At 32.6% G+C, this 61,500-nt stretch overlaps 1 protein-coding gene across 1 annotated transcript; it reads left to right on the top strand.

The window, feature by feature from the left end:
- The first annotated feature begins 815 nt into the window (after window positions 1–815).
- On the top strand, window positions 816–38,353 carry LOC140435620 (uncharacterized). The gene is made up of 3 exons (XM_072524358.1): window positions 816–1,084; window positions 26,855–27,217; window positions 37,652–38,353. The coding sequence occupies exons 1-3, from the start codon at window positions 919–921 to the stop codon at window positions 38,284–38,286; spliced, it is 1,164 nt and encodes a 387-aa protein (XP_072380459.1). The 5' UTR covers window positions 816–918; the 3' UTR covers window positions 38,287–38,353.
- Window positions 38,354–61,500: the final 23,147 nt, after the last annotated feature.

Below are 61,500 nucleotides of genomic sequence, written 5' to 3'. Positions count from 1 at the left end.
AAAGTGGTGAGATGGGTGTGTATAATGAGAGGTTGGATGGATGGATAGATGAGATAAGAGAGGTAGTTAGTTCCAGTTTCTTAAAGTGAATGGTTGGTTTTCGAGGTGGTCTCCAGGGGTAGTAAGTGATAAAGAATAAGTTGTGAGTTAGAGAATTGTTGGTACAATCGATATACCAAAATTCCATTAAGAAGGACACTGAGTATTACTTGATTTGTTTATGTAGAATAATAAGCTGGATTTAAGATTGTAATTGTATTACATTATCCATGTATTATTGAAGGTTTACGTACGTAGAAAGAATTCTGTTTGATAAGCATTGTATGCTAAAAATTTTTGGAGGTATTTTAATCAGTTTATTTTACAACATTATTTTCATATCATATTATGTTGTTTTATTCCGTTATTCTTTGGACCTAACCCATCAGCTATAAAGTATATATATTGAAGCACGAGTAAAACCTGAGATAACAAAATTGAAAGGTGTGATATAAATCATAAATCAAAAATTTTAATAATGTTTTATATATATTTTTTGTAAAGTTTTAAAATTAAAATTTTTGATATCACATTATATATATATATATATATATATATATATATATATATATATATATATATATATATATATATATATATATATTATATAATATTATAATATAAATTTAAAAGAAATGAAGTTTTTATATTTTCCTATGACCAATAATTTTTATTTTATTTAAATCGACTTATTTCTAAGTCCGTCACTGTAAAATTTCTGTATATTTTTAATTTTCTTATTGTACTATTTAGTTGCCTAGATAAGAAAACAACCTTCCGAACATTATCAATGATAACGATCTTTATATACACATGTCAACAAAGCGGAGTACTTAGATGTGATAATTTAATTTGATATATTATATAAATTTGAAAGGAATGGATGGTGAATTCTCGTTTATGGATTTTGATTTGTTAACAGTTGCTAGTAATGGATGCTTTTCGGTAGTGAATTTAGCTCTGGATAATATAGATATTTACGATTTTACAGTCGATACACAGGATTCGGATGGAAACTCATTGTTACACCATGTAGCAGCAGCAGGTAGATTGTTTAAAATATTTTTTTTTAATTAAAGGAAAAAGCAATTAGCTTTTTTAAAAAATTTATAGAATGTACTACAAAAAATATCTTAATATTTTAAAGAATTAGAAATAATAATAATAAATTGTATGGTTTAAAGGTATCTATAAATATTACAACGGAATTTTCAACTAGAAGCACTTGGAAGCTGATGATTTTGCATACTATCAAAAACTTTTGTGGCATTTATTAAAACAATTAGTTCAAGTCGTTAATTCAGTAACTACAGTATTAAACAGCTAACTGTAGGAAGAAATAATTCCGGACCATGGCATAGAAACCAAGAAAACATTATTCTATACTTATATACAAATATATATTTATATATATATATATATATTTATATATATATATATATATATATATATATATATATATATATATATACACTCGCGATCATAAAATCCGGGTCATCTTGAAAATTTAAAGTTTCTTCAATATTTTATTATTTAATTTTGTACAAATTCATTATGAAATAAAATTAAAATATTGTACTTCATAACTATATAATTTTAATAAGTTAAGTTTTAATGTTTTGTAAATTTGAAAATTTAATGAATTAATCTCATGTTGTAAGTTTTTATACTAGTTTTATACAATGCTATTTAATTCTAATTTCATTGTATTTACTGATACCATATTTTAGCATATCCTGAAGAAGCAAACAAATTTTGCGAAAACTTGATAAAGAACAAAGAGTTTCACTTTCCTGCCCTATTAATGACTGCAACCTCAAAATAAAACTTTATTTTATATATATATATATATATATATATATATATATATATATATATATATATATATATATATATACATATATATATTCAGGGATTTTACAGTATTCCCTCGCTCAACCGTTTCCATCTCTCTCTGTTGTCCCATTCTCCATCGTTTAGGCCTCTCTTATTCATGGCGTCGTCTACTTCGTTCCTCCAGGATTTTCGGGGTCGTCCTCTTTTCCTCCTTCCTCTGGGGCTCCATTCGATTATTCTCTTTATCCATCTGCGGTCGTTCTTCTTACATGTCCATATCACTTTAGTCTTTTTTGTTCTATATATGTTAGTATGTCTGTTTCTATTGATGTTCTTTGCTTTATTTCGTCATTACTTCTCCTATCCATTCTTGTTAGTCTGCAGCATCTTCGCAGGCATTCCATCTCTGTTGTTACTATCTTACTGCTTTTTTTTTGTTTATGATCCAATTTTCAGTACCATATGTATATTACTTTGCACTAATGTTTTATAAATCTGTGTTTTTGTCTTCATATTTAGGTGTCTATCCCACCATACGGAGTTAAGATGTCGGATTTCTGTTCTTGTTTATCCTAACCTTTGTGTAGTTTCTTCCTCTGTTGTTGCCTTTTTCGTGATTATAAATTCCAAGTATTTGAATTTATCCTTTCCTTTGATTGTTACGTTGTCATCAATCTGTAGATCTTCTATGTCTTCTTCACTTGTAGATAGGTACTCTGTTTTCGCGAGGTTGATATCTAGCCCAGCCTTGGTATATTCTTCTTGTAGTTTCTTCATCATGTCGCTGAGGTCGTCTTGGTCTTGTGCAATCACTACTTGATCGTCTGCAAAGCTTAACGTATATAGGTATTCGTTTCAAACCGGTACTCCCATGCCTTCGCATTTTCTTTTCCATGTAGTTAAGGCTTTCTCTAAGTATATTTTGAATAGAGTTAAAAATATGAAACAACCCTGCAGGAGCCCTTTTGTTGTGGTGAAATCTCCTATGATTCTTGTTCCCATTTTAATGGACACTTTATTTTCTTTTTACAGAGCTTTTGTAGCTTCTATGAGTTCCGTCTGTATTTCTAATTTGTACATTGCCTCTCACAGTTCTGACCTTGGTACAGAGTTATACGCCTTTCTCAGGTCCACAAATGCCAAATGTATATCTCTATTTTTTGCTTTTTTCTTTTCCAACAGTTGTTCCAGTGTGTATATGTGGTCTATGCATGATCCTCCTGCCGTGAAGCCTGACTGATCCTCCCCGATTTTGCCTTTTATCGCTTGCTCTATCTTTTCTCGCAGTATCTTCCCATATAATCTTCCTATTGATCATATTACGCTTATTTCTCTGTAGTTTTCGCATCGTTTTCTATCTCCTTTTTTAAATATAGATGTCATATATGCTTCCGTCCATTCCTTTGGGAACTGTTCTCCATTTATGGCTTTCAGAACTATCCATTGTATCATTATGTGTAATTTTTTTGATCAATATATTCTATGACTGTTTTTTTCACATTAAATGTCTGTTTCTGATAAATAAATACATTAATAATGTTTAAAAACAATCATCGTTTTGCTTGTATACGGGGTGTAAAATTATGTTGTGTTTTTCGTCTTATCTTACAACACCATGAATAATTTATTAGAAAAAAACGCTACATTTTAATATTGTTTTGATTTAGCTTCATCATTTGCTACATGCCCTATCTACCTCAGACGTCCCATCCTAAGATATATTTAGTTCCTGGTATATTCTATAAAGTTTAAAGTTGTATCGTCTTCTCCGTACTCCATTGTCATTCATCGCACCATAGATTCGCCTTAGTACTTTTCTTTCGAAACATCGTAATATGTTTTCATTACTTTTTGTTTAGGTCTCTAAACTATATGTTAGGACTGGGCGTATTGTTTTGTAGAGTTTTACTTTTATATTTCTCGATATAATTAAGGATTTAATAAGGAGATTGAGCCCAAAATAGCATTTGTTGCTCGTGCAAATTCTGCGATATATATCTGCGGTAGTATCATTTTCGTTTTGTTATTCTATATGATAAATTTTACCATAGGATTCCCCCCCAAGGATTAAATACCTGCTCGAGCAATGAGAAATAAAAAAATCACGTAAACCTAATTAATGGAACTAAACAGTTACTAAATTAATATTCTATTTTTTAGTTTAGTGGTTAACAAGGCAACAAATTATTTTATATTTTATAATTCCTGAAATAAGAAAAAATAGAAATGGGACTTAATTCTCTACTTATTTATACCACATCTGCTCATCTTCTTAGTCGCAATTCAATATGATTTATTAAGCTAGGATATATATTCAGACATTCAATCGTTTATTGTATATTGTGAAAATCTTGCAGCAATTCTTACAAACATTCTAAAATAGTTTCTAAACAAAGGCAGAATCTGCAGACATTGAGAGTAGAATTTCGATAAAGGCTCGGCTACAGACTGAAATTCAGTTTTAGAGTCATTTCAGTAAACGTACTTTAAATGCAGATATTGGAGCAGTGACGTGCAAAAACGTTAAGAGAAAATAAAAAAAAAGTATACATTTTCTTTTAATGTTACGCAATGACTGCGTTATATACATAATATATATTTAACGCTATAATAATACATATTATAAGAAGTAATAAAATAAAATTAAAGGAATAGAGTGTGGTCGACCGAAAACTTTCCACTCACTTGTTGTTTTTGTTGATTCAAAAAAAAAAATCATGCTCGGACCGGTTATTTTTAATTTTCATATTTCATTCCCAAAGGCGGGATAGCCTTCATCTCGAAAATCTTTAACAAAAAGTGAAAAGACCGATATGATTTTGTACACACTTACGACAAATCAAAAAATCGAAAAGAAAAATATGTTTGAAGTGTGTAAAAGTTTATTTCCTAACTGAGCGCTTTCAGCTTACAAAGCCATACTCAGAGCTATGGTCAAGTTTTAAAAAGCACCAATACTCAAGACAGATTTTGTAGAAAAATCCACATTTTCCTTTATAAAGGTTAAGTTACTTCTTAAGAGAAAACACATAAAAGATTAAACATTGGACACCACAAAAAACATATTAATTTTTTTTTAATAAGGACCGTACCATTTGGTTGGAAGATAGAGATCTTTGGAAACGGACAATACACTACATTTTTTAGCTTAAACCTACAATAAATTATTAAGTTTAATCGTAAAGGAAAAACCCGGTTAGGTGTTGTTTTTAATCGGCAAATTTATTTGCTAATGACAAAAAATTAGAAAGTTTGAAATATGATGTTTTTATTTTAAATTACTATTATTAAGTTTCTTGCAAGGAAGTAATAACAAATATACGTAAAGAAATTTCTGAGGAAATCATCAGTTGGTATATATATACCGCGTGGTGAATCGTCAAACGGGTCATAGGCAACTCAATGGAAAATTCTAAATTGTTGAATTCCTACTTCCCTAATTATTTTACGCCAAAACTCATAGGAAACTATTTTTATAGGACTGAAATCTGTATTCAAAATAAATGTTAAAATTGTTCTACGAATTAAACGTACTCCAAAATTTTGCAAAAATATAATACATTTTTCAGGTCACTCGTAAAAGTCAGGCCACACGTAGTGCAAGAATGTGTATGACGTGTTGCGATTGATCATATTGGTGTAAGATGTTTGACAATATTTGAACTGTCAATATTTTTATTTTAAGATTAAATTAAACAATAAGTTTTACTAAATACTACTACTTCTACTACTGAACAATAAATATTACTTTGTAAACAATAAATTATATTGTTTACAAAGCAATAAAGCTAATGAAATGCACTCAGTTGGCAAAAAATCACAATATAGTTGTATTCAGGCAATAGTGCAAGCAATGCCAGGGGCCCGTTTCACAAAAACTACACATTTGTCAGTTACAATGAAATTCTTACAAGTTTGGCAAAATATCTCGTTATTAGTGTTTCACGAATGCACAAGTATTCACTTGTAACTATTAGTGAATTTTACAATTTTACAAGTAACTTATTTGTAAGCTATCAACAGTTTACTTGTTCAACACAAGAATAATTTGCGAGTTTGTGTTAACAAATGTAGTGAACTAAACATTTTCTACCTAACTTTGAAGGTAGGTAGTTGGTTTGACAAGTGTAATAAGTGTAGGAAAAATGTTGTCTAGTAGCAGCTCTTCGTCAGAAAATGAAAATGAGGTATTTGTTCAAAGAAGAAGGAGGAGAATATTCAGACCAAGAATTAATAGTGATTTACCATCAATTTACGAGTTTAATGGACGTTTTCGGATGACTTCTATACAAATGGAACAACTTCGTATAGACATTGCACCTGTCTTAGCGCATCCAACGAATCGCTCTTATGCACTGGCAACAAAAATAAAATTGTGTATAGCATTACACTGGCTAGGCAGTGGAGGACAATATCACGTCATAGCAGATACTCATGGGGTCAGCAAAGCAAGTGTCAGTAGATGTGTAAAAAAAGTGGTACACGCAATTAACCGAATAAAATTTCATCAAGTTGTTGCTTGGCCGGCAAATATTTTAAATACGACTGCAGAATTCTTTGCAGTAGCAGGATTTCCCCAAGTTATAGGTTGTATTGATGGGGCGCTTATTAAAATAGATGCTCCAACTGAAAACGAACCTGCTTTTGTTGATCGTAATGGAAATCACTCTATTAATTGTATGATTGTTTGTGGACCAGACTTGAAAATCTATTATGTTAGTGTAAATTGGCCGGGAAGTGTTCATGACGCGAGAATACTGAGAAATAGCACCCTTTTTCAGAGAATGGAAGCTGGTTGGCATCCAATTCCAAATAGAATAATTCTAGGTGACTCTGGATACCTTCTATTAGATTGGCTTATGACCCCAATTGAGTTGAATGTGGATAAGGCTATGGCTACCTACAACAGAGCACATAAGAAAACACGACGTTTAGTCGAAAATGCTTTAGGTGTATTAAAGGAGAAATTTCCTTGTCTTAACTACTTTCGTTTGAGTCCAGTATATGCAGCCAATGTTTTCAAATGCTGCACAGCGCTGTATAACATTACTCGGGAGAGAATGGATATAAACCGACAAATGGATAATGAAGAAATGGAAGACGATAACGAAATAGCCGGACAACCAGCTCCTTTGAATGCAAGACAAAGACAACAGGAGTTGATAAATTATTTTAGAAATAGAAACTAGTTCCAGTGTAACTTTAAAACAATAAAGAATATAAAATAAATATAGAATAATACACAATATTTACTTTTTATTTAAACGAAAAAATAATTTCTAAAACATTTAACAAATACTTACCATAATAATGAATTAAAAATCAAAGAAGTAATTCCTATAAACAAAACGTTTTTCTTATAATTAATTAAAAATCAAATATAACAATAACATAACTTCTCAAACAATGGTCAAATATTCCACGCTTTCACTGGTAGGTGCCCTTCTACATTTATGAGGTAGATTACAGCAGAATCGAACGATGCAGTGAATTTTGAAGGGGTCACATGTAGTTCCCGTTCTAGTTTTAAAATCTCTAATGTTTTTAGATAACTTTCTTTTGCAAGGATTTCAATTTGGTGTTGTAATTTTTTCTTCTTTAAATCGATTAGTGCTTCGTCAATTGGGTCATTTTCATTAGATATTTTCGACTTGTTCCTTTTTGCACAAGATGCAGTAGGTACACTGCTGCTCCCAGTAGAAATAAACATATTAGTGTTTTTAATTTTGTTTGTTGCACCGTGATCTTGCAAATGTTTTGAATTTTCTATTTCTTGTTCAACCTTCTCAGGATCTTGCTCCCAAGTTTCGGAAATGCCGAGACTACACAGAATTGGATTATCCGGCCCAAGAATGTCGAGAACTACATTGTCCATTTCTGTAAATTTAGAATCTGTGCCTCCACCTGAACCAGTTTTCCTCCTGTTATCAACTTTCTTCTGCAATACGAAAAAAAGTGTCAGATACGCTTACACTTTGGCAAATTAAACGCTAACACTTACCATTGTTGTTTTCTTTCAATTTTGCCAAAATATATCACAGCTGTAAGTCCAATCCTTATTTGGAGGCACAAGCCCTAAACTGGTGGATTTTTGGTGCACAGTTTTCCAACATTCTATTTTGTCTTTTTTTGTTAATTTGTCGGAAAAGCTGCCGATAAGAATTGCTTTCTTATCTCTAATCTCTTTTAAAATTATAATTTTAGTACCATTTAAGACGCTTTTCGACATTGTCACAGAATTATAAATAACGACTGACGTTTAACTAGTAAATTGTCAACAAAACTATTTTAAGGTTATGTTTATTTACAAACTTGTAACTAACATGCGTGAAGTACACTTGTTGCTGACAAATTTACACATTATGTAACGAACAAGTTAAATATTTTTTTTGTGAAACGCTAGTTAACAACTTGTGATTACAAGTGCTGGATATTAACAATTGTTACTAACAACACTACTTGTAGTTTTGTGAAACGGGCCCCAGGTCTTTATTTAACGTAAGATATTCTAATACACTTCAATTCAATTTCAGGTTATATAACAATTCAAAGAATTTCAACATAGTTTTACTGTGATTCTTAGTCCTAAAAATAATTTATATTAATTTCTAAACATAAAACTATAACACATGTTCAAACAATTAACCATTTTGTACTAAACAGTATCCAAATCGATTGTAAAATTCTCTTCTAACATTAGCCAGAACCCGTGGCGCTATTTTTGCACACTCTTCAATAATTCGCATTTTTAATGCTTCAATATCTGTAAATTTTTGGTTGGAATAGATTTTTGGATCACGGTGTTGTTTATAACATGATGGATATAGGAAATTCTGAGCATGCGGCATAATGGGACACCAGAATGCCAACTATGAGGATTGGGGTAGCCCCTGCAATATAAACATTATATGATTTTTAACGTGTCTTTTTAAATGATGGTTCATCTACCACTACCAAAAAGGTTATCAGATATGGATCTAACATTAAGACCCAAGGCTGTTGCTACCAAATTATCATGGCAAATAATTCCTGACTTAGGATTTAGTTATCATCTGCCCAAAATGTGCGAAATTTGTGTCCAAAAACATTACCATCCACATACAACCAAGGAATAAAAGAAACTTCAAAAAAGAGCTAATAGAAATTACTGCACCTCAGTGTTAGAGTCATCATTTACATAATTTTCGATTGCAGATTCAACAAATGAAGCTTCACAGTTGACTAGTTCATTGTAAATATTAAATTTCAATAATAAACATCACATCCCATGAAATGATAAATTATGCGCTGAAGTCATTAAAGACATAATAAACGCAACAAAGGAATTCCAGTCAACACCTAACTTACAAAATGATTTAACAGTAAAAATATATATGTGCTTATAGTTAGAAGCTTCTTAAAAAAAAGGAAAAATAATTTTAGAAAATGTATAGAAGGTCTTAATAGAAACTTGCCAATCAAGACAATATGGGGTAAAATTAGGAAAATAGCTTAATATGATAACAGTCTACTTAATTCACTTCCCAATTCTAATATATAACAAATACTGAAATTCCTTGCCCACCAATACAACTTCCCCTTTTATCTTTAATGAATAAATATAAGTGCTTCAATACAGTGACCATTCTGATCGCATTAAAATAATCATTAATTATTTGAATTCTTAAACCAATGTCGGTAAAGTTTTAAAATCATTTATCAAAAATAGGTTGAAATAGATTATAGAAAATAAGTAAATCGTCAGACAATTGCAGCTAGGTTTTGGGAGGAATAAAAGATGTTTGGAATGTCTATCTTTCGTGACAACTGAATATTTCAATTTCGAATAATGGATAATACTAGAATTACTCCGATGTAATTAGAATTATTAACGCGTAGGGGATAAAGCCACGTATTTGTGAATATTTCGTTGTATTTTGGATTTATCCGGTTAAAACCATATTACTCCGTTCAAATAAATAACCGTTTCTAATTTGGGTTTTATGATTTTTATCGCTATTGTTACCAAGTTGTCAATGCTTAGTTATACCTGCTGGACAATAATTCTGTAGTATATTCTTAATAAAGCAAAAAAGCAAATAAAAATTAAACATAAGTAATGTTATTACAATTTATACCAAAGTTTAAAATGTACTGATTTATAAATTTGACACTGTATTTACCTAGAATGACCTGGATAAATAAAGAAGTTATCACTAAAGCTCGGATTATAGGCAAAATGCCTTTTTTGCCTATTTTGCCTATTATAATTGTTTTTTGCACTTTTTGCCTTTTTTCGTAAATTCCGCCTATTTGTGCCTTTTTTAAAATTTCATGGTACAGTGAAAACTCGATTATCCGTCTCTCCATTAACCGTCACCTCTGTTAACCGTCAGGGTCTGTACATAAGTTGTATTGACTACATAAGCATAAATCGTCAATTATTTTTGTTTGAGCATTGCGATAAGTCAAACAAAATTCGCGGAAATGTACAGTTATGTATGTTAAAGAGGTATGTTCTTTGCAAGAAAACCTCTACAGCATTCAAATGGTGGTCAAAGAATTCAAATACCTAGGAGCAACAATTACCAGTGAAAACACAGGAGAACGGGATGTTGAAATACAAATACTGGCGGGGAATAAATCATTCTTTGCCATTCAACATCTAATGAGGTCAAAGCTTCTCTCAAGGCGTACCAAAATCCAAATGTACAAAACCATAATACGACCAGCAGTGACATATGGAAGTGAAACATGGACATTGACAAAGAAAGAAATCAATAAGCTATTAGTATGGGAACGCAAAATCCTGCGAATTATATATGGTCCTTGCAGGGACAGCGTGACAAATGAATGGAGGAGCAGATACAACAATGAAATAGAGACTCTCTTCGGGAAAGGAAACATCGTAAGATACATAAAAGCCAATAGATTAAGATGGGCAGGCCACGTGGTACGGAGTGATGACGACAGCCTGATTAGCAATGTGTTTTGGGAAAGACCAGATGGTAGAAGATCGGCCTAGAAAAAGGTGGAAAGACGCAGTCAGGGAAGACCTGGAGAAGATGGAAGTAAGGCCATGGGAAATAATAGCACAGGATCGGAATCAATGGAAGGCAATGGTAAACGCAGCAAAAACTTACGAAGAGTTGTAAAAGCCAATGATGATGATGAGTTTAACAAACCGAATCATTAAAAAAAAGTGGAGGTGGGCTGGACATGTTGCTAGAATGAAAGACGAAAGATGGACGAAGAGATTATTTGAGTGGAGACCAAGAGCCGACAAGCTAAGTCGAGGCAGACCACCCACCCGATGGACCGACGACCTAAGGAGAATAGAAACAAACTGGATTGCAGCAGCTAGAGATAGAGAGAACTGGAGACGTTTGGAGGAGGCCTATATCCAACAATGGACGTGAAAATGGGGCTGGATGATGAGTTTAACACACCTCTTTTTACCCAACGCTATACTAGTGAATAAAATAGTTTTAATGCTTTCAGATTCTGCGGCTATATGTTAAAAGCTGCTGTTAATTTAAAGATTTTTTATCCTGATTTAATTCATTGCACTTGTGTAGCTCACGGGGTAAATAGAATTGCTGAAGAAATAAGAAATCTGTTTCCGTTGGTAAATAATTTTATAAATTTTATGAAAAAAGTTTTTGTAAAGGCTCCGTTGAGGGTGCAAATATATAAAGAAAGACTTCCCGGTGTCCCTTTGCCACCTAAACCAGTAATTACAAGGTGGGGAACCTGGCTCGAAGCAGTTTTTTTTACTTAGAACACTGCAATGAAATAGAATTAGTTATGTCAGAATTTGATGATGATATTTCCGAAGCCATTCGAGAAGCAAAAAAAATATTAAAAAATCCCTAATTGAAACAGGAACTCGCTTATATCAATGACAATTATAAATTAGTAGTTACCACAATTACCTTATTAGAAAAACAAGAGATAAATTTATGTGAGTCAGTAAAATTAATAGATAATTTAAAGACGAAAATTAAATCGGCACCTTGAAGTAACGCTCAATTAATTTAAAAAAAAAATGAAATATGTTTTCGAAAAGAATGAAGAATTTCAAATTATGCCAGATTTATTATCCGCTCTGAAATATGCTCCAATTACATCTGTCGATGTCGAACGTTCGTTTTCAATGTACAAATTAATTTTAAGTGATCGAAGACATAGTTTTAAGACCGAAAATATTGAAAAACATTTAGTTGTTTCTATTAATAACAAAATTTTAAGTGGTTGCAATGTTTAATTTTTAATTTACATTTATTTAGTTACTACATAGTTTATTTATACTAATGTTATGATTATGATGTGTAAATATACCTGCCTTAAGTTAATATTACGTTAATTTATTTTGTACAATAAATAATAAGTTATATTCCTTATTGCCTATATTTTGCCTAAATGTTAATATTCTTGCCTTTTTTAATAAAAATCTTTGCATATAGGCGCCTTTTTCTTCAATTTTTGTTGCCTATAAATCCGAGCTTTAGTTATCAATCACCTTAACCTTTTATCCAACTAAGTTTGGATACTACGCAACGTATACGTGAAAAATTAGTTTTACCCAATAGACTACCTAAGTCTAAGTCACAATGGGCGGGGCTTATAAAGACCTTTCCAAACATTTCTAATTTGTGTGTATTTGTCCTATAAGAAGTTGGAAATATTGGTTTTTTTAATTGTTTGATGAATAAATAAGGACTGTTGGTTATGTACATTCATTCTATGCTATTGGTATTATTTGTTGTTTGTGAATTTGTGAGGTGAGAATATCAAAGTATTAAGATATTTACTATGAATGTTCATATTTTGAGGTTGTGTTATTGTAAGATTAAAACTTTAATTATTTTTTACTGTATTTCAAGGTATTTTGTTGTTGTTTATTAGGGTTATTTAAAAATAAATTAATAAATCATGCTGCTGGTTGTAACGTATCTGCTGGTAAATTAATAAAGGTTGTAACGAGTACGGTAATCGTACTCGGTACAACAAATCATAATCCAATTGTGTTTCAAAACTTTCATAATTATCTAAAAATTGTTATTGGAAAAATATTAAACTTTTGAAAGAGTAGACTTAACTAAAAATCAATCTAAATTTGGACCACCAATAATTCAAACTAATGATGAAAAATCCTTGGACGTTATGCAAACATTTGTATAATAGCCTTGCCCTTGCACATTTGACAAACTGCACTAGAATTTGGGTGTGATCAGTTGGTAACATTAACAATAAAAATAAATGCTGGCCTTACAAAAGAATTATTATTTTATAATAATGTTACAATTGCAATGAACATTCGAAAATTGATGGTGCAATAAGACGAATTGAGATGCAGTGCGGTGCATTCGATTCGTGAGAGCGTCAGGAAATTTTGTGAAATAATCCGATCATAAAGAGATGAAAAATTGCATTTGTGCATAAGAAAAAGGCATTTTTTAAATTTGCAAATTAAAAAAATATATTTTGACATATATTAAATAAATTTCGCTGAACACGAATATCATGTTAAAGTCACCGGGACCTGGGCACCAAAGATTTATGTTCAAACATTTTGTTTTCTGAAAATTGAATTTTTAATAATTTTGATTAAAATTTTTGTAAATATACCTCATTTTTATAGCAAAGTTGTTGGCATTGCTTCCAAAAAAGTTGGTAGCACTGATGTCACCTTTAAGCTACTTCATGTACGATGTTCTTTACCTACTTCCGCTGTATAGAGCAATAATATAAACGCCCACATGAATATTTGATTGCATTTGTTTATATATTGTTAAAGTTATTTATTAAATACAAAAAATAGTATACAAAGTTGTATAAATTTAAGAAATTAATTTAATTACATCAAATGATAAATAATTTTTAATGCTGCTGGTATTTTAACTCGTCCAAACGACCGAACTTCCTATAGAATACAGATGAGATTCCTTTAGTCATCTCAAGATCTTGGGTAACACAGTGGGCTAGAGAGACGTTATGCGGAACACTAAAAAGATCCTGCTGAACTTCTGTTGTCACACCGAATCTAGCACTCTTTCTCTCTGCGTAATTTGACATAAACTCATTAAAGCTTAGTCGCCGGTCATCTTTGATCTCATGTTGAAGGGTTCGGGCTTCTTCTATTTCATTTTAGCCAGCATAAGGTGCAAGACGATTTATGTGAACTACTTTTGGTTTACCTTTCGGCAACTTCTTAATTCGGTATATTACGTCATTTATTCTCTTTTTAATTTCATACGGACCCTCCCATTGTCTTTACAGTTTAGGAAACAAGCCACGACGACGTTGTGGATTATAAAGCCAAACGAGATCACCTACTTCATAGCTTCCATTCTTGCATCGAGAATCGTATTGATCTTTCATTCTGTCACTGGCTAACTGGATGTGTTGTCGGGCAAGTTCATGAATGTTGTTCATTCTTAACTTCAGGCGGTCGACATAATCTTCGCTTGCAAAATGTTCTTCGGAAGATCTGCAGCCAAACTCTAGGTCGCAGGGCAAACGAACTTCACGACCTAACATCAGGCAGGTTGGAGTCTGGCCTGTAGTTTCATTACGGCTGAGCGGTAGGCCATTAGGAATAAATGAATGTGCTGGTCCCAATCTCTTTAATGTTCTGATACAACTTTGGACAGGTGTTTACCCATCGTTCGGTTCATCCTCTCGACCATTCCATCTGATTCAGGATGGAGGGGTGTCGTTCTGGTCTTATTGACACCAATCAATTTACAAACATTCTGGAAAAGGGTGGACTCGAAGTTTCGACCTTGGTCGGAGTGGATCTCTAAGGGAACACCAAATCGGCTAAAGAATTCTTTAACAAGTACCTCTGCAACGGTAGCAGCTTCTTGATTTGGTATCGCATAGGCAATGTCGATTGCTACTCTTTCCATAGGACTACCAACATTGTACTGTCTCATGAGTGCCCTCTTTTTACTAACTGGACCATTACTGGTTGCACACAGTTCACATTTCCGGCACCATCTTCTTACATCATCTTTACAGTTCACCCAATAGAACCGTTCTCGAACCTTTTTCAGAGTCTTCATGATACCAAAGTGTCCACCTGATGCACCGTCATGCAATTGACGCAGTACTTCTGACACTTTACTTTTAGGTACAATCAACTGAAGCTTAGATTCTGTACCATCATCGTTCTCAAAGGTTCTATACAGAAGATCATCTTTTAGCACTAGACAATTCCATTGGCTCCAGTAACACTTAACTTCGCGACTACATGCACTAATGTCTTGCCAAGAAGGTCTTTCACTTCGACGCATCCAATCCAATATTTTTTTTATACATGGATCATCTGCTTGAGCGTCTTGTAGCTGTTGAGGTTGCCATTGATCAATAATGACGGTGGTTCGTCTCACGGGGCGAAGTCGTCCTTCTAATTTAAGACAGTGATTACAATTTGCACTGCACGGCCGTCTTGAAAGGGCAGCAGCATTTAAATGAACTCTTCCAGCCCTGTGTTCGATCTGTTCTAGCTTTCTGACTGTTGTATTATTTTCATGCAATTTACGACGAATGTGACCTACGTCGTTACCATTCCAACATCTGGGTTCACGTCTCTTAGGCATCATGTTACAAACTACTTTCCGTACCATTTTCCTCCAGACGTTTATCGTTTTGTACGTCGCTCTCTTCAGAGGTTCGTACTTGATAGCTCCGTGAAGCTCGACAAGCTGTCTCGTTTTCCAAGGCAATGGCGAGCGCTTCATCTAAAACTTTCGGTCTTGCTAGTCGTAAAGCTTTCTGTAGTTTACTGTCTCTCAACCCATTGATGAAGGTATCTACATCAATTTCTTTCAATATGTTGTCTGGTGCCTCTGGATAGGCCAAAAGCGCTATACGAGCAACATCTGCTTCAAATTCTTGCAAACTCTCACTGGCTAGTTGGATTCTACTTCTTATTTGTACTTTGTAGACTTGTTGTAGATGGGCATCTCCGTAACGTCTATCTAGTCGAGTGAACAAGGTCTGGTAACATTTTTCTGGACCCTTAGGAATCGATCTTAGGATATCCTCAGCATCACCTCGTAAAGCAGCAGTTAAGGAAACAGCTTTTTCTTGTTCTGTCCAATGATTGGCTGTCGCAATATCTTCAAATTGTCTAAGGTATATGGACTAAGAAGACTTTCCATCAAATGGTGGCAATTTGAATCTCATATGATGTGTCATTTCGTCTCTAGGTAATTCTTCTTTCACTACCGGATCTAAAGCTACCGTATTAATTGGTGGTAGCATTTTCGTGTTAGTTATCATGGTCTCTAATTGTTTGATCTTCTCTTCTACGTTGTTTACATTTTTCTGTATCTGATCGAACGTTTTAGAAACTTTTTCAAATTTCTCAGTGTTCTTTTTAGAAGTTTCTTCCATCATTTGCAAAACATTTTCAAATTTCTCGTCGAATCTTCGAGATACATTTTCGAATTTATCATCGAATCTTTTGGAAACGTTCTCTAATTTATCATCATTTTTTTTAGAAGATTCTTCAATTTTCTTAGAAGTTTCTTCAATAATCATTTGCGACGTTTCATCGAATCTTTTGGAAACATTCTCGAATTTTCCATCAATTATTTTAGTTAAAACGGCTTCTTCCGCTGATTGAAACTGGAATGTCTCCGGGTCTTCTACATTCTTGTTAAGAACATTCTTTAGTCGTTTTTGGAGGATCTTTTTGGACCCGCTGCAGTCTTTATCGCGTTCTTCTAGTTGCTCACGCAATTGTTTTACTGAAAGTTGTACTAGCAGGATCTTTGGTCAGGCACACACGTACTTTTTTAAATGGTCTTTCGTACAAAGATCACTACCGAACTACGCGGATGTTCCCGACGAACAATACATTCAAAAGTCACTGCTGAATTTATTTCTAAATCTCACACCGGACACCAACTGTAGCGAGATTATATAAAACGAGCGGTTCGAATTTATATAAATATATTTATTTATAAGTTTACAGTTGGTGCTCTCTTATTAACTAAACTAAATTAATAACATCGTTACATATATATATATATATATATATATATATATATATATATATATATATATATATATATATCCTAAAGTTACTATGTTCGAGAACATTCTGGCGTAGTCCCACCTCTAATTCGTCTACGTGACGTGTTATTCTACCTCGCACTCGATACATCGCAAATGTTCTTAATGCCTTTTTCAAAATGTAACCGTTACATAGGCCATGCCGAAAGCATGTTCGTAACAGTATTATAAAAAAAATCGTGGGATCAAATGGGTTGGATACTACAGTGTAGTTCTAGTGGACTATCTATTGTCAGTTTGTCTCCCTTAATGTCCCGTCTACTGCTATTTTAAAGATTTAATTCTGTGAACTATATCAGTTGCCTTGGTTTTCTGTCTAATCCAGTTTCTTCTTTTTTGATTTCTCTTGGTTATACCTGGCATGCGTCTCTCCATTGAGCTTTGAGTGACGTTTGAATTTCGCTATTATCTCTTTCTTTAGTGTCCAAGTTTCGCAGACGTATTTCATGATTAGTAGTATACATTGATCAAATGCTTTTTTGTTCAGGTGGAGTGGCATTCTGGATTTAAAGATAACTGCATTTTTATCGAAAGATGTACAAGCGAGCTTCATTCTTCTGTTGATTTCTGGGAGTAAGGAGCCAGATTTATGTATTAATTGTTCCAGGTATACATACTCGTCTACTGTCTCAAGTGCAGTGTTGTTTATTATTACATCTTGGAAAGACACTAGCTCGTTGTACACGGTTTTTGTTTTCGTCAAGTTCATTTTTACGCCAACTTCATTGCTAGCGTTTAGGAAAGAAATGATACTAGAATTCATTCATTCAAGTATCAGCAGAAAGTACAAAAAAAGTACGAAAAGAATATATATCTCTGAAAAATAGTATTGAAGTGTTTAAAAAAGAATTTAGGATCAACCAGAACAAATGACACTAACACATTAGATAAGGCAATGGGAAATTTTGTCAATAAACATTTACAGATACAGTGTAAACATTTCAAGTTCTTTAAATTTGAGAATTTTCAAATTAAAATACATAAACAACTTATCGAGATAATTCCAAAAAGAACCCTAATTTTTGCAATAATTTATAAATGTTAAAAACTTTGTTTTTGGTTTATTGACATGTAATATAATAATTACTCAAAATTGTAGCAATTAATGAGTTATTAACGTATGAAACAGATGGACCAAATATTTAAATCGTCAAAGAGCTTTATGTGGTTATCCCTAAGAGCGATTAAATATTTATAATCTAAAAAGTTAGCCTTTTTTAATCTGTTTTTTAAAAACAAATTTAATTAAATGTTTAAATTTTTTAATATACTCTAGCTGATGTCTGAAAGAATCGACTACAATTTACAAAATGCCTGTAGATTCACTCCTACGGCAAGTACAGTTATTTAAATCATCGCCCTCTGGGATACACAACTTGAATAACATAAATTATCTGGTTAATCTAGTTGAAATTTAGAGCACTTTAATAACTTACTAATTGCCATAATGTCAAGTAGTTATTACATGTCGTTATGCAAAAGGTATTAACATTTTTATAAATTACTGTAAAAGATGCTTTACATCGGTTTAATTAAAATATCTTTAAAGAAGTGGTCTTTTTAGTGATAATATTCTCAGATATTTAGAGTAATTTATACATTGGAATATACCCAATTAGTCTGGCCGTCAGAGATTTGACCTCTAAAAATCATACGAACACACTGAATTTTACTGAGAATGTCAACTTTGGGACCCTAAAAAAGATGAAAAAAAGGTTTATCACTTTTAGCCCCCGGCTTCTTCTTCATCTTCTAATGGCGCTACAACCCTTTGTGAGTCTTGGCCTGCTTAACAATGTTCTTCCATTCTGCCCTGTCGGATACTTTCCTTCGCCACTGCCTGATGTTCATGGTTTTAAGATCCCTCTCTACGTCGTCTATCCATCTTTTACGGGGCCTTCCTCTTGTTCTGTTTCCTTGGGGCTTCCATCTCTGAACTACTTTTACAGCTCGATTATCTGGCATTCTTTCTAGGTGACCAAGCCAGTTTAGTCTTTGTGATTTTACAAATCTGACAATATCTGCGCTCTGCATTAGTTCATCCAGCTCGTGGTTCATTTTAATTCTCCACGAACTATCGCTGCATTGGGTTGGTCCAAATATCTTCCTTAGTATTTTGCGCTCAAATATTCTCAGTTGATTTTCATCAGTGGTTGAGAGGGTCCACGTTTCACATCCATATGTGACCACTGGTCTAATCACTGTTTTGTAGATTCTCAGCTTAGACTCACGATTCAGTAACTTACTCTTCATTAAGTCTTTGTATGCATAAAAGCACTTATTACCGCTAAGAATCCGTGCTTGTATTTCTTGACTGATGTTGTTGTTGTCATTTATTATTGAGCCTAGGTAGGGAAAAGTGGAGGCATATTTGTAGGTATGGTTGTCTACCTTCAGATTCTCATGTTCATTCGATTTTGTGCACTCCATATATTTTGTTTTACTTTCATTTATATATAGACCAAACGTAGCAGCTTCTCGTTTCAGTTCTATAACTTTTTCGCTCAATACCCTTTTGTTGCGGCTTATTATGGCAACATCATCCGCATATGCGCATATTTGCATAGATCTTGTATTAATACAGCCGTTTACATCCAGTTTTCTAACAACAGCTTCTAAAGTTAGATTAAAAATTGTTGTTGATAAGGCATCCCCTTGTCTAACTCCATTTTCAATCTCAAAGGCCTGCGTCATATCTCCATCTATTCTCACCATAGCTTTGGAACCCTTCAGAGTCATTCGTATAAGTTTTTTATTTTTTAAATAAAAAATGTAGCTAAGGTAATTTTTAACAAAAATGTCCATTAGCACTTTTTCTGTACAACGAACCGTTCTCTCATAAACAACGCTTAAAGCGACTGGTGATTTTGAATGTTATACGCGCGCGAATTCAATTTTAAACAAAATTTGTATCAACTCAACGGTAAAAATTTGATATATTTTGATCTTCTTCTTCTTAAAGTGCCTATCCGTTCCGGACGTTGGCGATCATCACGGCTATCTTCACTTTGCTTATTGCAGCGCGGAACAGTTCAGTGGTAGTAGTGTTATACCACTTTCGCAAATTTTGAAGCCAGGAAATGCGTCTTCTTCCCGGTCCTCTCTTACCATTTACTTTCCCTTGGAGAATCAGCTGGAGAAGGCCGTAACGTTCTTGGTTTCTCATTACATGACCTAGATATTCCAACTTTTTAGTTTTGACGGTCATGAGAATTTCACATTCTTTCCCCATTCTACGCAGGACCTCCACATTAGTAACTCTGTCAACCCAGGATATACGTAAGATGCGCCTATAACACCACATTTCGAAAGCTTCGAGCCGATTCATAGATGCAACAGTCAGTGTCCATGCTTCCATTCCGTAGAGCAGAACTGTGAATATGTAGCAGTTCAATAGACGGCATTTTGTTTTTAATGATATGTCTCGACTGTTGAAAATAGTTCTCATTCTAACGAATGCTGCTTTTGCTTTTATTATTCGCTGTTTAATTTCTGTTGAGTGGTCCCATTGGCTATTTAAATTGGTGCCTAGATATGTATATTGCTCGACTCTTTCGATATTCTGTTGGTTGATTGTAAGTTGCGCGTTTAGTATTGGTTTTTTACTAATTGTCATAAATTTGGTTTTCTTTATGTTAAGAGCTAGTCCGTATCTGTTGCTGACTTCTGTTATGCGATTTGTTAATATCTGTAAGTCATTCAGATTATCGGCAAAAACTATAGTGTCATCTGCATATCTAATGTTATTCAACCATTCACCGTTTATTAGTATTCCTTTCGCACAACCGTCTAAAGCTTCCTTAAATACCCTTTCAGAATAAATATTGAACAACAATGGAGACAAAATACAGCCCTGTCGTACTCCACGTTCTATTGCAATTTTATCAGTTAACTGGTCTTCTATTTTGATTTTGGCCGTTTGATTGTAGTAAATGTTTCTGATAATTCTAAGATCTTTGTTGTCAATTCCAATTTCTTGCATTAGAGTCATTAATTTGTCATGTTTTACTCTGTCAAATGCCTTCTGGTAATCTATGAAGCATACGTATATATCACAATTCACATCCCTGCATCTCTGAAATAGCACCTGTACAGCAAAAAGGGCCTCCCGTGTTCCCAGAGCATCACGAAATCCGAATTGTGTTCTTGTTAGTTGTTCCTCACATTTTGTATATATTCTTTTGTGGATGACCTTTAGAAATGTTTTAAGTAAATGGCTCATAAGGCTTATAATTCTATAGTCTTCGCACTTTCTCGCATTGGGTTTTTTTGGAAGATTTATAAAAGTTGACACTAACCACTCTTGGGGAACCACGCCCGTATCATATATACTGTTAAATATATTTGTCAACCATTTTATGCCATCATAGTCCATAAGTTTTAAGAATTCTGAGTGAAAATTATCAGGACCTACTGCTTTACCATCTTTGGTGCTTTTGATGGCATATTTTACTTCTTCGACTGTAAATGGTGGTCCAGATTCGCAATTGGTGTTTGTTGTAATACCAGTGTTACTTCGTATATCTTCAAAAGTTTTTTCCACGTATTTGATCCAAATATCTCTTTTATGCTCTATTTCCAGTACTATGTTTCCCTGATTATCTGTCAGGAATCCAGTGTTCTTGTGTTTATATAAGCCTGCCGCTTCTTTAATCTTTTTATGGAGGTTAAATGAATCATGTTTTTGTTGTAATGACTCTATCTCTGTACACTTCGAGCTAAACCAATTTTCTTTTGCTATTTTAATAGCCCTTTTTATTTCGTTATTTATGTTGTTGTAGTAATTCTTATTATCTTTAGCGTTTCTTCTGTCTTCCATCATACATAGAATCTCCTCCGTCATCCATTCCTTTTTATTTGTTCTTTCAGGTTTTAAGTATTTTTCTGTTATTTCTTGACTTACTTTGTGCAAATTTTCTAGTTCTACATCTGTGTTATCTGTTTCTGTACGGGCCCATGGTTTTTCTGTACGAGCCCACGTTTTTTCTTTTAGGCGTTTTTGTACCTTTTCCTTTACTGTTTTATTTTTCAGTTGGTTAATATCGTACTTCATAATTTTTGGTCTTTGAACTTTCTTTAAACTAAGTTTCATTTTGGCGATAAGTGGATTGTGGTCCGAATTTATGTCGGATCCCGGGTACGCTTTAACAGATGTTATAGAGTTTCTAAATCGTTTGTTAATAAGAATATAGTCTATTTGATTTCGTACTGTGTGATCTGGAGTATCCTGGGGAGATTTCCACGTATATAGTCGTCTTGGAGGAAGATCATAAAAGGTGTTTGTCACTACGAGCTGTTCTTCAGTTGCAAATTCAATCAAACGGTCTCCGCGTTCATTACGTTCCCCTAGACCAAAGGATCCCACTAAATTTCCACTTTGTCCTTTGCCAACTTTGGCATTAAAGTCTCCTAGTCTATTTTGATCAGAGTGTCCTATCGACAAAAATTAAAATACATTTTAAAGGTAAATACATTTTTTGCAAATCGGTTTTTATAAAGGTGTTAACTTTTGTCATTATTTTAGATTCATATGAGATTATTAAAATTTATTACTTTCATTTACTGGTCGTAATGGCATTTCTATCATAAGAGCATAATCTTCAAAACTTATAACATTAAATTTTGATTTTGAGTTTTGACAACAAATATGGGGCATTCTAAATATGTCTAAAAAATGCAGAATTTAAACTTTTAAAGTACATACGATCAGTTTGTGTAGTTTGGAAAAACGTACTTCTTGTGCAATCAAAAAAAAGTAGCTTTAAACATTGTAGATCGTTTGTAATGAAAGTTTAAAGTCGCGGTTTTTTAAATATATTTCAAATGCTTCACATTTATTGCAAAAACTCAAAACCCAAATTTCATTTCGGTTGTGGTTTTGAATATTAAGATCTTGGAAATGGAAATTCCACAGTTACCGGTCAGTAAAAGTGATAAATTTTATTAATATCATGAGAATCATAAAAAATAGCAAAAATCGCGCACACATTTATAAAAACTGACTTTATTTGCGACAAAATACAAAAATTGTATACGAAGCTACACCTTTAATACATTTTGATTTTTGTCGATAGGATACTCCGATCAAAAGATATTGAATTTTGACCGTCAAGTTGATACCAATTTTATCAAAAATTGATTTCGCACATGTAACTAACATTCAAAATTATCGGCCGCTTTAATCCTTGTTTCTGAGAGGACAGTTCGTTCCACACAAAAAGTACTAGTAAACTCTTTGTTTAAAATGATCTCAGCTACATGGTTTTATTTGTAACGTTTTTTTTACGGCGTTCAGATTTTTGATAAATATTTTTTTTTTCACTTTTTCTCTTTTATAATATTGAGTACAAAAAAGTGATAACCTTGTTTGCATCTTTTTGGGGTTCCAAAAATTGACATTTTTAGCCAAATTAACCTTGGTCTTTTTATTTTTTGAGGTTCAGTGGTAATTTCGTCTCTGACGACTGGAGTAAATCGTTCAACGTAAATTCGTTTTTTTATGCTGTTCTGGCACGTTTGGCCATGCTTCTAAACATAAAAGAGTTTAAATACCACGTTTTTTCACAGTAAAAAGAGTATTATCAGTTGTAGCTTCTTCACCCACAAAACACTGCTTCACTTTGATTGCAATAAGTTTGGTCCGAAGAGCGTCGATCTACAAACTAATCCTTTATTCGCGAGACTGGTTTATTTATATTTGTAACCTACTCTTGATAACGTCAGTGCCTAGGGTTCGTTAATCCTATATATGTCTCTTTAGGCGTGTCATGGGAGTAGGACTATAAATATTATATTATATTTTAGGGATTCTACAGTATTCACTGCCTTCCTACGCTCAACCGTTTCCATCTCTCTCTGTTGTTCCATTCTCCATAGTTTAGTCCTCTCTTACTCATGGCGTCGTCTACTTCGTTCCTCCAGGATTTTCGGGGTCGTCCTCTTTTCCTCCTTCCTATGGGGCTCCATTCGGTTATTCTTTTTATCCATCTGCTGTCGCTAGCTCTTCTTACATGTCCATACCACTTTAGTCTTTTTTGTTCTATATATGTTAGTAATTATTATTTTATTATTATAAATATTATTATATTATTTTATTATATAAATATTAATTTTAGCAAAAAATCATCAAAATTATATAAAATAATTATATAATTATCTCTATGTTTATGTACATTTATGTTGTAAAGTTAATAATAAACTAGACAATTTAATAATTATGCTTTGTCACTATTTCCCCCGGAAAATATCTACCGCACGAAAAATGTGTAAAAAATAAATTGTGGAAAATCGAATTTGAATTAATTTGAGTCCTTATCGTTTTTGTTGAAAAGTTGAAAATATTTATTAAAACGCAGTTATTAACGCAGTCCGTCTAAAGAAGAATGGTTATTTAAATTATCGGTCTGCTTCTTCGAATAAAAAAGATCTTTGAAAAGCTATGAGGTTATTCAAAATTGTAAATAAACCAGTTATAGAGATTCCACAGGAGCTTAAAGATCCTATCTCTATAAATAATTATTTTACATCTGTCTTTAGCCCCGTAAATTGTTGTGCAGAGACAACCCAATGGTATTAATCAAATATTTTCAACCCAAAAATTATTTTCTCGTCTAAAATAGCCACTATTGATGAAATTAAATCACTAATATTAGGGTTAAAATCGGAAGCTGTTGGGTGTGATAATATTTCTGCAAAGATGCTAAAACTCTCCCTTTCTATTACTGCTCCTTATATTACGTACATTATAAATTGTTGTTTGGGGGTAGGTTATTTTCCGGGCACTTACGGGAAATCGGCTTTGGTAAAACCACTGCCCAAATCAAATAAACCTGAATCACTTAATGATCTTCGCCCAATAAGCATTCTACCGGGACTGTTAAAAATTTTAGAATAGGTTATCTATAAACAGATATACGATTATATTTTTAGAAAAAATGTAGTTACGTATATACAATTAGGCTTTAGAAAAGAGTTTAGTACAATGACCCTGCTTCTTGACTTAACAGATAATATGCTTCGATCATTTGATGAAGAAAAAGCAACCTCAGTCATCTTGCTTGATTTTTCTAAAGCCTTCGACACTGTTGATCACGCTCTTCTATCTAAATTGAAATATTTTGGATTTGATGATACCTCCTTACATTTTTTCAAATCTTATTTGGTAAATGGTTATCAAAAGGTCTTAATCGATAATAATTCATCAGAATTTGCATCTGTCACTTCAGGGGTTCCTCAAGGTTCGGTTCTTGATCTTCTTCTTTTTTCAATATATATTTCTGACCTGTATAAATCTTTAAATAATTTGAAATTTTACTCTTTTGCAGATGACACACAACTGTATTTCTCTTTTGAACCTAACTCTGTAACTCAAGCGTCACAAAAAATAAATCAGGATTTGGAATCTATTTGTACTTATTTCACTAGACATAATTTTAAACTAAATGCTAAAAAATGTAATTCTTTGTTATATTATTCAAAAAAATTTAAAGCCACTCTTCAGGATAACTTAAAACTAATTATAAAAAATGAACCTCTAAAAAATGTTATTAGTTGCAGAAACTTAGGAGTCATATATGACTGTACGCTACGTTTTCAAGAGCATGTCACCCTTTTATTAAAAAAGTGCTATTTAGTTATGCGTCAACTGTATAGCAGTAAAGGCATTTTAAACTTTAAATTGCGTAAGTTACTTTGTGAAACTATGGTAATGTCAATTCATAATTATGGGCTCTTGGTATTTAATCTTTGCTTAGATCAAGCAATCAAGAAATTAAGGTTGTAAAAATTTAAAATAATTGTTGCAGATTTGTCTTTGACATAAGAAAATATGATCGCGTATCATGCAAAATAAAAGAACTTCAATGGTTAACCATAGAAAATTTATACAAATATTACGTCGCCTCATCGATATATCGAATTATTTCGTCGTCAAATCCTATTTATTTAAGAAAAAAATTAGTATTTCGTGAAGATGCTCATAATCTGGATTTGAGATATCCTTATAGTCTTATGCTGCCAAGATATAAACTAACTATTTTTCAGCGATCCTTTACTTACAATGCTGTTTAGTGTTTAATAGTTTAACAATAAATTTAAGAGGTAAATCTCTTGATTTCATGAAGCGGCATTATAAGAAATTTTTACCACAATCGCAGTTATTGTTACCATTAGATATTTTTGCTTTTATCTTCTTCGTCTTCTTCTTCATGCGACTAGGATTACTCCCGTTTGTCTGCCTCTTATTCTGTTTTAGTCGTTGTTGACTGTACATTATCTTTCCACCTTTTTGGCGGCCTTCCAACGCGTCTTCTGCTATACGGCTTGTTGTTTTTACAGATGTTTGCTAATCTATCTGGTCCCATTCGATTTACATGTTCGTTCCAGTTTTTTTTCTTGTTTTTATCCACCTGTTAATATTTTGAATTATGCATTGTTCGCGTATACTTCTGTTGGTTTGTCTGTCTCTTAAGGATATGCCCGCTGTTGATCTTAATACTTTCATTTCGATATTGTTGATTTGTTGTTTCGTCTTTCTTGTATCGGTCCTTGTCTCCGCTGCATATGTTAAGATGTCTTACTGTTGTCTTGTATACTTTCATTTTGCTTTCCATGGTCAGATATTTGTTTTTCCATATGGTTTCTCGGAGGCAACCACTTACTCTTGTCGCTTTTGATGCTTGCCTTTGGTCTCATTCATATCATTTATCTATATAGTTTGTATGTATCATTCATATCATTTATTACATAATATTACAAATTATTGTCTTTATATTATTTTTAATAAAAGCATGTAGGAAACTATTTACTATTAAAAAAAAGCATTACTTAAATGCTAATAATAGCAAAACTATTAAAGCATATATAAAATAACAGGTCAGATGTTAAAAAATATACTTTAAATATTTTACAGGGCATCTGGAAACTTTGGAAAAACTCATCTCCCTATCCGCTTACCCCAACATATTAAATAATAAACGAGAGACTCCACTTCACATAGCTTGCCTAAATGGACATTATTCAATCGTAGTTCGTCTTTTAAAATATGGAGCCAAACTAGATGTCCTAGATATTGAACGAGAAACACCACTATTTAAGTCTGTCAGAGGTGGAAACAAGGCTTTAACTAAATATTTAATTACACAAAAAGCTGCAGTCAATACTTCTAACAGGGCTAAAGAAAAGTTAATACATTTGGCTGCGGCTTATAATGATACGAATCTCGTTGAGGTCTTGATAGATATTGGACAGGATCCAAATACTTTAACAGGCTCAGGTACGTGTTATTTGACCTTTACAATATTACGTCTTATATTTTTTACGGGTTTATTTTACTTAGAAGGTTGACGGATTTAATTAGGTCAGAAAATGTTAAAGACTCCCGTATCGTTTTTTACATATACCTACTGTCTAATTTTTTTTATCTAAATGTTAATAATACTTTTTAGTTAAATGTAAAATCACTATGAGAAAATTCTCACTGAATTTATTTTGGTTATAAACCATAATATAAAAATAAATGAGATGATTATACCACGTTTTAAACCGCTCTGTTATTTTTCAATTTTTAAATGTAAAATACGGAACAAAAATTTGATATCCTTAAATACTATGAACAAACAATAGTGCAGTGTTAATGCCAATCGACTCAACCCGACGTGAGTAACAAAAACCTTTATATAAGATATTACAATGTCCAGCTACACTACACATTTTTTAAAAGTTCTAGCTTGCAGAAAATTGTTTTTATTTATAGACGTACCTGACTGACAAACTGTTATATAGTTTAAACTGTAGAAAATATATAAAATCCTGTCAATGTAAAATAGTGGCATCAGTATTGAACAAGTAATGGAAATAAAATACCTGGAAATGACACTGTCCAGCTATGAAGACCTGGCCAAAGAGGTGAGAGATCAAGTACAAAAAGCAAATAGACTGGCAGGATGACTTAATAACACTATATAGCAAAACAGACACATTAACAGTGAGATGAAGTCAAGAATTTATAAAGCCAGTGTAAGACCAGTAATGACACATACCTCAGAAACAAGACCCGACACAGCCACAACGTAAAGGCTACTGGAAAAGAAGAAATAAGGTGTTTAAAAACAATAATTATATTTATATAAAATTATTGTAAACCGAGAAGTGTCATAAAAAATTAAACAAATGATTTTGTTACTAATTGGATGACCTTTATGACTTTTAAATTGTGACAATCATCACGAATGGAATCTTATCTTGACATATATTCTTTTAATTATTTAATTTTTATTTAATGTATGTATTTTGTTAGTTAGTTTTTATGCAGTTTTTAATTTAAACCTTCTTAGAATAAATATAGGATGACTAAAAACGAATGATCGAGAGTATTGAATCGTTGTGAAGAACTGCTATTTTATGAGACTACCCTTGATGCCTTCTTCGTGGCGGTAATTCCGTAACGCTCGCCTCAGAATTTTATTATAGAGAAAAAATTAATAAAACGCCAGTATAGAAACTTCGATTTAAAAATAATTGTGTGGCTGATGTATCCAGATTGATATATTTCTCCGTATAGTGTTTTGTTCTTGCTTAAATTTTCCCCTGGAACTGACCTGTGGTTATCAAAGTATCGATAATTATGTGGTGTGGAACATTAATCGAACCATCTTCCTTTTTGAATACGTGTGCTCGTACGTCAGCCTAAAAAAAATTTTTCCTACAGTAACGTATGGTCCTAAAGTTTTGGGAAAATTTTCAAAAGCATATACCTCTGACCACAATAATCTTAAATTTTTATTAAATTATTCAACAATTTAACTTAACTATCCTTATTATAAATCAAAATTCAAATGACAGACAAGGGACCATTATTTTAGATTTGCCTAATAATTCCCCTGACACGTTGCATCATCCTTTGGACGACTTCGGCGTCAATTTTTCTAACTTTTGTATATATGCGGCGTCTTAACTGTTCCTGATTTTGTGCTTCCCATCCGTTATTATAGACTTTCCGACTTAATATTGCCCAGAACTCTTCAATTGGACGAGCCTGAGGTAGGTTGGGGGGATTGTCTGCTTTCGGTACATGACATGAAGCAAGATCTGACCAAAAGACTATTTGATCATTTGCATGATGTGTGTTCACAAACTGAAGCAATTTAGAGAGACATCTTTGAATATAAATATTTGCGTTTAAGGCTTCGCCTCGAACAACACCAATGTAGGGCTAGATAAAGCCAGCCTCAGAAATTGCACACCATACCAAAATTTTGTCCTCAAATTTTTTCTTACTTTTGAATTTTATTTCATCAGGTACATTTTCGTAATCGTTTGTGTAAAACCCATCGCTACCCTTCATCTCAGAGTTGGACAAAGTAAAATATTTTTCATCGTCCATCACGATCAACTTGTTGACGAAATGCACTCGCCTTACCGCGCGGCAACATCTCGGAATTCTCTCTAATTGATCCTCTGTGTATTTTGGGCTTTCCTTCTTTTCCGGTAGACAATATTGACTCGATAGGGTCCTGTATACTGTAGTCTTTCCAACATGAAATCTTCTGGCCAGTTCTCGCTGTGAGGCCCCAATTTTGTTCTTAGCTGTTTCAATCAGTCTTGCCTCTCTTATATGGTTCAAAATCCGCAGTCGGCCACTTTTACGCAAGTTAACACATGGTATCCCTTCTTCACATTCTCTGATTGTGCGATAAATTGTCCATTTGCTTATGTTTTGATCTCGATAAATATTAACAATATCTCGTTTCGACATTCGCCCAACCATATTATAAACACCTCGACGAATATCAATTTTATAAGACATTTTGCAGAGCACAAACCAAAATATTATGCTTTGTTTATTAAATGTCAATAACTGATTACATATCAATTCTATGGCCTTCTTTGTTAAATGCATTTTGCTTCTTAATCAGACTAGGTGAAATTTTTCCCAAAACTTTAGCACCATACGTTATTTTTTATATAATGATTTATGTCACCTTTTTATTAGTATCTGTAGCAAGCGTTTAACAGCCGTCTACATAATTTTGAATTTTATTAAAAAAGATTCCATATCTCGATAAAAATAGGCTGTTAGAGAAAGTTATAAAAGAGATTAAAAAGTTTTAAAACATTGTGTTGAAGTAACAGTGACCCAATAAGAATTTAATTGTGATTTTATTGAATTTTTTGAAAGATACTCATATTAACAGTCACCTGTCTATTTTCATTACAAACTGTTAAATACTTCCCGACGTATTGGAAAAAAGTCGATTTTCATTTTATATCTGCAAAGCACTGTATTTTTTATAAATGTAGATTTGTACTAAGTTATTAATAATTATTGATCTATTTTTGGCTACAGTGAATATTGTTTAATTTATAATCTACCTTATTAGGCCATAAAATTAAGAATTTTTCAGTGACATTCGTTGATACATGTATCTAACAACTGCTTTTAATAAATTTGGTAATAACAATATGCACTAAAAAAAATATGCAAAAGATTAAACGTCATTTTTTACTTAAAGTAAAGCTAGGATAGTCTGCGCAGATTTCGAAAAAATAGCACAAGTTTTCCAAAGTTTAATGTGAAAATGTGTTACGTGGGGTTATTTGGGATGTTAGCTATACTAATTAAAATATCTTAAATGCAAAACTCTTATATTAAAAAAAAACATGAGATCTAAAAAAATAGTGTTTTTGAGCAATCTCTCCTAACCGGGTAGGTGAGATTACGCGCAAGGGTAGGAGAACTTACGCTTATTAAAAAAAGTTATTTATTTCATTTAACATGACATGAACATTTCATATGAATTTTTAGTTCGCTTTTATTGACGAACACCATTTGTACATTTTTGTGAAAGTTTGTTTGGTGTTATGTCATCAGTTATTGGAGTTATAAGCTTGGAAGTTGAAGGTTGATAGAAAATTTATTCCAGAGAAGAATGGGCCACTTGAGAAATAAATTTAGAAGTTAACGCAGCTGAAGAATCAGGCGGAGTAGACTGTGTCACTTGAGAAGTAATTTAAGAGGTCAAAGGAGTTGAAGAAGCGAGCGTAGTAGACAACTCAGTTTCTGAAATGGATGAGTCTGTTGGTTCAATAGTGTTCTCATGTGTGTTTTGGTCACAAGCCAATAGATAAGCATGCTCTGGAATAGCATTTATGTCTAAAGGATGGATACCTGTAGCCCGGAATGCTGTAGTTGCAAGTTTAACAGTAGCAGAATGAGACCAAGCTGACTGTAAAAGTTCACCAAAGTCCTCTCTTGTAATTCTTCCAATCCCACTTCGTCTAGTTACTAACTGCTGACAGGCGTCTTTAAAATAAGTTTTGAAAGGCTTAAAAATACTACTCTGTCCAAAGGCTGAAGGTAATGTGTTGTATAGCTGGGAAGACACAGAAGAATTATATCATTGTCTGAATCATGTCGGCGTTGCTCATATGCGAGGCATGTCCATCAAGTATGAGTAGGTTTTGACCTGGGGTTTTACGAGGTATAAAATGGGTTGTGGGCCAATCCAAAAATTAATCGTTGCTGATATACGCACCCTCTTACCTCATTCTAATTACGATACCAGACGGAGCACCTTTTGCATATTAAGGTTTGCCATAAACTCCTTTAAAAATGCAGTAAGGAAGTAAAAATTGCCCCTCAGCATTGCAACATGCTAATATACTAATAGTTTCTCTCCTTTCTCAGCACTGGTGACAACATGAACATCTTTACTGCCTTTTTTTTTGGTTCATTATTAAGTTGAACTCCAATTTCATCACAATTCCAAATACATATTGGTTTGTTTAAAAGATCATTACTGGTTAAAATGTCAGCCAAAGGAGTAAAATAATTTTTTTCTTCCTCACGATTCATTTTTTCGGTTCTAGCTCTACTTATTCCTTGAGCTTTTCGAACACTTAGCTCTGGATGTCTCCATATAAAGAAAGACAATCAAACCTTTCCAGCTATCTTTTTATCTGTGTTGAAAGTATGTCTTTTGCCCAATTTCTCAGCTAGTTGGTATGCAAGTTTTCTGAGTTCTGGTTGAGTAGAAGCAAATCCAAGACTTTGCAACTTCTTTACATGATTCACTAATTTAAGTTCAGTATCTCTACCCAATTGTGAATCTGGACCCAATGCATGCTTAGAAAAATCATTTTTCTTCATTATGTATCTTATTGTAGATTCGGAAACAGAACGTCCTGCTTGCTGCACGAACAGAAAAATTTTCATCGTTAATTGCAGTTACAGCTCGAAGTAGGTCATCTTCTCTCCACAAACATTTGTTTGATTTTCGAGTATAGAAGTTTGGCATTTTGGCTCTAAAAAAAAAATAAAACTATTAATGGGCAGACTAAGCTGTTAACTTATTAATGTTTTTTTATTTCAGCATGCAAACTCTCCTTATATCCATTTCCGTGCGTATATCTGCAATCTCTCCTACAAAAAAAAAATGCGCGAAGTATCCTAAATAGGTAGGAGATATTGCGCACCGCCATTTTAAATCATGAATGTTATAAAAATACTTTTCAATAGCTTCTTCTTCTTTAAGTTTCATCTTTTATCGAAGGTTGGAAATCATCATGGCTATCCGGAGTCTGTTGACTGCCGCTCTGAAAAGTTCTGCACTACTGCATTCAAACCATTATCTTAAGTTCTTAAGCCAGGATATTTTTCGTCTTCCCACATTTTTCTGTCCTCGGATTTTGCCTTGGATAATAAGTTGTAATAATGCGTATTTTTGCCCTCTCATCACATGTCCTAAGTACTCAAATTTTCGTCTTTTGAGAGTTAATATTATTTCCGCCTCATTTCCTATCCTAGTTTCTAGTTACTAGTAATCTAAGTATCTAGTTACTTCCACGTTTGACATTCTTTGAATCCATGATATTCGTAGTATTCTTCTGTAACACCAAAATTCAAAGGCGGCCAACTTATTCAAATGGACTTGTTTTAGTGTCCACGCTTCCAAGCCATAAAGAGCTTTCAATAGCTAGGATAAATTTATTCATACAAACAATACATAATAAAAATGTAACGTTAGCCTTAATTTGATAAAAGTCTTTACTACAAAAACATACGCAGTTACAATCAAAATTCAACGACTTACCTAATAAAAAATTCCACTGAAGTTGCATTCACTCTACGTAAACTATTCTCAATGACGGATGAATTCGACTGAAGCAAGGAAGGTTGTTTGCCTAACGTACTACTAACACCGAATGTGGTTTAACTTCATCCCCTCTCCTAAGCGAGTTCTAAATAGTGCGTAATCTCTCCTAGCGCGCAGACTATCCTAGCATTACCTTATAACTAATACATAAAAAAGCATAGAAAATTCTTTAAAATGACGGTTTGTCAATTTATTTTTGTTAATTTGTTGTATAATTATTGCAAAACTAGCTTCAAAGTGGATTTTTTGAAAATTATTATTATATATATAATAACGGATTTATTACGGCTGTCGCCGCTTCTCCGCCCCCAATTTCCATCTTTTTCTGTCATATGCAGTTGCCTCTTCTAAGTCTCTTGCCGCCATTGCTTCATCAATATCGTTGCGCCAACTTCTCCGTGGTCGTCCTCTCTTTCTTCTTTCAGGAGGGATCCATTCCAGTACTCTCCTAGGCCATCTGTACTCTGGCATTCTTTTAACATGTCCGAACCAGATTAATTGTTTTCTTTCTATGTCATCATTGATATTTCTCTCCATTTTCATTTCGTTTCTTATTTGTTCGTTTCTAACTCTCTCCAGTTTCGATCTACCGCAGCTTCGTCTCAGATAATCCATTTCTGTCGTCATAAGTTTGTTTCTATTAGCTTTGGTGACGTCCCATACTTCCGAACCATAAAGTGTAATACTTTGGACTATACTACCGTAAATGTGTTTTTTGGTTTCTCGTCGAATTGTTTTTTGCCAGAGAAGAGAGTTTAAGGCACGGGTCGCTGCTCTGCCCTTGTTTATTCTTTCCCTGATTTCATCTGCGCTATTTCCCTTCTTGTTGAAAATGACCCCCAAATATTTGCAGGATTGCACGCCTTTGATTTTGTCGTCTTCCAAGACTAGGTCACATATTTCATCTGTTCCCACTGAGAGATATTCACATTTTGTCATATTCATGTTTAGACCTGCCACCTCATATTCTTCTTGCAGTTTTCTTACCATATAGATAAGATCGTAGCTGTCTTCGGCAATTACTACCTGGTCATCCGCAAAGAAAAGTGTATATAGCTTGTTTTCTTCCACCGTTATTCCCATGTTTCTACATTTGTTTACCAATTTCACTATGGATCTGTCCAAATAGATTTTAAATAAGGTGGGTGACAGAGAGCAGCCTTGTCTTAGTCCTTTTGTTGTTTGAAAAGGAGAGGTGATTTCTTGTCCCATTTTAATTCTTGCAAAGTTTTGTTCGTAATATTTTTGAGTGGCGTTAATAAGAATTGGGTTTATTTTCAAGTTACCCATTTCTATCCATAGTTGGGAGATCGGTACACTGTCATATGCTTTTTCCAAATCTATTAAAGCTATATGAGTTTCTCTATTTCTCTGCACTCGTTTTTCCATTGCAATTTTTAATGTGAAGATATTATCCATAGTGGAGCGTCCGGCCCTAAATCCCGCTTGTTCTTCGGGTTGTTTGTCTTTGATATCATTTTCTATCAGGTTTCGTAGTACTTTTGAGTATAGTCGGCCTATAGTAGCAATCACTGCGATCCCTCTATAGTTTTTAGGATCCATCTTTGTGCCTTTCTTGTGTATTGGAGAGATATACGATTGTCTCCATTTTTCTGGAACTTCTTCTTCGTTTAAGCATCTTTCGAATAATTTTCGGATCATCTCAAACAGTTTTGATGGTCCATACCTAATCAACTCTGGATGTATTCCGCCTGGGCCTGGAGATTTTTTTAATTTCATTCCCTTAACTGCTTCATTCACTTGTTCTATTGATATTTCGATTCTTCCTTCTACTTCCACTTGTTCATTTGTCTGTTTAAACCTTTCTCTTCTCTCTGTCAATAAGTTCTCAAAATGCTCTACCTATGTGTTCTCTGGTATTCTATTTTATTATCTATTAAAATTATTATTAACTTTTCTAAAAAATACACAAGGAAATAAGATAAAAACTAAAACTCAGGAGGGTTGCTGGACCTAATAATTTGTCCTAAACGAGGTTCTAAACCGGTTAAAAGTGTGTTAAGAGCCATGGTGTCAATAAATTCACATTGATTTTTGGATCGAGGCATGCATTTTTGAATTCAAAACTTGTAATCGGTTAAAGAAGGTTAGAAGTGATTCGTTAGATAATTGTTTTAGTCGTTATAAGTCCTCCGAAATAAAGATTAAATAGTTTGAAGTTAACTTCAAACATCAGCGCTACTACCTGACTTGACAATGGTAAGTGCGACCTTGTCGAAACGTCTCAAAATAATGGTTGTTGTCAAAACCACAATTATTGAACGCGGAGTCAAACCCGGAAAACTACAGAAAGCACATATAACTCTCGCGGAAACTTTAAGTATATAATATATATAAATATATATATATATATATATATTACTTGTATATATATATACTTATAATATATATATATATATATATATATATATATATATATATATATATATATATATATATATATATATATATATATTACTCTCCACAATTAATACTTAACACACCACCTTAAATGTACGATCAGTTTAAAACCACTTTTCTTCTAAACTGTTAATTCGATTTTAAAGATTTTTTTGTTCATATTATTAGGTCTATTCCTAGTAAATCACTTTGTTAATTTTTTATGAAAAATGCCAGCGTTCTGCGCGTATACGGGATGTAAAAATAAAGTTTTGTTTTTTCATTTTATTTTAAAACACCCTATGAAATTTATCAGAAATAAATGCTACATCTTTATCTATCTACTCAAAATACAGAAAAATATAGAGAATGTAGAAGAGAAGATCAAACAATTAGAGAGCATTATAATCAATACAAAAGTGCTACCACCAGTTGACGCAGTGGTTTTAGATCCTGTAGTTAAAGAATAATTACCGAGAGATCAAACGACATATTTTATAAAATTTAAATTGTCAGTATCTAATGGGAAGACTCCTTGTTCCATATACCTTAAACAATTTAAGAACAGCCAATCATTGAACCGAGCAAGAAAAGGCTGTTTTCTTGACTGCTTCTTTACAAGGTGATGCTTCGAATATTCTAAGTGTAAAAAAATGTTACCAGATTTTGTTTACTCGACTAGACAAACGCTACGGAGATGACCATCTACAAGTCTACAAAGCACAACTAAAAAGTAGAATTCAACGAGCAAGTAAAAACTTGAAAGAATTTGAATCAGATCTTGCTCTTATAGTACGGTGGGCTTCTCAAGAGGCACCAGACAACATATTGAAAGCAATTGTTTTAGATACCTTTGTCAAATTGTTGAGAGACAGCGACTAGCAAGAACAAAAGTTTTAGATGAAGCGCTAACCATTGTCTTTAAACACAAAATAGCTAGTAAAGCTTTACAAAGCAATCGAGTACGAACCTCTGAAAAAGGCGACGAACAAAACGATAAACGTCTGGAGGAAATCATGCGGAAAGTAGTTCGTAGCACGATGCCGAAGAGACGGGAGCATATATGTCGAAATAGTTGCGACTTAGGCTACATTTGTCGTAAATTGAAAGAAAATAATACAACAGTCGGAAAAGTAGAACCAATCGAACACAAGTCTGAAAGAGTTCTGTATTGAATAAGAGGAACACCTTTATCCTGTAAGACGAACCATCATCAGCAATGATCAATAGTAGCCTTAAAAGCTACAAGACACTTAAGCAGATGATCCATGTATAAAAAGTGTATTAGATTGGATGCGTCCAGTTGAGAGACCTTCTTTGCAAGACATTAGTACATGTAGTCTAGAAGTCCTACTGAAGATGGTGTAAGAATATAGTGTGGGAAATATGAACAGTGTGCAAAAAGCTATGGTCCATTTGATAAAAAGAGGAGAACCATGAAACAGTATAATGTTAGTATTCCTATGAAAAGAGTAGCAATTAACATTGCAGGTCCATTTCCAGAAACGGATGATGGAAATAAATATATCCTGGTAGCAATGGATTATTTTACGAAATAAACAGATAGCAAATCAAGAATCTGCTGCCGTTGCAGAGGTAATAGTTATATAATTCTTCAGATAATTTGCTGTTCCCTTCTCGATCAACTCAGAACAAGAGCGAAACTTTGAGCCACCCCTTTTCCAAAAGGTTTGTAAATTGACCAGTGACAATAAGACCAGAATGACACCCCCACATATTCAATCAGATGAAATGATTAAGAGGATGAACCGAACGATGAGTAAACATCTGTCCAAAGTTTAAATCCAAACATCAAAAAAATGAGACCAGCACATTCATTTATTCCTAATGACCGAAAATATTATTCTAATTTACATAATTTGTAGTCAGCTTAAACAAATACGATGTTTTAATACAACAAAATGATTTAGAAAAACTGCAAAATCTAGGCTAGGTCTGTCCTAACTAATGGACAGGATGTGATGTTTGTTTCTGAACTGATTCCTTTAAAATAATCTTTTTTTTTTAGTAATATAGTTAACAATTGGAACTTTTTTTAATTGATTGTAATATTTAGAGAAAAGAAATCAATTAAAATGATATAAATTTAAGTCAACTTGTAAGTTAAAAAGTTAATTGTTTATGTGTTTCAGGTGAAGCTCCTGTTCAAATTGCAATAAAACATTCTAAATTAGAAATTGTAAAACTACTTCTGGGAAGATCCGCCACCAAAAATATTAAAGATCATCGTAACTATACTCTTCTTCACTTAGCAGTAGAAGCCAAATCTAAATCAATTTCTCAAATGCTTTTGGCTAACGGACATGAACTTAATGCGAGGGATCACAACGGTTGCACACCTCTTCATTTGGCAGTTGAATTAAATTCTTTGGAAATGGTAGAATTGCTTTTAAAACATCAAGCGGATATAAATCTTGTAGACTTTGATGGCTATACTCCTTTGCACGTAGCCGCCAGGATAAAAAATAGTGGCGAAATAATAAACTTGTTATTAAAACATAATGCTAATACTAAGATTAAGACTGAACATGGAGATATACCTCTACACATATCTGCTGGGGTAGGCAATATTAGGGGTTATATTGAATTGTATAATAAAAAAGACAGTACCGTCGTTAATGTTATGGGACTTACTCCTGATAGTCTAGCTCACATTCAAGGAAATACTGTTATTAATCAACTTAATATTGAACTGGACAAGAACAATAATTCTTATACTCAAAAAATTCCAATTTATAAGGAGCTAAGAAAGTTAAGAAAGAAATAGCGTGATACTTTTTAAATGTATTTTAAGTGTTTTTTTTATTTTTAATAAATGTATTTTTTACAATGTCCTTCAACATATATTTCTCAAATGATTAAAATGCAGATTTATCTTTTTTTCAATTATTCTTACTAAGAATTTGCGATGTAACTTAAATATCGATACATAAAAAACGCATTACTAAATCCCACAAATGCTTTAGATTTATTATAAATAAATTTATTTATTTCTATAGTCCAAGATCCCAGAGCGATCAGACATAACTTATTTTCACACAGATGAAACCTTAGAGTCTGAGTAGCGTCTTATGTGCTTTGAATACCTGCGTATTTATGAAACTTGCTGAGTGACACCTGGGCAGGTACCAGGTGAGAAAGGTAACTAAAAATAAGAGCTATTTAACTTAAATTTACATAACTGATTTTTATACATATTTTGTAGAATATTATTTTGAAAATACTGTAATAAGTGTCAGACACTTGTCATGGGCCAGAACTTTTGTCAGACGCTTTAAAGCTCCACTAAAATTAAATGAACTTTACTTACTTTTACATGTCTGATTTTTAAATATGTTATTAATGGAACTATAATAAAGTTATATTTAATCAGTCAGACAAATGAAAATGACCAAACATCCCTCAAACACAAAAATTAGTTAACCAAAAGTATGAGCGCGAGAGTGCTGTGCGCGTGAGCCTCAAAGTAAAAAATTCAAATACATTAAGAATACTTACTATTTTTGATCCGATTAAATATTTTTGCATCTCTATTTAAAAATCAGACATGTAAAAGTAAGTAAAGTTCATTTAATTTTAGTGGAGCTTTAGAGCGTCTGACAAAAGTTCTGGTCCATGACAAGTGTCTGACATTTATTACAGTATTTTCAAAATAATATTCTACAAAATATGTATAAAAATCAGTTGTGTAAATTTAAGTTAAATAGCTCTTATTTTTAGTTACCTTTCTCACCTGGTACCTGCCCAGGTGTCACTCAGCAAGTTTTATAAATACGCAGGTATTCAAAGCACACGAGACGCTACTCAGACTCTAAGGTTTCATCTGTGTAAAAATAAGTTATGTCTGATCGCTCTGGGATCTTACTCTAATACGCCAGTCGTCAGGGACGAAAACCTATGCTGGGTTCCGATGCGTCAGGGACACTGAACCTATAAAAGTCATTGCTGAACTGCGCCGAGTATGTTAATTTTAGGACCCTAAAAAATATGCAAAATGTTTACTACTCCTACCCCCTGCTTTTCCCCAAACCACTACCCCTCGTAGGAGAGAAAAGCGGAACAAAAATCTATTTACCGAGAATCTGTACGTCGTAAAAAAATATTTCAAATAAAAAATTTGGCTGAGATAATTTTTAAAACAATTGTTAATAAGCACTTTTTTTTATAAAATAAACCGTTCTCTCAGAAACAACGCTTGAAGCGACCCACGATGGTAAGCTAGGCGTACGAAATCAATTAAAATTTGTTTTAATTCGACTGTAAAACTTCGATATCCGTTGATCAGAGTGTCTTATCTGCAAAAGTCAAAAACGGTTTTAAAGGTGAAGGTAGCAGGGAGTTCTTCTGCAAGTTTTGCATTTTATCGCAAGTCAATTTCTATACAAGTGTTAAATCAATAAATGTTGCACGATTTTTACCATTTTTTAGAATTCTTATGATATCATTAAGGGAGCTGTAAGGATGTAAAAGAAAATATTTCAAGTAATACGGCCTCAATCTTGAACCGATGGGTTAAATTTTTCGATGCAAAATGTAACGGCCAATATATCGAAAAATCAGATAACACCGTAGCAGGTCTGGAAGGAAGAGGTTGTCCATCATATTAAAAAGCTTAAAAATGATATGGCACCAGGAACTGATCAAATTTATAGTGAGCTCTACAAGAATGATAGCGACGTCCTGCTACAAGTACTGCATGAACTTTTACTTTTTGTCTAACAAAATGAGACCATGCCTTATAAAAAGTCTTAAGGCGTGATATGCATGTTACATAAATAAAGCAATCAGGTCCAGTATGACAACTACAGAGCTATAACCTTGTTAACAATTGCTTACAAAATAGTAGCAAATATTCTCTACGAAAGGCTACGAGGTTATACAGTGGACATGTTGGAAAATAGCAGACCGGATTTACTCCAAAAAAATCAACAATTAACCAGATATATACAATAAGACAGATCCTCGAGAAAACAAAGCCAGCGTTAGAATACAGGGAGAAAATTCTCGATCCTTTGAGATAAAGTGAGATAAAATATCGACTCAGACAACGGGAATCCCTGGCTTGCTTTATGTTTAACGTTGCCTTGGAAAAGGCAGTCCGAGACACACGATTTAGAGACGGCGGTACTATTTAAAATAGTGCTTAGCAAAGTTAGCTGAGCTCCTCTATTTGTTTGTAGATTTGTAATTTAACTTTAGGTTTATATTTTGTTTTTTAAAGAAATTTTTGCTCTGCTATATGATACATGCTATTCTTTGCCTTGCTATATATATACATATATACAGAGTGGCCCAAAAGTATTAAAACGGTCAATTATCTCGTTAATTGCTACTCATAATTGTTCAAACTTTGAGGTACACCTATTTTGGGATAAGGAGATTTCATATTTGATATTTGCAATGTTGCCAGGTTTGCCATTTCTTTTATATTATTAGTACCTTTGGTTTTTCAAATTCATCACCCTGTATATTCAGTCATTATTGGAATCTGCTATTCAATACGAGTTCAATCATAGGTAACACTTATGATTTTATGTAGTCTGGAAGGTCATAAATACATAAAACCGTAGTCTGACAACTCCTAATTGTCTCAATAAATTTTTTAATACTATCTATTTTCAACTACATTAAACCGTAACAACTGATAGATTTTAACATTTTTTAACATAATAGTTACTTTATCAAGTATTCAAAATGGGCTAATTTGTGAGTTGACATTACCCTAATCGATGGTAGAATGCGTCTACCACATTTCTTCATAATTGTCTAGAAATTATTCGAGATTCATCGATAATTTGTTGCTTTATTTCTGTAAGAATTGCTGGTTTAGTTTTGTAAGCTAAGTTTTTTAAGTATCCCCAATAAAAATAATCTTTAGGATTGAAATCAGGTGAACTTGGAGGCCGTTTAATTCTACCTCGTCCACCAATCTGATTAAAATTGGCTCCAAAATTTCTTCTATTGCTGAAACCATATCTGATTAAAATTGGCCATAAACAAGATTCTCAGTATAGGTACAAGCACAAGATGGTTTTTTAGCAGAGCATGTAATCGACAAAGACCATATTATGGATTTTTGATAACATTAAAATTTTATGTAATGAAAGTAATAAATTCAAAAAGACTTTTTAGAAATGGTTTGTATTAGCGAAAGTGATAATAATTTAAACAAAACATCAGAAATTCAAAATCTAAGCAAAATTTATAATTATATTATTTCTCTATAGTTTCTTCATTAAAATATCACATTTTATTTTAATATTCCATATACTTGTTACATTGTTTAGACATCTATCAATGATGAATAAATCTTCTTTTTTTATTACTAAATCAAACAGAATTTTTTAAACAAAATTTAATTTTTTGGCAATATCTCTGTCAAAAATGAAAATTGTAAGTCGGCATTCATGACATTGAGGCTTATTTGTAATTGGTCGCTATTCTAGCTTATTTATAAATTCAATTATTTTTATTAAAAAAAGTTTTTCAAAATTTCCAAATTTAGAGAATTTAGAACATTCATTGGATATTTTTTTTAACTAGTTTTTAAGATGTTTAGCAGTTAAGATTTACTAACAAAACTAATTTTATTTGGTGAGTTAAAATTTATTTTTCTAGTTTCACGTTGTAAGATTTTTTGTATTTTTTAGAAGCTCTTGATAAAGACAACACAATTGAAACCTTGACATAAAGAATATTTTACCAATAGCCACTTTTACTGACTCCAACCCATAAAAAACATATTTATATATTTTTTCCAAACGAGTCACAAGTACTTCTTCTTTCTTACTCTTATATATATATATATATATATATATATATATATATATATATATATATATATATATATATATATATATATATATATATATATGTATATATATATATATATATATATATTCGAATTGATTTATTTATAAGAGATTTTTTAAACAAAATTAAGTTATAAATTTTAAAAATCTGGCTTATAAAAATTATAGAAAAATTTAAACCGAACATTTTAAGCTTTTATAAATGTTTTAACGTTCCTTTTGACCAAGATATGGAACTTTTAATGACGCGCTCTGAGGCGCACGGTCAGCTCGCAGCGAATGTCAGCGAGCGTAAACTTCGCGCGTAAATCAATTTTCAATGTCGGCAAAAGTTAACATAAAACATTAATTAAATTTTAAAATTTTCGTTTTCAATATCCCTTTAACTTCCATTAACCAAACTGCCAACGTTTGCCGGTCAGGAGTTTTAAACAAAATTGAGCCGTATAAGTTGGCAGTTTGGTTAATGGAAGTTATAGAAAAATTTATGTTAATACAAACATTTTAAGGTTTGATAAATATTTCGATGTTAATTTTTTGCCGAGATATTAAAAATTGATTTACGTGCGCAGTTTACGTGCGCCCGCATTCGCTGCGAGTTGACCGTGCTCCTCATAGAGCGTTATTAAAAGTTCCACATCTTAGTCAAAAATAAACACACAAACATTTGCCAAAGCTTAAAATGTTTGTTTTAAGTTATTATATAACTTCCATTAGCCAGATTTTTAAAGTATAGAGCATAATTTTGTTTAAATCTCTTATCAACAAATTAATTCGCAACTTTTTAGTGACTTTTTTATTGTATAATTGTCACAACTTTTTTACTTGTAAAGATAAAGTAATTTTGCAATGTTTTTTTAAAGCTTTAAGAATTAACTTTGACATTAAGATGTTTCTGAAAATTAATTGCACGTATGAAAGCTAAGTTATACTTGGAAAAGCCCCATAGAATGACTAGTTTGCAATTGTTTTTCACGAAATTTGTTATATCTTCGGTTCTAACTGTCAAATCAAAGTTTACCAAACGCCATTTTGTTCTTTTTTTCAAAAGGAACAATTTTCATTTTAGTAAAATTAAAGATCCGACATAGTTTGGAAGATACAATTATTTAAACAATTAAATTGTTAATAACAAATTTTCTGACGGGTTTTCAGCACTCTGGTACCCTCGAAAAATCGTATCTATGCACCAAAAAACATAAAAACTAATTTTGAAGAATGCGTTATACTAGTTACGTCCATCCAAAATCCCTGGTCATATACATATTTTTGTTTTATTGTCGTATTGCCAAATTCCAGTAAGAGTTTAAGAAGGTATCCATTGAATCTTGATAGGCAACGGTGGAAGAAATGTTTTTTAGACATCTAACGTCATGTATCAAGACACGCTGGCATCTTTCGGCCAAGTAGGATACTAGGCCAGAAGACCTCAGGGTAGTGCCGGATTAACCGTCTTCCAGCTAAATCCTTAACCAACGTTCCAGAGTAATGGTCTTGTCACAAATTTTAGATCCCTGTTGAAATTTCCTTCTCCTTTCTCCTCCTCATCCTTCCATCACCCCAAAGATCAGATAGTGTACTTCTCCCCATTCTTTCTCTTCTCTCATCATTATGTTTACCATGTTTCTTTCATGCGGCCTAAAACCCATTTGCCTCTTTAAGTCTCCTCTCTAACTTACCCATTCTGGTAGTTGAAAATGTGAGCGGAAGCGTCCGGTACCCCACAAATAGTACAGCCTGCCTAGGCAGATTTGCTTCTTCTATTTATGATGGTGCTGAAACTGCCATGTCCGATCAGAAACTGCGTCAGGATGAAGTCTAGTTTACTGAACTTCCATCTATATTTCCATCCATTCATATCACTGCTCCAATGACATACAGAACCTCATATTTGAGACCATCCTGTATACGCCTGGTAGCCTGAGGAGCATTCGCCTTCGCGAAGTTTCTATCAGCTAGGTGTATTTCGTAGTGTTCAGGCAACGTAGATTACCACTGACTAGAAAATTCCATTAAACATCCTTCTTTTGGTGCAACTTGGGCCTCCAATATTTGGTATCAGCCGTATCAACGCCTCCAGAGTTCTGTCCGCCTTCTTTACCGTCTTTTGGATGTGTACTCCGAACCGCATCGCCCCTATTGCGCATCAGAGTACTATAGGGGGAAAGGGATGGTCTGGAGCATTAAAGCGAGGTAGAGTGATTCCTGTTTTACACGAAATAATACACCTTGCTCCAATGAATTTTTACACCCGGACGTAATTTCAGAGAGTGAACATGTCTCAGAGGCTGGGTTTAATTAAATTTCTTGCTTGCTACTCCGAACCTCAGTCCTTCCGACCACCAGACTCCACACCTTTCACTATAAAGCGAAGAGAGGATTTGTCCCGGCTCCCTTTGAGAACTACCACCTCAGTTTTCTGTGTAGATCAGCTGTAGATCGTTATCTCTGATTCAGCTACTAATAGGACGCAGGTCTGTGTTAGCCGCATTAGCCATGTCCGTTTCCTGACTCACCTTCGCAACCAGTGTGATATCATCAGCATAAGTTATAAGAGTGTATCCCCTAGGCATATGTAGCCTCAACGCTTCGTCGTACAGGACATTCCACAGGGTGGGACCTAGTACTGAACCCTGCGGAATAACCTGAGACAAACTGATGCTGGTATCTTTTTCACTTGTGGACCTGTTAGTAAAGTATTTGTCAACTGCGTTGACCATGTACTCACTAAGGCCCAATTCTCTCAGCATGAACCTAATTTTTTCCCACGATGCTATGTTAGAGGCATTCTTGACGTTAATCAGGATGAGAGCCACCCATCCCTTTATATCCTGAGTGACTAAAGAGGTCACTTCTATGACTGCAGCTATGGTGGACCTTTTGGCCCCAAAATCAAATAATGGGTCGCTCAGCGTATGTTTTTCTTCCAGCTCTTGCTCAAGGTGATAGTCTTACTAAAATACCAATATTTGATAGTTTATAGTGTCATAAGCAGCAGCTTAGTACACGTAATTGTCTCCTGTTTACTTGCGAAAAATGTTTTCACCTATATTTCTTGTCTTATCATCAATAAAGTTTTATTTCTGTATGGTCTCATATGTCTTATTTATGTCAAAGAAGACGGCCATTACTTAACGAGTACTTACAAATGAATCGTTAATATAGAAAATAATGAATTAAAAACAGACATAGAAAGTTTTCACCTTTTTTTTAATGTTGTTAAATGGGTGAATTAATTTTTTTTTTCCATTATTCTTCCTAAAAGGATTTTGAGATATTTTAATTACATGAGTTTGTGGTTTTACTGACTATATGAAATAATTTTGATTATGAGCATTAAGGAGTATCTGGTAAAAAAGCCATGCAGTCATAAATGAAAATAGTGGACAAGTGGAATAATTTTTTTTAATTTAATATATGTTCTTGTATGTGATATTTTTTAGTATTTTGGGTGTTTGCTAATTTAATTGCTTCTTTGTTTTGCTTTGTTTTATTTTGCAGTTCTTGTTTTACGTATAGACACCGCAGTTGTTTTCTTGATAATTATAGTAAATTTGTTAACAGTACTGTCTATATCATTTTCTAGTTTTACAAACCTCTGTAATAACTTCTTAATAGTTTTTGGTACAGCACAATTTGAAACTTCAATCATCCGTTTTTTTTAAAGCTACTGTATTCTTATTAGTACTGTTACTTATTATTATTTTCCAATCGCTGCCTTTAAATCTGTTTGAAGCTACGGGTAAGAGTTGTCGCATTAAGCAAAATGAAGAGTACAGTACATTTTGCGAAATATAGTTAAAATATCTTCCTCTGTGTTTATAATACAAAATATGTTATATTTAAAAGCTTCACTAGCTTTTTAACTATTGTTGTGTCTGTGAATTTATATTCCCAAGAATTGGTTTTTTTCTTCTTGTGCCCTGCTTGATTATCGTGCGTTGGCTCTCAAATTGGCTACACTAATTTTGTTAATAGCAGCTTGGAAAAGGGATAAAGAGGATCTGTTAAACCATTCCCTCAGGTTTTTAAGCCATAACGTTCGTCTTCGACGTGGTCTTCTTCTTGCTTCTATCTTGCTTTGTATGCTATAATAAAGTATATTATAATTCTCTGGGTGACGCATTTCATGGCCAAAATATTTTAATATGCGATTTTTGACTGTTCTGACCACTTCCGTACCGTTTCCCATCCGCTGCAAAACAACCTCGTTACGAACTCTATCCACCCAGCTTATTTGCAAAATTCTCCAATACAACCAGATTACCAAGGCTTCCAGTTTTCTTAGAAGTGTATCTGTTAAAGTTTAACCTTCGATACCATATACAAGAAAAGAAAACACATAACACGAGAACACATAACATATTCTTTATCTTAAAAAATGCAGATCTGGCAATAAAAAATTCGCTAAAGCAATTTTATATTTGAAGATGTGGTCGATTAGTCATTCTAGTTCTCGAGGAATAAGATTGTGGTTAGTGGGATGTAGATTTTATATAGGTAGCAGCTACATTGGATCTTGGAATTTTACTACTGTGGCTTTAATTTTAGTTTGTAAAGTAATTTTATTTGACAGTAAAATAGAAATACCAACAAGGAAGTGGTCCCCCAGATATTGGAATATAAAGAACAGCAACTGCGACCGTAAAATTTGTTAAAAAGTTTAAAACTAACAATGGCAAAAAAGTTTGAAAAACAAGTTTTCTATACTAATTATAACTGATCTGTGTCACAGACTGTTTTTCAATATTCATTTCACAGTTATAAGCGAGTAGTAAATATTGTTTAACGGATACTATATAGCTAATTTTCTTTATGAAGTGAAATTTTAAGTGAATTTTATATTGGAAATCAATTGAATATATTATCTGTAAATATTCATTGAATATCTTATTTTCAAGTGATATTTTCCTTTGCTTTGTTTCGCCTTTGGCCTTCGTCAATTCAATGTTGCATTATAAAAAATCCTTTTAACTTCGGTAACTCAAAAAGTTAAATCTGCAGAAATAGAGAGCCGAAGTTGGTGAAATTTTAATACAGTAATTTTGTTTCCACTGGTTTTACTTCTCCAGGAAACTAAAGTTTGAATTGCTTTTTAACGAATTTTGATGGCAGTGAAATAATCATATACCTCGAATTGAATTTCCTGAGGAAAATACTTTTAGATTCTTTTGTTGTGTGTAATATTGGTTTGAACGCAATAAAAATATGTGCTACTTTTCGAGCATCGAGCAACAATACATCGTCGAAAGTTAGATTTATATGTGTAAAATACTCTTCAAGATAATTGCATATTAAATAACAGTATTATTTGCATTATAAGAAAAAATAAGTTAATTTATATACTAAATGAAAGTATTTGTGATCACAACAAATGAAATTGATTCTTTTTTTAGCACACGAACGACTAAGACGTGTGCCAAGTACAATTAATAAAACTGAAAAAACGCAAAATGACGATTTTTAAGGCTCAAAAACACAAGTAAAAATACTATGTTTGAAATCATCAAACGCTTAAATTCAAGTTCAAGCTTTCTTCTATCAGTTCATAATAGAAATTCTGGGCTTATTTAATTTTAAAACATTTTTTAAATTGTTAATGAAACGCGTATGGCAAGGCGGGCGCTCATTTGTATATATATAATATATATGTATATATATATATATATATATATATATATATATATATATATATATATATATATAAGTTATAGAGCGACGCCTATGAACTTAGGAGTGCTGACATGGTCAAAGACATTGAACTCAAGAGTGCTGACGCTATATTTCGTAATATTGTGAATTGTATAATTACAATTGTATATGTTTTATTTAACTAATATTTTATTCAGTTTAGAATCTGATTTTATTGTAATTAGTCGTTTTAGCTCTAATAATTCTTTTTTAAAAAAGGACTTTTGGCATTCCCAAATTTGAGTGGCGCAGTCAGTAGCTAGGTCAAACAGGTTTAACGAATATTAATTCGGTTCGTTTCAACGATTTATTGACCTTAATTCGGAAGTGTTATATTCCTGTGTGTGGATTGAGTAGCCCTTTATAACAGGAATCGTGTTAAGTGGACTTTTCGAGTGAATATCGAAGATGCCCGCCTAGTCAAACCTTCTGAATGAACCAGCTTACATGGAGTGGACAATTCTCTGGTTAGTGCTTATGTCGTATAGAGAGCCGAAAATTCTAATAAATTCTGATTCATCAGACTCAGATTCTAACTCAAAACATCCTATTAAAGATAATTTTTGTTCTAATTCCTCCTTAATAAATAATCGTACTTTTAATTTAAATTTTTACTTAAAAAATAAAACAAAAATGGCAATCCCACAAATAAAAAAAGGAATATCTTGACATGATTCCAGATTTCCACGGAGAAAATACATTACTTCTTAGATTTGTGGAAATCCGTAAAAAATTTATTAATATAAATTTTATAATACAGTTGATTCATATGATTTTCAGAAAGAATACTTAATGTTTAGCATATTAGAAAAAGTAAAAGGTGAAGCTGCTATTAACATTTCAGCATGTCTAGTTAGGACCTGGCAAGATCTTAAAGATGCCTTGCTAAATACATACGCTGATAAAAGAGATATTTATACTCTGAGTATAGAAATGTCAGAATTAAAGCAAAATAATGAAACTCCCTTTGAATTCTTCAATAAAGTCCAACATCTTCTGAATTTACAAATATCTTTAATTACTACACGTTCTAATGACCAAGAATTATTAATTTTATCTAACTATTTTAGAAATTTAGCCTTTCGAGTATTATTACGTGGTCTAAAAGAACCACTTGGCACCTTCATGCGAACTAAAAACCCTAAGGATTTAACACTAAGTATTTTAACTATCGATTTTCATATTTATTTAAATGAAAATAATTCTTCACATTATAGGCAAACAAAGCGAAATTTTCAAAATAATCGTAATGCAATACCAAATCTTAACTTTCAACAAAAATTTTCTCAAACGAACAGATCCTTTACAGTCAATGAACCTCGACAAATAATTCAAGCCTTCACACAATTTCAAAAAACAACAAGACAACCATCAGCATCAACCCCTTTTTCAAATAATAACAGAGCAACTAATATTTTTACAAATGACAGAATTAGTGATGTCTTTAAATCAAATCCAAATCAAAGATTTCAAGCCCCAACTCCAATGAGTACCACTAGTCAAAATACTTTTAGACCATCAAATTTTGGAAATCAAAAACGCTTCAATAATACCGTTTCAAGTCAACCACTAAATATCATAACTGAGGAGCTACATAATATTGGCGATACCGAGGAAGTTGAATTAACTAATGAGAATAATTTTTTAGAGAACGAAGCCTCGGAAAATCCATAATTACTCAAGTTAAACTTGTAAATCTGATAAATAACGAAAGTGAATTACCGTACATTGTATTTCCTGAGCATAATCTCAAAGTACTAATAGACACTGGGAGCACAAAATCGTTTGTAACCCCAGAAGTAGCTGAAAAATATTTTAAAAATTCAATTTTTTGATAAACCCGTTAAAATTTCAACAGCACTTGGAGCAAAAGAGGAAAATTACTGTACTGAAATTCCCTTATCAAAAATTTTTAATACTAAAAATAAATTAAATTTAAGTTATTGCGTTTTTAAATTCCACGACTATTTTCACTGCTTATTAGGCCTCAATAATTTAAAAAAATTAAATGCAAAAATTGGTTTGGCCAATAATGTTTTAATTACTTCGCAGAGTAAGATAAAATTAAATTATATAAAGCCGGGAATAGTAGCAACACAAATTGTATAGTAGTGCCGCCACGAATCGAGCAAGTTATCAGTTTAAATGTTGGAAATATAAAAAATGGCGATGTAATTATACCATATACACAAGTCGGTAAATTAGAAATTCCGAAATGTCTTACAAAGGTCGAAAATAATGAGGCTATTTGCAAGATTTTGAATTCTTCTGAATGAATCTTAAATTGGATGTAACTTCCCCAATCATGGCGGAAAAGTTCGCTGAATACGAACAAGTTTTAAATCTAAATTTTAATTCCATACATGCTGAAGAATTTAAATTCGATATTTCTAAAGTTCGAACAGATCATATGAATTTTGATAAAAGAAATTCAATATTAAAGTTAATAAAAGAATATTTCGATATCTTCCATGTCGAAGGAAACCAATTAACTTTTACTAATAAAATTAAACATAAAATAAAAACAACAAACGATATACCAGTATATTCAAAATCCTATAGATAACCAGAAATTTATAGGGAGGAAGTGCAAAATCAAATCCAGAATCTGCTGGATCAAGATATTATTTGATCTTCGGATTCCCCTTGGTCCTCTCCTATATGGGTGTTCCCAAAAAAAATTGATGCCTCCAAGAAACCTAAGTTTAGAGTCGTAATTGATTATCGACGTCTTAATGCTATCACACTTGGTGATAGATACCCTTTACCTAACATTAGTGACCTATTGGATAAACTTGGACGGTGTAAATACTTCATGACACTCGACCTCGCTTCAGGGTTTCTTCAAATCAAGATGGATGAAAGCGACATTTAAAAAACTGCATTCAATACAGAAAATCGTCACTACGAATTTTTGCAAATGCCTTTCGGACTCCGTAACACCCCAGCAACATTCCAACAAATTATGGATAATATCCTAAGAGGTATACAAAATGAAAAATGTTTGGTTTATCTTGACGATATAATTATATTTGGTACAAGTCTTCAGGAGCATCTAGTTAATTTAAAAGAAGTGTTTCAAAAATTAAGAGAATCAAATTTCAGAATTCAAATAGATAAATCTGAGTTTTTAAATAAAGAAGTAGCATATTTAGGTCACATCGTAACGCCAGAAATTGTTAAGCCAAACCCAGACAAAATAAAAGCTATAAAAAATTTTCCAATACCCAAAAATACTAAACAATTAAAATCATTTTTAGGACTTTTCGGTTATTATAGAAAATTTATCAAAGATTTTTCTAAACTTACTAAACCACTAACTACTCGCCTAAAGAAAAATGCTAAAATCAATGTAAGCGATTCAGATTACATCCAATGTTTTGAAACTTGTAAACAACTTCTCATAAATAAACCCATATTACAGTATCCTGACTTCTCCCGTCCTTTCAATCTCACTACAGATGCTAGTAATTTTGCGCTAGGAGCCGTACTTAGTCAGGGAAAGATTGGATCCGACTTGCCAATTTCTTATGCAAGTAGAACTTTGAACAACTCAGAAATCAATTACTCAACAATTGAGAAAGAGTTACTGGCAATAGTATGGGCTGTCAAATATTTTCGACCGTATTTATTTGGACGACGCTTTACTATTGTAATGTAAACATAGCAAGGAAATAAAGAAGGAAAAATTAAGGGGTAATTAGCCTAGAAAAGAGTAATAATTATTTAAGTAATTATTATATATTCCAAATTAATAAAGAATAAATTCGACACAGTTTAACGTATACATTTCAAATTAAAAAACAAATAATAACAATTGACCCAGTTTAACACAAGTCTGAATGTTTAAAAAATTACAACACTTTAGACCTTGTTGGAAAATAGTACAAGGTACGAATTGTTAAACAAGTGATAAGAATTGAGCTGACTAAGAAGTTTTACATAGCGTGATCCAGTTTAACACATGGAATAGATGGCATAATCAGCGAAAACGTAGAAACAAATCTCCACTTCGGACGTGACAAAAGAATCTAAGGTACGAGTTGGCAATAGATAAAAAACGGAACGAAGCGGGGGCCAGGGTCCATTAAGAGCGCGGCGCCTGAGAGTGCCCGACGCGAGAGGCGCGGCAATCGGGGCGCCCTGTTGTAACTCGACGGGACAGTGTGACGTAGAAGTGCCGGTATCTGGAGATTCGAAAGTTCGCGATAGCGCGCCGTTTTGACTTCTTAAAACTGACGGATCTCGAATCCCTGTAGGACTGGAGGCGTATTCACTAGCTAGAGCCTAAATACGCGAAGGTAACTAAGATCTATATACTAACCCAAGGTATATCTAATGATACGGAATTGTCCGCCCTTTAATTCCTTGCTTTGTCTCTTCTCGTCTCCCTTCGCGCCTGATCGAAACATTATTGGTCATAACTGATATTTTGTAGTATACAGTCTATTTAATACATTGTAAACTCGAAATTTGTTTTTTTTTTGTTATTCCCGGCCGTTACAGGTAGAGACTAGAAGAGATACACATTTTCGCTATTGCAGTGCTCCGGCTTCTAACGTAAGCCCATAGCCTCTCACTCTTTGCAGGACCTGAGACCGAGAAGTCCTTAATCCCCTTCCTCCCAAAATCTCCCTACCCTCTTGTAAATCCGCGAGGGCGGAACCAGTCAGTCCAGACTAGTGGAACCAGTAAGCCTTGCCCCGCTCGCAGGGATAAGTATCCCCTAAGAATTGTAGATGCATTGATAAGGATAGTGAGACAGACGTCTTCTACAATGGTGACAGCATTTATGAGAGTGGTTTATTAGATTTATTTACAGCTTCAATACTAAATTATTAGACTATTATTACTGATCATAAACGACTACAGTGGTTATTTTCATTGAAAGATCCAAAATCCAAACTAGTAAGATGGCGTTTGAAACTAGCAGAATATGATTATGAAATCATTTATAAAAAAGAATCTTGAAATACAAATTATAATACATTATCTAGAATGAAACTAAACGTCAATGAAACAAAAAATTTGGAAGACACAAAAAATATTTTTGAATATATGGAAACACTTAATGCACAAGCTCAACAAGATCTTTATAATGAACCAGATACAGAATCGCTGATTGTTGAAATAGATGAAGATAATAGACAAGAAGAAAACCCTGATGACGGTGAGACGATACACACCAATGTAGAAATCCTACCCCCAGAATTCCTATTTTCGAAAACCCTGTAACACGAGAATTAACCAAATCTTTATCTCTGAAGTCAATTTTAATCCTGCTAGTCCCACTATAATCAAATTTTCGAAAACCCTGTAACACGAGAATTAACCAAATCTTTATCTCTGAAGTCAATTTTAATCCTGCTAGTCCCACTATAATCAAATTTTCGAAAACCCTGTAACACGAGAATTAACCAAATCTTTATCTCTGAAGTCAATTTTAATCCTGCTAGTCCCACTATAATTAAATTATTTGATAAACACAAAGAATTCTTGTCCAGTTCTTAAAAAACAATTTTGAGCGTGATGTTATTGATTTTATTAAAGAATATACCATACCGAAAGTAAAATATCACCTTTATTTTGAAGACCTAGTATATGAGAAATTTAGCGTTGTTATCCAAAAATATTTTAAAAATTCTCAAATATCATTTATTAATTGTACTAAGAAACTTATCGATGTTCCTATAAACGAAATTAAAGAAATAATCGATGTTCCTATAAACGAAATTAAAGAAATAATTCAACACTATCATGAAGGCAAGCAAAATCATAGAGGTTTAGATGAAACGGATAACCGAATTAAATCATTATATTATTGGCTCAATCAATGAGCTTCTATAGAAACTTATACTAATGAATGCGAAATATGTTAAATAACAAAATATGATAGTAATCCCATAAAGCCAATATTTAGCATTACTCCTACAGTAATTAAGCCATTTCAGATTTTACATTTCGATTCCATAACTCTTGAAAATACCAAATTTCTAACGCTAGTCGATTCCTTCCCATTCCTTCCATTTAACTACAACTGATCAATGAAAATGATCAATTCTATTGATTTCACGAGAATCGTAAAAAATAGCAAAAATAGCGCCACGTTTATTTATTTAACACCTTTATAAAAACTGAGTTTATTCGCGGCAAAATACTAAAATTGTATACGAAAGCTGCACTCTTAACATTTAAAATGCATTTTGATTTTTGTCGATAGAATACTTGGATCAAAAGATATTAAATTTGTACCGTCGAGCTGATACAAATTTTATTAAACATTGATATCGCGCGCGTAATTAACATTCAAAATCGACGGTCGCTTCAAGCGTTGTTTATAAGAGAACGCTTCTTTGTACATAAAAAGTGCTAATAAATATTTATGTTTTATATTATCTCAGCTACATTTTTTATTTAAAACATTTTTTATAGCCTACAATTTCTACTCCCCTACGAGGGAAGTTTTTAGAGGGAAGCCCGGGGGTAAAAGTGGTAAACTTTTTGCATGGTTTTTAGGTCCCAAAAATTAATATTCTCGGCAAAATTAAGCTTGTGCGTATGATTTTTAGGGATCAATTCCCTGACGACTGGACTATAAGGAATGAAAGATGTATAATAAGTCAATTGGCTGCATTACGATTGGTTCATAATAGACGACTTCCAGAAAAAAACAACGATATAAACGTTAGACTTTTATTTATTATCCTTCAGTAATTATTTTAATTCGTTATGATTTTATTATGATTTATGTTAAACTTAAAAGTAGGATATTAAAACTTCTAATAAATAAGCTAAACGCATTAATAGTTATTTAACCAACAAGTGTATTAATAAGGGCGATTAACAATTGAGATATTTTAACGCGTGAGCGAAGCGAGCGCGTTAATGTTCGAAATTGTTAATCGCCATTTTAATTCACGAGTTCGTTACAAAACTTTTCCGTCGACCGAACTTTTCAGAAATAAAAATATCTTAGTTTAAATTTTTATTTACTTAACGATAAATAATGACATACAATGACAGACAGTACTTACAGCGGCTATGTCATTTTAAATAATTTTTTAGTGGGAATATAAATAGGTACCTATATGTTTGGTTGCCTACACCACAGGTCACTGCCAATCACAGAGCGTTAAAGGTTGTTAAATTAATTTATACAAGCAATGTATGTTGTGTTGCATATAATAAAATCGTTCATTAATAGAAAATCATTCATTAATAGGGGTCATTAATCAATGATTTTGAGGGTGTTAAAATTAATCATAAATGGATGGTCGACGAAAAATAAATTTTATTATAAGCTACTAACGTAGATATTCGCACCCTCAGTGCAAGACTGCAGTAACTCAAAATTTTATGAAAATGAAGTAATCATGGAATTCGCTTGTAAACATGCATATCTATCCCCTGTAAAACTTTAGTAACTTTCAAATGTTTAACCGGCTAAATATTACAACAACAACAGTTAAACTATTTTTCGTTTTTGTACATAAGTTCCGTGCAAAACTGTTGTAATTCTAATGTTACAGAGTTACAACAGTTTTGCACGGAACATTGCAATTGTTTCGATAACAACCAATGAAAGGCGCGAAAAAAGTAATATATTTGTTATTTTAATATCTATATCTGTGGTGTTTAATTTTAATATACAGCGTGTCTACGTAATCCATTAACGGCCGAAACAATAAAGAAAGATTTACGAGACCAATCTATTCATGTAAGTTTTATGTCCTTTGTGTGACATTATATTTTCCATAAAATGGGTGCGATGTCGTTTGACCATTTATTTATTAGATTGGATTAAAAACACATAAATTAAGACTAATTATTTACAGCCAAAAAGTATTTTTTCTTATGAAAGGAAAAACAGTTATCTTAAAACTTGTGTATTAAAAATACTGACAGCTTAAAAATATCTATTCTCAGAAAACTTGTTCTATAAAAACTAAATCCCAAATTGTATTAAATCGTCATGTAATTTTCCGGGGCGATTGTCTTATCATATTGTCCCCCCGTAATTCCCAACTTTTACTAAGCTAGTGAATTTCAATCCTTTTGTTAATCACTCTACTCAAGGTAGCCTGATTTGCATATTTTTATTATAGTCCTTTTGTTTTAAATTTAAATAAAACTATTGAAAAATTCAAATGGCCAAAAAGAAAGATTTGGTATACTTATGCCATTCGGGTATGATACCAGAAGCCCACCATAGTTTTTATAAAAATATTTTGGCCCAAGATGATATACGAGAAGAGGACAACAACTAACAGAAAATGTGTCTACACTTTTTACAATTTTCTCCATGCAAAAGTGTTGTAACTTTAAAATTCTTATACTAAATGTGTAGTGATTAACAATTTTCTCCGTGCAAAAGTGTTGTAACTTTAAAATTCTAATACTAAATGTGTAGTGATTAACAATTTTCTCCGTGCAAAAGTGTTGTAACTTTGAAATTCCTAATTTTTTTAGCATTAATATTATTTTATTTAAATTTCTATTGTTGGTTAATGTAATATAGGCTGAAAAGCATGCAAAATCATAATTACATGATAATAATTCTTAAAACTTGTGTCTTATTTCACCGATATTAGCACGAAAATAAACAAAATCGTCTTTATCTGGAAACTTACTTATTCTGACTTACTGCAGTCTTGCACTGAGGGTGCGAATTATATCCATATTAATTGTGATTATTCGTATTAATACACAAGTGCTTAGAGGTGGAATATGCGAATGTGAATATGTGGTGAATATTTGAGACATACGCAAGTAAGATAATAATTTGTGAAACGTTAAATTAAGTTTGACTTAATATATTAATTAATTAATTATACTCAGATTATAAATAATTATTTATCAGTATTTTTAGTTTCCATATATGTACATATATTTTAGATGTTCTTGAAATAACACTTCCTTTTGTTACCCGCATAATAATATTTTCTATATTTTTCGAAAGCCCAAAACCCATTAAGGTAATAAAACTATCTTAAGCGAATATATTATTCTGACTGAAAACGAAAATAATTATTCCCTTTCCACGTTCCATTCTGTGAATCCCTTCCTAATGGTAAAAGCGATGTAATTCTGACGCAATATCACCTCCATCAAATATTCCGTCCGTAACTCCCGAGTTATTAGATAAATATTACCCTCATGTAACTCTCTACGTTAACTAGCTGGAATAGGAACTCTCAGCAAGGGATTATTTATTTAATTTTAGGGGTGTCTGGTGTTTGTACGTCAATTAAAGGGGCTTAAAAAGTATTGACACAGAAATGTATAATATTTAAAATGAATATATTATGCTTGGATTTGTTTGATAATAGAACACACGAAAATGTGTGTTTTTACTGATATACCTATGTGGTATTTTATATATCATGTAATAATATGTTACTATGAATTAATTATCCAATAAAGTCTAAAATACCATACAAAAACCTTAGTAGAGGAGCAATGTGCTCATGAGTACCAGCATAGGGAAATCCATGTGCTAGAGAGAGAAGTACGTTTTGGTGGATGTGCGATGTGTGTATGAGTGAGAACGATAATATGTTGACATCACAAGCCTTGCCCACTTCTTTTTTGTCTTTCAAATATTTTTCTTTTTTTTGTCAATTCATCTGTCAATTCTTCTTTTCGTCTGTCAAGTCTTCTTCTTTTTCGTCTGTCAAATCATCTGTCAGTTCTTCGTTTCCTTAGACAAGGAAAGAGAAAGGATAGGTAACGTTCGTTTAATAAACCTTCGAAAAGCGAAGCCAGTTTCGATGAGACAGCATGTTTTGGTGCCCTTAGGTTTCCCATTACTACCTCTCGCAGGGTTACGAGGTCTATTGATTTTCAGTAGATCTACTGATTTCAAATTCAATTCACTGATTTACTACAACACTATATCGATCTACTAACAAATATGTAATAATAAAATTATGTTCAAAAAGTGATCATTATGTCAGTGTTCAATTATAAATTAAAAAAAATCTATTTATTGTTATATATCCATCCTTTTCAATTTACTGAAGAAATAAAATATGATCTGGCAACTTTTCTGGTGCCGGTGGTGCCAGTTTAGGCTTTAGACAATTCCATACGATTACGCGTCCCCTCTCTTTCCTTGTCTAAGTTCTTTTCCGTCTGTCAAGTCTTCTTTTTTTATCTGTTAAGTTATCTGTCAATTGTTCCTTTCCGTCTGTGGTCTTTTTCTTCTTTCACGCAACAAGTGTCGCGTGAATGAGACGTCGTTAGAAAGAGGATTAAAATGAGGTTGAATTTTATACACGGGGTATGTATTGCAGCATGCCAAAAACGTCGTCATGACGTAATTGCTAAACGCCCCAACGCACAGGGTTGTGCGGCATGTCACGTGATAGGCTTTAACAAATATAATGCAACTACGTAAAAAAATTAGGATATTACCTGTTTTTCTTCTTCTTTGACACAGCAAGACCTTAACGTTATATTAAAAGGAGAAATTTGTAAAGAGAAATAGGTATGCAATACGATGATGTATCAAAACAAAGATGGCGAGTGCTCTTCTTCGTTTTTCATATACGTAAAAAAGGGGATTACTATACTTTCAACTGCCGTGTAATTACCATTCACAGGTCACAAAATAACGTAGGTACGTATGCGCTAATATTGTCAATTGAAGTTCATATTTATGAGAGGAGAGAAACTACAGGTTCTGATTTAACGAATATGAAGAATGTTACAACTCAAAATTCTCTGCTTTCGAGATTTATGCAGTAATCAACCGAAAAAGTGGTATACTTTTCTGAGAAAAATGATTATAACTGTATTTTAATATTTGTATACGAGATTGCGACATGCAACATGGTAACGTCAGCGGTTTTGACAGACACCTGTGAACGAGAGTGTTACAATTCAGTCTATTATAATTATACCAAATTATTATTATAATTATACCGAATGTCCATGTGGGATTATCGCCGCTGGTGAGAAATAACATTATATTTCGTTTCAGAACATTTCAAGTGACTGTGCTCTTTCTGGAATAGTGTTATAAGTTGTTATAAAACTATTAAATATCGGGGTAAGTTAAATATTTAGTAGTATTGATTGTGAAAAAAGTTTTATATTTAAATGTGACTTTTAGCTGTCATAGATTTTGTTATGAATAAGGTAACACTGTGAATTATAACAGTCTTCTTGAGAAATTTGAATTAAATTGTGGTTTAGGTCTAAATGGACCTATAATCTATAGATTTCAGTTTATGTATCTGTATTATTTTAGATTCATTTTTAAATGTAACCCTAATTCATATACAAATATCATGAACTTTAGTATTTAGAGCACGTATGCTTTGCTTATAATAAATTAATGTATAATTATTTGGCATTTCGTGTATATATTTAATAAAACAATATTGTTTTAGATTTCTCTGATGAGGACTTACAAAATGATCCATATGGATCCGATGATAGCGTGCGCGATCCCATATATCAGGAACCACGTGAATCTTCCAAATCTGAAGCAGAACTAAAGGTAGATCAAGATGAGAATCCATCAAAGAGAAAGAAAGTGTCGGCTGAAACTCAAACTGAGAAAATTGGAACAAAAAGAAAGAAAAGACCCGAATTATGGCAAAATAATCAATGGATTAAAAATAAGGGAGAATCTTATATTTCTACTCAAATACAGAAAAAAGAAAAGGGTACAATGTCAAGAGTAAAAAAAGAAAGGCCACAAAGATTCATTTTACCACCATGTGGTCAAAAATGCAGACTTGCTCTGACAAAATTTCTGCTGAACAACGTGAACACATTTTTTCAAAATTTTATAGGCTTGGAGATCTGAAAAATCAAAGAGAATATATAGCATCAAATATGACACAAATCAATCCAAAATATAAATGCAGTTATATTGCCAATCCAAGAAAACCGGATAATGCATTTACCTTTATAATATATGGGCAAAATATATTTTATGATAACTTTAGCAATTAACAATACAACTATTCAGACTGTACTCAAAAAACAAAGTATTTGTGAATCTGGTAAGATTTTTGATATAAATAAAAGAATAAAACACGAAAATCATAAAAAGATAGGTACCGCAATACAAGACAGAATAAGGTTACACATAGATTCAATTCCGAGAGTTAAGGCTCACTATTGTAAAGATAATACTACATGTGAATTTATAGATGGTAGAAAAACTTTATTTACATAGATATTATGTAAAATTATGTCAAGAGGAATAATTGGAATACGGAAATTACCAATTTTACAGCAAAATCTTTAAGAAGGAGTATAACTTATCTTTTTATGTACCGAAGAAGGATCAGTGCGAGTTGTGTTTGGAGTATCGCAATTTTTCAGAAGCCAAGAAAGCTAAATTGGAAGACGAACACTTTTAAAGGAAAAGGTACTCAACCAAGAAGAAAAACAAAACGACAAATAGAAGACTGTCGATGATGTGACAGTTTTAATTTATGACTTTCATAAAGTTTTGCCGTGTCCTATTGGACATGCAAATTCATTCTATTACGTCTTAAAGTTAAATGTTTTTAATTTTATTATATTTAACATCAAAACCACAGAAGAAGTCTGCTATTTGTGGCACGAGGGAAAAGGTTTGCGAGGTGCGAACGAAATAGAAACATGCCTATTTCAATATATATTGAAAATAATTTTTAAATCTGACAATTGTTTTGGACAAAACAAAAACAAGTATATACTTGCCCTTTATGAATACATGATGAACAAACTAAGAATTAAGTCTATCGCCCACAAATTTTTCGTTAACAGCGTACATGCCAAAATCGAGAATGAGATAACAAAATATAAAAAGTCGAGTCCCATCTTTGTTCCTGATCAATATGCTGTAATAATCAGACAGGCTAAAAAACGGGCAAAAAATATCAGCTGAACGAACTGTGTTTCACAGACATACTTGATTTAAAGAAATTGTCTTTAAATATGTACATTAATATTCCTACGCACGTCAAATTTTGCACTCTCCGAGTTATTAAACAGCAAAAATCTGATCCCACTACCTTATTTTATAAGTACTCGTATGGCAAAGAAAGTTTTATGGAAACCGAAATTATTCAATCACAGAAAAAATATTGAATTTGATAATATAATATTAAAACCTGCTTTTGGAAATAGACTAAGAATTTCAGATGCAAAGAAAAAGGGGTTACTGGAGTTTAAATTGGATTTAAACTGGAATTAAAAAAAGGATGTGTTCCGCATTATAACTGAGATTTCTTTAAAAACCTTTGACTTATTTTGGTATTCGCTTTATGTTCAGCTATTGCATCAAATTTGAATTTTATTCATATTGTTTAAAATGCCAAAAAATGATTATTTAGACAAACATTTATTACTTTTGTTATTTTTTAATAGAAATAAAATTGTTGCTGGAATATGTTTATCATTTTCTACACAAGAAAGATATGAGTTCTATAATTTTCTGCAATAAGATATGATTGCTCATAAAAGCAATGTTT

This window comes from Diabrotica undecimpunctata, chromosome 3, assembly GCF_040954645.1.
Source record: "Diabrotica undecimpunctata isolate CICGRU chromosome 3, icDiaUnde3, whole genome shotgun sequence".
In the NCBI taxonomy this organism is placed as follows: domain Eukaryota; kingdom Metazoa; phylum Arthropoda; class Insecta; order Coleoptera; family Chrysomelidae; genus Diabrotica; species Diabrotica undecimpunctata.
Note: the sequence above shows the minus strand (reverse complement) of the source record. Positions and strands in the feature narration are given on the sequence as shown.

Coding starts and splice junctions, on each gene's coding strand:
- LOC140435620 (XM_072524358.1), top strand. CDS start 919: ATGGATGGTGAATTCTCGTTTATGGATTTTGATTTGTTAACAGTTGCT. Junction 1,085..26,854: donor ACACCATGTAGCAGCAGCAG/GTAGATTGTTTA, acceptor AATATTTTACAG/GGCATCTGGAAACTTTGGAA. Junction 27,218..37,651: donor AAATACTTTAACAGGCTCAG/GTACGTGTTATT, acceptor TATGTGTTTCAG/GTGAAGCTCCTGTTCAAATT.